The sequence below is a fragment of the Pectinophora gossypiella genome, unplaced genomic scaffold (genome assembly GCF_024362695.1).
Source record: "Pectinophora gossypiella unplaced genomic scaffold, ilPecGoss1.1 Pgos_32, whole genome shotgun sequence".
NCBI classification, from domain to species: Eukaryota; Metazoa; Arthropoda; class Insecta; order Lepidoptera; family Gelechiidae; genus Pectinophora; species Pectinophora gossypiella.
In genome coordinates this window covers 1,114,649-1,186,737 of record NW_026063242.1, presented here as the reverse complement: position 1 = coordinate 1,186,737, position 72,089 = coordinate 1,114,649, and the positions used below count along the sequence as shown (strand labels likewise).

Sequence of the window (72,089 nt, the reverse complement as noted above, 5' to 3'; positions counted from 1 at the left end):
TGGTTTATTCCGGACTGGGGCAACAGAGTGGTCTTATATCTACCGACATATTTATTTAATAATTATTATAAACAAAGTACCTACATGACACCCCCCGCTTTTGACGATGACGAAAAAGCCGAATGCCTTGCCGACAATCTCGAAGCCCAATGCTCGCCCAACACTCTCCCTATCGATCGTAGGAAAGAAAGAAAGAAAGAAAGAACTTCGGTGCTCCCCTCATCTGCTTACTAACGGCAATATTCAACGTCGCCATGATCAACTGCGTCTTTCCACAGCAATGGAAAGAAGCAATTGTAATTGGTATACTGTCATGTAATTAATAAAAGATGGTATCTTGTTACATGCTCTGTATTATTATTAACTATAATAATCACACTATTCAATTACAATATTATAGAGATCGAGCGTCTACACAAGTACACAAAACAAGAGAGAGCGGTAAGTCAGAATGACAGCTCGAAACCGCGGGCGACTATGGACGCGTTCACGGAGGCTGCGTTCACGATATTTATTTATTTAAAAGACGAGCACAACAGTTAACAATCATAATAGAGGATAACATCTAATAGTGTATAAAGTATTATACCAGATTGTGAAACCAGTAAAGTGTCGTACAGCATGATCGACCTTAACAACTGTGATTGAAAAAGAAAAAAGACAAAATAATTAAAAAATAGAGGAAAATTTTTAACAATATGAAGCACAGATAAATATTGATTATGTATAATAATATGTTAGTAATGAACAATGATGATGATGATTATGTAAGTAATAATAATTTACTTAATTACATTTACAATGGAGCGTTTGAAAGCGCAGTGATTGGCATTAAAAATGTCAATGTTTGTGTGATTCTTAATGAGATCATTATATAGTCGACACATTCTAGTGAGAGGATTGTAATAAGATGTATTATTTTTGTACACTTCTAATAAGAATGTCTTAACATGACGAGGATTAGGTTTAATGTTAATATTTATACAGGACAGGAGGCAAGAAGAATCGAGGTATGAGTGCAAGATCTTGTGCAACTAAATTAGATCATGATGTTCGCGGCGGGTACTGAGCGAGGTTAGGTTGAATTTAGCCAGTCTATCCTCATAAGAGGGCATTTGCCGACGACTATATCCTTGTCTGAAGCAGATTGTTCTAAGGGCTCTTCGTTGAATGCCCTCGATTCTGTCGGAGTGGACGCTGTAGAAAGGAGACCATATTACATCGCCATATTCAAGAACGCTTCTGACTATGGTGTTAAATAAATATATAAAGGAAGTAGATTTTTTAAAGTTTTTAGTGGTGCGGGTTATAAAGCCTAGGAGCTGGTAACTTTTCCTAATGATAAGTTCATAGTGGTCTTTAAAGCTTAATTTTTCATCAAAAAGTATACCAAGATCGCGTATAACTTTGGTCCGCTGTAGGGCATGGTCTCCGATTTTATAGGTATAATTTAATTTATTTATTTTATTGGTAAAAGTGATTACAAAGCACTTGTTTATGTTTAGAGACATTTTGTTAACATAACACCAGTCAGTAATTGTCTGAATATCGTACTGCAGAGCAGCACAATCTGACTGATTAGCTATTGAAGTAAACACTTTCAGATCATCCGCGAATAATAAACAGCGACATTTAAGCTTAGGCACAAGATCATTAATAAATATTATGAACAGCAGCGGCCCCAAATGGGAACCTTGGGGAACGCCCGATGTAATCGTTGCTGGAGATGACAAGTAACCCCCTATAGAAACTAGCTGGCTGCGGTTATTTAGGTACGATTCTATCCATCTCAGTAGATTTCCGTGTATGCCACAAGCAGCAAGTTTACTACATAGAATATAGTGACTGACCTTGTCGAATGCTTTTTGAAAGTCAGTATAGATAGTATCCACCTGACCCCCCTTAGCAAACACTGAGCAGAGATAATGTTTATATTCTATTAGGTTGCTGACTGTGGACTTACACTTTACAAATCCATGTTGATATACTGTAATAATAGGTTTCACATGACTATAAATATAGTCGTATACTACCTTCTCAAAAACTTTGGCAAAACTAGACAAGATGCTAATTGGTCTGTAATTACTACATTCGGACGGATCACCAGACTTCAGTATAGGGACAACATGAGCAACCTTCCACTCCTTGGGAAAGACGCCAGTATCAAGCGACCACTGAAAAATAATTCTTAAAGGTTTACTTAGTTCATTAGCGCATTCTTTGAGGAATAGGGAAGGAATCCCATCAGGCCCAGCCCCCTTACTAGAGTCCAGTTTCTTTATTATTTCCAATATCTCAAATTCACTTAATGAGACTCGGGATAGCGAAGCACTGTCATTAGTTGTATTATACATGTTCGGGACAAGCAAAGAATTATTATCATCTGGGGATTCAAAAACAGAACAGAAATAGCCTGACATGAGTTCACAGATTTTAACCCCGTCCGTAGCAACATCAGTACCCATCCTCATGATGCTAGGAAACTTGTTGCTACTGCCTTTTCTGTTACCAATAAAATGCCAGAACACTTTATTGTTCACAAATAAAAGGTCTTCCGTTGAAGAAACAAATGATCGGTAACAAGTTTCAATGAGCCTTTTTGACCTAGCACGTAGAAGATTGAAGGTGTCACCGTCACGAGGGTTTCCGAACTTTTTGTAACGTTTATGTACTTTTGTCTTTTCTCGTATGCAACCAATGAGCCCATGAGAATACCACACTGGGTATTGACTAGGATTGTACTTTGAAAGAGGAATGTATTTTAAGATTGTGCAATGTAATAGAGAGTAAAATGTGAGTAAAGCAGCATCTACATTGGGGTTGTCCGTTAGTAAACCTTCCCAGTCAATCCCCTGTAACTCACGACGAATATTTATGTAATCGCCTTTATGATAGTTGAATCGAGTACTGTGTTTCAGTTTCAGTTTGCGAATAACGGGTATCCTTAATTCGATTTCTAGAGGTGGATGGTGACGGTCTTCGCATGTTAAGGCATCAGCACCGTAGACACTGACATAGCTAATGGATGACGATAATACGAGATCCAGCATGCGATCATTACAATTGTGTATATGGTTAAATTGATATAATTGGCCGAGAGATATGCTATCACAAAATAATCGTGACTTAGCATCGGAGGGATTGAGAGGACTGAGATATGTATCTTTTTTCGAAGAGACACACCAGTCCAAATTGGGCAAATTGAAGTCACCAAGGATTAACGTAAGATCAGTTGTATTAAAGGTATTCACTCGAAAGGTCAGGTTATCGTAAAAAAGTGTTTGTTTACTAATGTGTAGGTCAGGGGGGAGGTAGCAGAGACACAAATTAATATTATACGTTGTCGAGTGTATGATTACCCAGATATCTTCCACCTCCGTCTCCCATGACTTCTGACGAAACACATCCAGATCTTTCCTAACCGCAATTAAGATCCCTCCACCTTCAGTTTTACTACTAGAAGTTGACTCACGATCTCTTCGAAAAACACAATATCCATCGTTAAACAGCTCGCTATCAAACACTCCACTATTTAAGTTGGTTTCCGTGAGACAAATAACATCATAAGAACTATTCAATACATTCAAGTACAGTTCAGTAGTTTTAGATCGGATTCGATTAATATTTTGATAAAAAATATTCATTATATATAGTTAACAAGTCTATGTATTAGGTAACATGACAATATGACATTTATGATAGAAATAGAACAGTGACGGCTTAATTTAAATTTTTTTCGGTGCTTAGTTCAGGTGCTTCGGGAAATCTATTGGTAAGATCATTCAAATTCCTGATGTGAATGGCTGAACTGTTGTCTTCTTTTCGCATGTATACCCGTCCGTATTTCACCCATACGTATGTGTAATTATGTATCTTAGCAGCATTACGGACTGCGGAATGTAGTTTCTTGCATTCGGCTGAAAGATGTTCAGAGGCGTAGATACGTTGGCTCGGGCCGCTGATTCCAAGACAGGATGAGCTTAAAGGATTTTTTGTATTAGCCTTATGGTAATTTCGAAAAGCCGATAGGAAGTAATCACGTTGACGTTCATTATGCATACTTATCAAAATGTTGCGTGGTCTATCCGAGTCTTTGTTTATTTTTGCCGTTCTTCGGACAGATGATACATGGGTATCAGGGACTTTCACGATGTCGAATAGCTTTTTTATTAGTTCTAGTATATTTTCCGACTTTTTTTCGGGCACGTTTTGTATTTCCACGTTGCACCCTCTAGAGAACTTCTCAAGGACAGACAAGCGTCGAGTTAAATCATTAACTTTACTTTCCAATTTTGATTTTTGTAATTCAAGTTGTTTCACACGTTCATCGGCAAGCAGAATATCCTTTTTAATATCTCTTTGTTCGTCCATTAGGAAGTCGGTTGTTTTAGTGAAGTTTTCTTCCAAGGACTTAACAGCCGTGTCAACTTTCGCATTAATTAAATCATTGAAATAAGTTTTCATTTCGATCATTTGGCTGTTTATCAATGCTTGAAAGCGATCAAAGGAGATATTATCAGATTCATCCAAGGTACGTTCCGTCCGACTAGGAGAAGGATTTGCCGGCGAATTAATACGTTTGCGTTGGGTAATGTTTACATTGATGCAAATACGGCAATACCAAGGACGCTTCTTCACTAGACAGTTTTCAGTATAGTCTTCACGTGTCATTCCGCTGCACTCATAGTGGTAAGTCACGTTGCATCGAGCACATTTCAGGAGAAAATCGGCCGATATAGGCTTCGCACACGCTGAGCAAACCATACTGACTCTCAGAGGCTGTATTCGTAGCTACACAATGTGTCTTATCTACGCAGTACTTGATCAACGCGTTGGAATGCACCTACGATCACCGCACCGCTACTGTATGCAAAAATGACCCGAACGCCGCGAGATTAACCGTGAGAGTTACGTGAACCTTAGTAAACTGCGATGACGTTTTAACTGGCTTCTTGAACTAGACAAGCACTTTTCACCACTTTTTTCACTATTAAACAAATGTTTTGCATTTAAAATGATAGGTTATTCAACTAAATGGATGAAGTTATACACTATTCACTGTTTTCCAAATAAAAATGATAGATTATACACGATAAAACTGGTATAATTTGGAGAGTAAATACACAACGTTGTTGACAGCTTAGTGGTCGGGGCAAAGATTGCTAAGATGATACGTCCGTGTCATCCCTCTTTTTCACAGGTATTTGTTTGGAGTCTTCACCACGCGTCCGCTGCGGGTTGTGCGTGATGGAGCTGTGGGCGCAGACTCTGGCGCTGTGGTTAACGCCGCAGGTTGCATGGTCTGCGTTTGCTCTTCAGGAGGCGCCTGCTGTGTAAGAGTTGGCGCTGCTGGTACAGACGGATTATTCGTCACAGGTTCCTGGACAGCTGTGGGGGAATCTGCGAACAAGTTGGGATTAATGTCGAGAGACGTGGCAGTGTTTTTTAGGTGCCACGCATTTCTTCTATACATAGCTCCATCTTCTGTCTGTACTCTATATGAGCGATGTCCTTCTGGCATTACTATTTCTGCAGGAACCCATTGTTGACGTCCTTGTCTTAGCATTACTTTCTCCTTACTAATGAATTCCTTATTTTCCTTCTTTCCTTTATCTGCATTTCTTTTTTCATTTTCTTTTATCTTGTTTAGTTTCTTAGTGATATTTCTAACAACTTTAGGTGGAAACAGTTTTTCATTGGTTGGCAGCAATGTTTTAGTTCGTCTGTTAAATAATCTTTGTGCTGGAGACCCGAGGTCTAAACGTGGAGTGTTCCGGTGATGTAGCAGTGCCAATTGTATGTCTGTGTTGTCTTCAATGCATTTCTTCATTAAGGTCTTCGCCTCTTGTACATAGCGTTCAGCGAGCCCATTTGAACGAGGAAAATGCGGACTAGAAATTCTGTGCTCAAATTGCCATTGTTTTTGAAATAGTTTAAATTCCTGGCAGTTATATTGACTACCTCCATCCGACAATAGTACGTCAGGTATTCCAAATAGTGCAAACCATGATTTTAATTCTTTTATTATGTTAGTACTGGTTATACCATTCAATTCCTTGAAATCAAAGAAGCCTGAGAAGCTGTCTGTTATAACAATGTAATCTTTCCCTTTTAAATGGAATAAGTCGGTTGCTACTGTACTCCAGGGCCGCTCTGGTGCTCTCTGTATTACAATAGGCTCCATTTGGTTGTCCTTTTGTATTTTAGCACAGGCTTTGCAAGTTTTGATGTATTCGGTTAGGTCCTTTGCCATGTCTGGCCAGAATACATTATCGCGTGCAAGTCTTAGGGTTCCTTGAACACCTTTGTGACTTAAGTGACAGTGCTTCATTACTAGAGGCACCATTGACTTAGGCACTAAAACTCTGTCATTCTTGAAAATGATGTTATTGTACACACTAAGTGTTTCTCGGTAGTACCAGTATTTTTTCAAATTCTCAGGTAGTTCCTCTATTGTTTTAGGCCATCCTTTTAGTATTACTTTTTTCAATTCAGCGAGTTCTTCACATTTCTCTGTTTCATTTTTCAGTTCTTCTCGGCGCGGCTTTGTGAATGGTACTATTGCACATATCTGTAAATTTTCTGGGTTTAAATCTTCACTGCTCAGGCTTTCACAGTCTCTGCTGAGTGTGTCAGCTACATACATCTCTGAGCCTTTTTTATATACGACTTTTGGATTGTATGGTAATATTTGGTACAGCATTCTTTGTAGCCTGGGTGGTGCATCAGTTAGAGGCCTTTTAAAAATTGTCTCTAGAGGTTTGTGATCAGATTCAATTGTCAGATCTTTGCAGCCCCAAATATATGTGTGAAACTTCTTACATGCCACTAGTATTGCATTGGCTTCCTTTTCTAGTTGGCTGTAGCCCTGTTCTGTCTTAGTAAAGGACTTTGCACAGTAAGCAATTGGTTTGTCGTTTTGAATTAGGACTCCTCCACAGGCGTAACTACTTGCATCCACCGACAGTAAGATTGGTGCTTTGAGATTATAATATCCAAGAACAGGTGGGTTCTTTAGAAGGTCTTTTAGCTTCAAGAAAGCCTCTTCCTGTGGTTGGTCCCAAAACCATTCTATATTTTTTTGTAATAATTGTCTTAATGGGTTGGTAATATCAGCCATATTTTTTATAAATTTGGACATATAGGTTATTAGTCCGAGGAATCTTTGTAATTCTTTTACATTTTCCGGTCTTTTAATCTTTGTGATGGTTTCTATTTTTTCAGGGTCAGGTTTTAAACCTTCACTTGTAACAATGTGCCCCAGAAATTTGACTTCCTGAGTGCTGAATACACACTTTTCTTTATTTAGTTTAAGGCCTGCTTTTCTGAACTTTTCTAATACTTTTTGTGTATTCTTTTCTAGCTCTTCTCTACTGGCAGCATGTACTAGCACGTCGTCCATTGATACTTCCGTATTTTTAATATCAGCAATCAGTGAGCTCATAACCTGTTGAAAGACCTCCGGAGCTGATGCCAAGCCAAAGGGCATCCGTAAGCATGAGTATCTTCCAAACGGCGTACTAAAGGTGAGATATTCTGACGTGCGTGGTGTTACTTGAAGCTGCCAGAAGCCTTTTTTGCAATCTAACAGTGTGAACCATCTTGAACCGTGAATGCGTGCTGTGATCTCTTCTACCGTATTCAATGGGTAAAATCTTCTTTTTAAATTTTTATTAATCTCTGATGGATCAATACATAATCTTATCTTATCATTTTTTCTGACTACTACCATAGGTGAGACTGCTGGAGTTGGCTCAGTTACCGGTTTGATTATCTTCTGTTTAACCATATTGTCCAGTTCTTCTTTCACTTGTTGTCTGATTGTATGTGGTATCTTCCGTGCCGGGCATATGGGTAGTTTGGGGTCATCAACCAAATCAATATCATATTTATATTTCTTTAGGCAGCCTATACCTTCAAACAAATCATCTTCTTTTTGCAGTGCATCTATGCGTTTCATGAGATTTAATTTGACACAGGTTAGCTTTCCCAGCACTGGAGTAACTTCTTTATTGACAACTATATATTTGATCAGTCTTTTTTGTCCTTTTATAATAGTTTCTATGATAGCTTCTCCTTCAACGGCCATTTTGTGATTAGAAAATGAGGTTAGATATCTTGTGGTGGATGGGCTGATGTGTGATCTGGTCCTGTCTGCTATTTGTTGGCTTATTACATTGCATTGGCTACCTGAATCCAGCTTGAATTTGACAGTGACATTGTTTGGCATGGATGCTTGCTCATACCAGTCATCTACATCAACATCTCTATCCACATCTAATGATGACACAACAAAACCTTCTTCATCTTTTTCTTCATCTTCTTTCCTAAATGTATTAACTGTCTTTGTTTTACAGCATTTAGTGAAATGGTTTCTTTTCTTGCAGCGATTACATACTTTTTTGAATGCAGGACAATTTCGCCGTCCATGTGTTGTGTCACATCTTCCACAATGAAAGGTTTCATCATTTTTTTCATCTCTCTTATTAATTTGTGTGTTTTTTCTGTTCCAGGTCACCGCGTCTACTGCAGCTGTTTGCTTCATTGTACTCACTTGTATTTTAACTTGCTCCGCAGAGTGGCAGATGTCTACAGTTCTTGTGAGATTGAGGTTATGTTCTGCAAGCAACTTTTCTCTTGTAGTGTCGCTATTTATTCCAACTACTATTCTGTCACGTAGAAGACTCTCTTCTAAGGTGCCATATCCACAATTTTTTACTTTGCTTCGTAATTCCGTAACAAATTCGTCAAAAGATTGGCCCTCCTTTTGATTTAATATGTTGAACATATATCTTTCATACGTTTCGTTTATCTTTGGTGTATAATAGTTGGTGAACTTTTCTTTAACAGTGCTAAGTACTTTTGCCTCCGAATCTGACAAATTGAAGGTGTTGTATATTACTGCAGCATCGGGTCCAATGCACGACATGAACACTGCAACTTGCACTTCTGGCTTTTTCTCAGCTAATAGAGTGGCTATTTCGTACCATTCAAACTGCTGGAGCCATAACTTCCAAGCCCGAGCCACATTTTCATTGTTATTTGGCATGAAATACTTGGGGGGCCTGACGTTGAAGTCAGCTTTCTCGGTTCTATTATCGTCTTGCGGCATTTTTTAATCCGGTTTCGGCACCATGTCATGTAATTAATAAAAGATGGTATCTTGTTACATGCTCTGTATTATTATTAACTTTAATAATCACACTATTCAATTACAATATTATAGAGATCGAGCGTCTACACAAGTACACATAAAATTTTTAACAAAAAAAAAACCGACTTCAAACGCAAAACTAAAAAGCAATAAATAAATTTACTTCGCACAAAGTAATAAGTACGTATTTTCAATTAGTTAATTAGTTAATTATTTTATAAATCTGAAGCCGGTGCCAAGGAAATGCTACAACGAAGTACCGATTCATATATTTTTCAATACTGATTGTTTTGTAATTTTTTGTTTGACATTGTTTTGTAATTGCTTTGATATAGGTATTAAACAATATTGTGTGTACATAGTAATTTGATATTGTAGTAGGGTTGTTGTAGCATTTACTTGGCACCGACTTCAGAATTATAAATTAATTAACTAATTAACTAATTGAAAATACGTACTTATTACTTTGTGCGAAGTAAATTTATTTATTGCTTTTTAGTTTTGCGTTTGAAGTCGGTTTTTTTTTTGTTAAAAATTTTATTTTATTTTACGATTTTAAGTGATGGTTAGACCGAGCAAGGATGCAGACAGACAGATTTTCTGATTTATATTCATATATAATAATATAATATATTATTAGTAGTGATCACAATTATTATTGATGAACATGTTTACACACACACACTCACACACGCGCTAACGCACACGAACACACGCGCACGTACACACGCACACACACAGATACATGCACACACACAGACACACGCACACACACACACACACACACACACGCGCGCGCGCACACACACGCACACACACACACACACACACACACACACACACACACACACGCGCGCGCGCGCACACACACGCACACACACACACACACACATGTGTATGTGTACATACACACATGTGGTTGTCAGTGGAAGCTGCTATCATACACACTCACGCATACATATAGATACAGTAGATTTCGCGTGGTTCGCTCGCTGCTAAAGCAGCTCGCGTGTCCTGTTTATTCGAAACTGTCCCTCTTCGTATGGCGGCCATCTTGTTTTTCCGCCATTTTGTTTTATTTCACCGGCGATAGAATTTGACCAAGATTTAAATGGGTGTCGTGGAAACAAACAAAATCCAGGTGCAATAGGTTTGCCAGACCGTAGGATGTCTCCCTGATTGGGAGCAGTTTTCAAAGATGACGTTCCGATCACACCCCTATACATCATTTTTACCCCCAAGACATTTTCTGAAAAAACAAAATTTTGTATGGCGGCCATCTTGTTTTTTCGCCATTTTGTATTTTTTTCACCGGCCATTAAATTCGACCAAGATTTAAATAGGTTTCGTAAAAGAAAAATTGGTTCAGGTGTGATAGTTTCGCCAGGCCGTAGGGTGTCACCCTGATGCGGAGCAGTTTTCGAAAATCGGGAAGTATTTCCATACTTAACATGACGATCCGATCACAACCCCGATATATATTTTATATCCCGAGACATTTTCTGAAAAAAAAAAAAAAAAACAAAATTGTGTATGGCGGCCATCTTGTTTTTCCGCCATTTTGTTTTTTTTTACGCGCTATGGAATTTGACCAAGATTTAAATAAGTGCTCTGAAAGAAATATTGGTTCACGTGCGATAGTTTTGCCAGGCCGTAGAGTATCTCTCTGATGCGGAGCAGTTTTTGGTGACCAGAAAGTATTTCCGTACTCTACATGACGTTTTGAGTAAGCGCCCCATACATTATTTTTACCCAAACGGGCTTCTTCCAAAATCGACAAAATTTTGTATGGCGGCCATCTTTTTTTTCCGCCATTTTGTTTTTTTGCACCGGCGATTGAATTTGATCAAGATTTAAATACGTTTCGTGAAAGAAAAATTGCTCCAGGTTGTATAGTTTTGCCAGGCCATAGGGTATCTCCCTGATGCTGACCAGTTTTCGAAGGTCGGGAAGTTTTCCCGAAGCCTAAAAATCGATCCGATCAATATGACTTTACAAACGCACTAGTCGCTCCTACGATTTTTGAAAATTCCCCTCGATTTCTCTGGTCTTCCATCATCAGATCCTGACTTCCTTGACATGGGACCCCCTTGGGTATATCTCCTTTCAAACAAAAAAAGAATTATCAAAATCGGTTCATATACGACGAAGATATGCCCGAACAAACATTAAAAAAAAAAAAAAAAAAAATATACGGTCGAATTGAGAACCTCCTCCTTTTTTGAAGTCGGTAAAAACAAGAGAGAGCGGTAAGTCAGAATGACAGCTCGAAACCGCGGGCGACTATGGACGCGTTCACGGAGGCTGCGTTCACGATACGTCCGTGTCATATACCAAAGCCTGGGAAACCTAAAAACGAACCTTCCAGTTACCGCCATATAAGTCTCATCAATACCATGGGGAAGATTTATGAGCGGCTCATATTTGCTAGATTACGGGACTACGCCGAATCCAATAGTCTTATTCCACCAGAGCAGTTTGGTTTTAGAACCAAACACTCCTGCGTTCAACAAGTGCACCGTATTGTTGAACATATCTCTAGTAGATTAAACTTTAAAAAACCTGTCGCTACGGGAGCGCTCTTCTTCGATGTGGCGAAAGCGTTCGACAAAGTCTGGCACAACGGCTTGATCTACAAGCTTTATTCACTGGGAGTGCCAGACCGTCTCGGGCACATCATGTCTTCTTATCTTATCTTATCTAGCCTAAAGTGTCCCACTGCTGGGCAAAGGCCTCCCTCCATTTCTTCCAGGACTCTCTCTCCAGTGCTTCCTCCGGCCAGCCTTCCAGGAAAGCATCCAAGTCGTCGCGCCATCTCCGCCTCGGTCTGCCGCGCCTGCGCCTGTCTCTATTCGGAGACCATTCTGTGGTGATCTTAGCCCACAGGTCGTTAGGCATCCGACAGACGTGACCTGCCCAATCCCACTTCAACTTGGCGCCTGCGTGGACCACATCCGCAATTTGAGTCTTAGAACGCAGCACGGTGTTTCTGACACGATCAGTCCGTACATCATGTAATGTTTAAAATTTAAGGAGATGAAGAAGAAGAGTGGATGGATGGAATAAAATGTAAGACAATGGGTTTACTCGAATTTATTAATTACTAATAAAACCAAAGTAACACAAAAGTATAAATAGGTATTTGGAACTTTTAAATCCTAAGGGTACATTCCAGGTATTCAAGGCCACTGGTCATTCGTTAAGCATTAAAAAATAATACGAAAAGTGGTATAAAAACCTCCCTAGCTCGTTTGAAAGGAAGCTGAGCCGACCAGGAGCAGCTACCAATAAGCTGTACAGAACAGCTGTACAAAATACCCGTACTTGACACGCCGTACTGAACACTCGTACAGCCCGTATAAAACAGCCGTCAGCCGTCATAGAACACCCATCATAGAACAGCCGTCATAGAACAGCCGTCATAGAACAGAACAGCCGTCGTAAAACAGAACAGCCGCCTTAAAACAGCCGTCACAAAACAGCCGTCTTAAAACACCTCCTGCGGACAAAACGCACAGGGGTAAATTAAACTTCTAGGGGCGGAGGCACAACCTAACTAACTCCCCAAAATCATATGAAAAGACTCACCTGTCGGAGGTCGAGAAGCCACGTATGCGGCCAACGTACGATGACGTCGATGCCACGACGCTGGGACAAAATGGCGGAGCAACGTGTCCACGCCACGGACACCAAAACCACACCTATTCAGAACAAATCGCACATTAGAATCCTGACCGCAAACACTAACACTCACGAGTTACGACAGATGACAGAAATTTATAACTTACTTACCAGAATAAAAATTTACGAAGATTTGGCGGCGCGTGCGACGGAGTTGCGGGCCACCAGTCACACGCTTATAAACCGCCTAAAAGAAAAACAATGACAACGTATATCGACACTGATAATTACGATTAAAATGCTATAACGCATTATAAAGACAAATTCAAAGTCAAAGTGTGGACACACCCGCTCGGCGGAGCGCTGTTTGGGGAATGCGGCAGCTCGCAGGCGCAGGACTATATAAATCGCCCAATTCAACGCCTACGTCACGAACAAAGCCAGTACAACCTCAATCGTCCGTTAGATGACGCCGCCGTCGCACACCTAAAATGCAACTGATTAACAAGTCCAAGGACAGGAGACTGACCGAAAATTACCGATGTGTATTAAATATTGACACCAACATTCTTCAGCAGCTACTTGACAAGGGACTCCAAGATATAGCCTTCCGTATAATATCGGCACACGCCATCTTCCGGTTACTGGTGGAAAGTCGCCGACTGCGGAGCCCAACGATAGCAAGTCGATGCTCCCGGACCTTACATTGAACAAGGCGAGATGGCGCTGTGTTCAATACTACTCAAAAAAGCTATAAAACGGGTCCCCTGTAACTGATCCGGAGGCCGAAAGAAACGGCACTACAATCATACGAGACTTCCTCTCAAATCGAACCTTTCGCTACCGCGTGGAAGGGACACTTTGGTCACCGCACCCGATACATGCCGGAGTCCCACAAGGCTCCGTCCTCTCCCCTTTACTATTTTCATTGTATACTAGTGACATTCCCAAATCCCCTAACACCCAACTAGCTTTATTTGCGGATGATACAGCCATCTATTCGTGCCGTGGTCGAGTTATGATGACCGGAATCCTCCAGCGTGCGGCCAATGCCTTGGGCAAGTGGTTTCGCAAATGGAGAATCGAGGTAAACCCGGAGAAAAGTGCAGCGGTGTACTTTTCAAAGGGCTATTATAACACGCCACGGTCACGCCGTCAACTTAAACTCATCAAGATGTTTGGAAAGCCGATCCCTTGGGAGGAGCAAGTCAAATATCTCGGCGTAGTCTTGGATAGACGTCTTACTTTCAAGGCCCATATCAAACGTGTACGCGATCGCGCCGCGAGGGATCATTCAGCGCTTATCGCTATCGACCCACTAGGGTCGATTAATCCTTAAGCGAAGTACCTATTGAGGAAGTTTGCTACATCGAGAGGCTGACTAATGATCTCGTTTTGCTGTGATAGTTGTATTGATTCAATATCCTTTTTTTTATTGCGCTTTGTAATTTCATTTATTAATCGCCACATAGTTTTGGTCTTGTTTTTAGATTTATTAATAGATTTTGTGTAATTATTTCTTTTTGATATTTTAACACTTTTTTAAGAATTTTGTTATATATTTGATAATATTTTTTAAGTATATTGTTACCTGTTTTATCTACTATAATTTTATATAATCGTTTATGTTTACATGATTTTCTTAATCCAGTTGTTAGCCATGATGATTTGTTTTTGGTTTTAATTTTAATTCGTTGTTTGGGTATAGTTTTATCATGAAGTGAAATAATCACATTTATAAACAAATTATAATTGTCATTTATATTTTTACTGTTCAAGAGCAAAGTCCATTCTCTTTAGTTCTAATTTAAATAGTGATTGCGACTTATCTGTATAGCAGCGCTTTTTTATAAATAATGATTTAGTCTTGTCATGTTTTCTTGTCGACCATTTTAGTGTTTATGGTGTAGACTAGCCCCTTCAGAGGTCAGAGACACCGTTTTCAATTACGGTAGCCTGGCCATTTGTACTATTTGTAAATAACAAATCTATACAGGTCGAAGAGGCTTTTTTAACTCTAGTCGGTTCACAAATTTTCTGGTGCAAATTATTCTCTAATAATGTTTTGTAATTTATTATAGTTTCTACATTGCAAATATAATTCATAGTCATAGTTTAGTCATAATAATAATAATAACAAGTTATAATCATTTTATATATTTATGTGTACGGGACTGTAGACCGCACGCTATTTCTATGGGATGCTGGTTCGAAATAAAAACAATTATTTTAGATTTGTTTCTGTACAGTAGTGTCTGTTCCTAAGCTATGTTGTGTAAGGTCCTATTGCGACCTTCCTAAAAATAAACCTCGAGTTGCGAGGTGTGCGAATTGTGTGTGTTTTCGGCACGTCTGGTTTCTTCTTTGGGGAGACGTTCTCGGGGCGTGGCCCCTTTAACGTGGCGGCGCTCGCCGCCCGCAAAAACGGGCGTGACTCGGGGGTGGGACACGGCGGGCGATGATCGCCCCTCCGTGAGCCCGATAGTGATGCAAGTCCGTGGTGCCGCTAGCGAGGTCGAGCCCACCGGGTGGTTCCCCGTTGGGGGAGGCCCAGTGAGCGCCCGTCAGCTAGCGGTGGTGTCAGGTCCGGTGTGTAGCTGCTCCGTCGCCGGGGCAGCTGGTGTCGATTGGGCTGGAGGGGGGGAGAGGACTGCTTCCACTGCCACTGGGAGCGTCAACTCATCCCCCGGGGGGTGGCCACGATCCTAACTACTCGACGGGGAGTAGTGGATGTGGGCAGCCCCTGTCCAGTCCGGTGTTGGTGTTCAGTGCCCACCGGTGAGTTGGCCTAGCAGTGAAGCCAGGCCTCCCACGATGATGGGCACTGGGTCAGTCCTAGAGCGGATGGCGGCCAAGATGTTGTGAAGCAGCTGTATGGTCTGCTCCAGCACTTCCAGCTTCTCGCTGGAGGGAGCTGGGGGTGCCTCCGCCTGGGGCCTCGCCTTCTTCCCCTTGGGAGGGGCGGCGGCTGCTGTCTCTGACGTCGAGGGCTGCGGCGGGACGGGTTCCACGGCGATGGGCTCGGCGGTGGTGGTGGCAGTGGGGGCAGGGGTTGCCCTTTTACGGGCGCGCCTCTGCCTTTGCGGTTTGGGCCCGTTCGGGCCGTTCGCCGCGGCCATGAGCGAGCTCCTCGCTGTCGGTTCGCTGCTCGTGTCCACGATGGAGGTCGCAGGTGCAGCTCTTCTTGCACTGGTCAAGGGCGCGGTGCCTGCCCTTGTATTGCGCAACTCGCGCGACTTCACAGGGCAAGAAGGGCTGTTGGCTGGGTGTGCACCTCCGCAGTTGCAGCACGTGGCCGGTACCTCCCGGGGTCGCTGGCAGTCCTTCGCTGCGTGGCTTTCGCCACAGCGAACGCAGGCCGCCGGGCGGTGGCAGTTGTGGCTACTGTGCCGAAACTGCTGGCAGCGATGACATTGAGGAGCTCCTCTACGTCCCCTCCATGCTTCAATCCTTACTCCGGGCATACAGAGAAGCTCGGTGGTGTCATATATGGCTTGGAAGCCGAGTGTCCGCCTGATCTCCACAAAGAAGATACCGCCCACCCTGCCCTGGATGGGACGGATGTACTGGGGGTCGAAATGAAATGAAATTTATTGCAGTAAATGTGGTCATACATAGTGATGGAAGTAAATGTTATGGTTCAGCACATTCAGTCATATTCTGCCATACAATAGGTAATTATTATATTATTAACCTAATCTTACTCTAAATTAACTACTTATATTTACATCAAAGGAGAATGGGCGAATCTGGTCCAAGAACCTCCACTGATGAGACTTATATGTAATGAAAGCTTATGCTTTCTCTATGAATCTGGCAAAGTTCTATCAGATTCTGTCCCGGGGTTCTTTTTTTACGGCCATGTTTGTCCTGGCTAAAAATGTGATAAAATACAGTGGGAGCTAAAATCGGCTCAAAATTTAGTGCTGGATAACTAAGTCTACATAAATAATTATGTATCATATATAATAAAAATCCACTCGTTCACTTAATATGATATTTATTCACCACTTTACCACTCAAAATTCACAAACGAACAGCCCCCGTACAATGGGTCTCCTCCCTTTTATAATGACGACCGCCATATTTTCTTTCAAAACAGTGTTGCCAATTCTTAACTACCAAATGTGCGAATTGAATTTTATCCAGTGTTACCATCATAAACGTACAATTTCCTTTAAGTTAGGACTATTAAAATAGTTTATTATATATATTTTTATATAATGAGTAACGAACCTTACACTCGACCATCCTGACGACGTGTATGCCCTCATACACGCGCCAGGTGGCAACCTTACACTCTGCCTATCAAATAGTATTATATTGTACTAGAGTAAAACTATTGCGTTAGACTCGTATGTTAAAGTGTAAACATAAAGTAATCAAAAACCTTTAAATTATCATCATTAAGTTATTCATATGTTATATTGACGAACCAATCAATCTTCGTCTTATAACGATTCTCTTATGCATCTTATCAATCTCTAACGAACTAGTCGTACTCCACCAAACATAATCTCTACCGTTTTAGTGAACCAATCAATCTTCACTAAAAGGATACTTTATATATTAAATACTTTATATGCTATTGCGAATATGTATCACTAACGGAACTCTTCGGCGTCGACACGTGGACCAGTCGAACTCCAGTGTCGTTTATAGTGTCTCATAGTGTCTTTGTATCGACCAGAACGAGAGCCAATCGATCCTCACGTCCGGCCTGAAACAATAAACTCGTCTGCAGTAAACTTGTTAAACCATTATAAAATACAAAAATGTTTAGTTTTCACTTTGTTCACCATCGTCACCACTAGATGTATTTGCATCGGATTCATCATTATCTAGTTGTAACGCAGCTATGTGTACCCATGGTAGCATACGATCTGCTGCTACCGTGGAAACACGTTTGCTCGTGCTACCATTAAATCCAGGAATTGATGTTATTTTATACCTATCCTGTCCCAAAACTTTAATGATGCGGAATGGTCCGATGTAAGATGGAAGAAGTTTCTTACTCTTCCCGTCATTATTTAATGATACATTAGTAATTTTGACTAAATCGCCCTCATTATAAATACGAGCGGGCCGTTTATTTCGATCGTACCGTTCTTTTTGTTTCTCATGTTCCGTATCGATTCTATCCTTAACCTGAGACCTGATTTCAGATACGTCAGCATTATCACGAACCTCTTCCAATATCTCGTTTAAGCTAGGATTAATCTCGCTATTCATACAAGTACCAAACATTACTTCAATTGGTCTTCTACCAGTAGTTTTTTGTACGCTATTATTCAGCCCCCATTGTACTTTTCCGATTTGATTATCCCAGTCCCTTTCATCGTGTCTTAAGTTCTGTGCTTTTAATGAATTAAGTATCGTCCTATTATACCTCTCTACCTGTCCGTTTGACTTGGGACTCGCAACAGCGTTCAAAATATGTTTTATGCCTTTATGATAACAATACTTCCTGAAAGCGTTTGAAGTGTAACAGCTGCCACGGTCGCTAATCAAACGGTCAGGTACTCTAAACGTATAGAATATATCATCGAGAACTCGAATCACATTCTGAGTGTTGGTGTTGCGAACAGGCTTAATAAAGATGAACTTTGTGAAAGCATCGACGATTACAAGTAAGTAAGAGTTTCCCTTTTTTGATTTTACAAAGGGACCGAGGTGGTCAATGTGCAGAGTATGGAAAGGAATTTCCACTTTATTTATAGGATGTAATAAACCTTCATTTCCTTTAGCATTTTTCTTGGCATAAGCACAATCAAGACAAGCAGTCACATATTTCTTTACAAAACGATTCAGTTTAGGGAACCAATAACTTTTCTTAATCCGTTCCAACGTTTTCTCTAATCCAAGATGACCAATGTCGTCATGGTTCATCCTACATATTTGCCACCTTGCTCCCTTTGGAACTACAAAACGCAGATTTTCCTGATCACCATTTATGCACCGAAACAGCCTATTATCTCGTACGACGTAATTGTCTTTTATATATTGAAGCCCTTTTGGATCTAATTTACTGTCTATCATTCGTCTAATCTTCTCTAGCTCGGAGTCACCCAATTGCAAAGTAAGGAGCCAATCTTCATTACTTATTGCCATAACCTGTGCAATTGGATTACCGCTAACGACATCATCATGTTCAGGATTGCGCGATAAAGCGTCTACATGGGACATCTTAGTTCCCGGCCTATATTCAATAGAGCAATTGTATTCCTGCAGTAAGAGCCACCATCTAGCAATTCTGGGAATAAGGTCTCTTTTCATAAAAGTAGACCGAAGAGCGCTGCAGTCTGAAACTATTTTAAATTCTTTGCCTAACAAATATACTCTGAACTTTTCCAATGAACGGATAACAGCCAACGTTTCAAGTTCGTACGAGTGATAGTACCTTTCTTCGGGCGATGTTCGTCTGCTACAATAAGCTACCGGTCGGAGACTACCATCATCCCTACTCCGCTGCAACAGTATACCACCTACTCCTTCCTTGCTCGCATCTGTGTGAAGTTCGGTATCGGCTTCGCGGTCGTATATAGCTAATATCGGTCTATCTACTAATTTGGATTTCAATGCCTGAAACGAGTTCTCCTGTTTACTCCATTCCCATATTTGCCCCTTTTTCAACAGTTCAGTCAATGGAGAGGCAATTTGAGCGAAATTTAGAATAAATTTCCGGAAATAGCTGGCAAGTCCGAGAAATTGGCGAACAGCGTGAAGATTTTCTGGCCTTGGGAAATTAATTACCGACTGAATTTTCTTTTCTCCTGGCCGAACCCCGATTGCACTAATTTCATAACCTAAATAGTCAATGTTCGAGCGCAAAAAGTCACACTTTGCCAAGTTAAGCGTTAGGTTAGCTTTTTGTAGTAACTGCAAAACCTCTTCAAATCTATCTAAACATTCTTCAGAATTTTTGCCAAAAATAAGTATATCGTCCATATATGCAGTGGCTTTACTGAAACGAGCAGATCCTAGAACTCTATTGATTAATCTCTGAAACACGGCAGGAGCGTTTGCTAATCCAAATGGCATGCGATTAAACTCATATAAACCATCTGGAGTCACAAACGCTGTCAGGTGTTTGCTGTGTTCGGATATTGGCACCTGATAATATCCAGAAGCCAAGTCCAAAGTAATGAAGCAAGCTTGACCGGCTAACCTCGCAATTTCATCCTCTATAATCGGCATTGGATATCTTTCCTTAACTGTGATTGAATTGAGCATTCTATAGTCAACGCACATTCTAAAACTACCATCTTTCTTCCGCACAAGAATAATAGGGCTTGCGTACTCCGACACAGACTCCCGAACTATCCCAGCTTCTATCATTTCTTCTATCATCGACTGTACCTTGTCCCGTTCATGGTGAGATAGTCTGTAAGGACGATAAACAACGGGACGCTGACTGTTTATTTCAATAGTCATCTGAGCCAATTCCGTACAACCCAAATCCTTAAGATTTGTCGCGAAACAGTGTTTGTATTTTCTCAAAATAGCCATCAACCTTTGCCTATCGTCCTTCGTTGTTGAACTCCCTATCTGAACATCTTTCTCCTCAATACACTTATCACGATTGGTGGTCACTTCTACTTCTGCAAGTCCTGGTGCTTGTATCATTATGCGCTGAACAAACTCTACCCTTTCTCCTCTGCCTATTACTTTATTCCGAGATATTTTGTATGGGTACGAGCATGGGAATACAGAAACATCTAAACAACCTCTTTGAACATGATATACACCTCCTGATACAACACATTCATGCTTTGGACTTCCGACAACGTTATTGTTTAACAGAACACATCCATTATAGTCCGAATCTATATACGCTTTAATCGACGCAGGCCCAAATAATTCCACCTCAACATCTACTCTTACTTCGTAGAGCTGATGATCGTTAATATCAGGTTCACATGAAGGTATCTCAGACTCAATCTTTCGAAACTGCAAAGTTTTTGAATCTTTGATCACAATTATATGAGGTTGTTCCGTATAAGACTGACCTACCAGGATCGATTTGTCTAATAAATTGTCATCGACCACCCTGCAAGCGACTCTTGCATCGACTCCGTCCACGGCCAGATCTAACAATACTGTTCCTAGCGAACAAACTACGTCATTACCAAAACCCTTCATCATTGACGGACAGCGATCATGTTCCAAACCTAGATTTGCAATTAATGTTTCCCTGACTAACGTTACCTCACTACCAAAATCGATAAATGCTTGTACCGTCGTATTGTTCACTTTAATATCTTTAATGAATTTTGAATTTGGAGCAGAGCTTGAAATGCACATTGTCTTAGAAGGTTCATTGTTAGTTACATTGTTCGACTTAGTACGGCAATTATCATTAGTATGACCAATTTTATTGCACTTCAAGCATTTGAGTATAGGTTTTCGACAGTCCATGTAAACATGGCCGCGTTCCTTGCAATTAAAACAGAACAAGTGACCTCGTGGCTGACCAGGTTTATCAGCGGCAATTCTAGGATTATTTTGTCCCGAATTGTTATCAGTCCAGCTTCTATTCCTTCCCAAACTGCGTTCCGTAAATTGAACTTCCTTATTACTGATTAAAAACTGGAGCAACTGATCGGGCTGAGAACAACTCAAGGCTAATGCACTAGATCTTAATGTTCTATCCGTAATACCGTGTATTAAACAATCGACCGCTCGTTTTCCCGTAATGTCGCACTGATTAATTAACGCAAGTTTTCCATAATAGTAATTCTCAATTGGTTCACCGAACTTGGTCTTTCTTCTGAGCATCTCCTCCAGGATTTGGCCGTAGTTTTGGTCACAGGGAAAAGCACTAAACAATTTCTCTTGCCATTCCACCCAAGTATATAAGATAGTACTCAAACTCTCGTACCATACCTTGGCCAAACCCTGGAGCTTTTGCATAGCAAAATGAATGGTTGTCTTTTCGTCCCAGCCGTACACACTTGCACATTCGTTAACTTTGCGTATCCAAATATCTATACGTTGGTTTTTTGTCGACGGATCAAAATTTGGAAGAATATTATTATTTTGTGATGATGACGGCTGAAATGTGGGACCACCCTTCATTGTATTAATAATATCAGCTATATTCTTAATAGAAAAGGAAGGGGTACATGACCTTTTATTCCGTGATGAGTCGTCTTCGCGTTGCTTTTGCTGCTCAGCTTCCATCGTCAGGCTGTGGCTGCGCTTGCGGCTGCACTGGCTGCGGCTGCGCTGGCTGCTGCGGCTGCGCTGGCGGCTGCGCTGGCGGCTGCGCTGACGGCTGCGCTGGCGGCTGCGCTGGCGGCTGCGCTGGCGGCTGCGCTGGCGGCTGCGCTGGCGGCTGCGCTGGCGGCTACGCTCGCGGCTGCGCTCACGGCCGCGCTGACGGCTGCGCGGGCGGCTATGCTGACGGCTGCGCTGGCGGCTGCGCTGGCGTCTGCGCACGCGGCTGTGGCGGTGACTGCCACCACATCGAACCCCGTTGTCATCAACATGTCGATTGTTGTGTGATCGGCTTCTTCGTAACTGGCTTTCCCTCTCGCGTTGCAGTTGTATTTCGTGTTCCAGAGCCAGTAGACGTTCCCGGTTTCGTTCCAACTCCAGCTCCTTTTCTCTTAAGCCGATGCTACAGCTGCGAGGGCGACTGCCATGGCCCGCTGATAAGTCACGTTGTTGATGCGACGATCCCACTCCAGGTGTACTCAATCTGCGCTGGTCTTCATGGCCAGTAGATCTTGCATGATCCGCCATGACGCAGGGTTTTGATCCCACTTCTGAAGTATAATAAAAATCCACTCGTTCACTTAATATGATATTTATTCACCACTTTACCACTCAAAATTCACAAACGAACAGCCCCCGTACAATGGGTCTCCTCCCTTTTATAATGACGACCGCCATATTTTCTTTCAAAACAGTGTTGCCAATTCTTAACTACCAAATGTGCGAATTGAATTTTATCCAGTGTTACCATCATAAACGTACAATTTCCTTTAAGTTAGGACTATTAAAATAGTTTATTATATATATTTTTATATAATGAGTAACGAACCTTACACATATTGTATATCATTTTAAAGAAGATCTTTTTCAGAATCCGAAACATAAAAAAAAACAAAAAAAGTCTTTATGTAAGCGAATTATAGTCAATTTGCATCTGCAGCGCCATTGTTTCTCGGTAGCTAAGTTCAAGTTTCATGCCTTTTACCCCTTCCAAAAGTATCTTACCGATTTTTTTTATATTGCTTCCGGAATTTGATCTGAGTGATAATAACAAGAAAAATAAATAGACACAATTTTTACGGCCATGTTTGTCCTGAGTGTACAGTAGTGGACTGCAAAATCACCTCAGGATTTGTTGTCGAAAAACTATTTAACTAAGTCTATATACATAATTATATATCATAATGTATATCAATTTTAAAGGGGAAGGTTATCAGAATCAGAAACACAAATAAAAAAAAAATGCATTAAGTATGTAAACGACTTTTAGCCAACTCACGTCCGTAGCACCATTTTTCTCAGCAGCTACGTACGAGTTTCGCGCCTTCCAACCTTTCCAAAGAAGCCCAATCATTTTTTCCTTCTTCTGATATTGCATTCTTAACCTGACAAGTGACAACAACAAGAAATAAAATAGATACCATTCCGATAGAGGCCGCGTAAGCTATGGACCTATTGCAAGATAACGTACTCAAAGGCTAGTCATTATAATCCAACAGACGTAACATGATTAGAATGCGGGAGGACGCAAATGTAGTATGTTTTCTTTCACCACAATCTTGTTTTATTAATCCAGGCTTATATCTTGTCTTATAAACAATGCCGAATGGTACAACAAACGTATCGTAAACGTAAGGTTGCCTGGTAGTAATTGCTACCTTGGCAATAAAGCCGCCTTTTGCACCAGTTATTGCCTGAACTTGTTTAATAAATGTGTTTCTTTTGTATACAATAGAGTCATTGTATTGCATCTTGATTAGAATGACTTATTTCTTGTTTCTCTCGTACTAAGCTGTATACTGTTAGTGTTAAAGAGACACATATTTCGTCTCTTTCGCATAAGGCGATGTACTACATTTCCGTCCCGCCGCATTCTAATCATGTTACGTCTGTTGGATTATAATGACCCTTTGAGTACGTTATCTTGTAATAGGTCCATAGCTTACGCGGCCTCTATCGGAATGGTATCTATTTTATTTCTTCTTATTTTTTTTTTCTTTGTTGTCACTTGTAAGGTTAAGAATGCAATATCAGAAGAAGGAAAAAATGATTGGGCTCCTTTGGAAAGGTTGGAAGGCACGAAACTCGTACGTAGCTGCTGAGAAAAATGGTGCTACGGACGTGAGTTGGCTAAAAGTCGTTTACATAATGCATTTTTTTTATTTGTGTCTGATTCTGATAACCTTCCCCTTTAAAATTGATATACATTATGATATATAATTATGTATATAGACTTAGTTAAATAGTTTTTCGACAACAAATCCTGAGGTGATTTTGCAGTCCACTACTGTACACTCAGGACAAACATGGCCTTAAAAACACCCTAGGACAGAGTTTGATAGAACTTTGCCAGAATCATAGGACAAGTATAAGCTATCATTACATGCAAGTCTCACCAGTGGAGGTTCTTGGACCAAGTTCCAAGTTGCTGATAAGCTTATATGCAATACCGTAATGAGTTGCAAATGATGACGATTTCTTGCAATAGGCAATAGCTTAGCCGGTCTCTATCGGAGAGGTGTTTATTTATTTTTCTTGTTATTATCACTCAGATCAAATCCCGGAAGCAATATAAAAAAATCGGTAAGATACTTTTGGAAGGGGTAAAAGGCATGAAACTTGAACTTAGCTACCGAGAAACAATGGCGCTGCAGATATAAATTGACTATAATTCGCTTACAAAAAGATTTTTTTTTCTTTTTTTTTATGTTTCGGATTTTGAAAAAGATCCTCTTTAAAATGATATACAATATGATACGTAATTATTTATGTAGACTTAGTTATCCAGCAACAAATCTTGAGTCGATTTTAGCTCCCACTGTATTTTATCACATTTTTAGCCAGGACAAACATGGCCGTAAAAAAAGAACCCCGGGACAGAATCTGATAGAACTTTGCCAGAATCATAGGGAAAGCATAAGCTTTCATTACATATAAGTCTCATCAGTGGAGGTTCTTGGACCAAGTTTCATACAAAAGTGCCCATTGTCATTTACATAACATTATTAGGGTGCAATAACTCGTTCAAAGAATAAAAGACCTTCTCTCTTAGCCACAGCTTTAGCTTTATACGGAAATGTTTTAAAGGAAGTTCTCTTAAATGGCTGGGGAGGGCATTGTACGTCCTCACACATACTGAGTAACAATTTTTATAAAACACAGCTGTTCTAGGCACTATTTGTTTGTTTGTTTGTTTGTATACTCTTTATTGCTTTGGAATACAAAGAAAATTTACATATAATTTATCATTAGATAAAGCATAGGCGAGCTTATCCCTAATTGGGATTTCTTCCAGCTAACTTTGGACAGCCTGAAAGAAACTCAGTGGGCCGGTATTATCACGCAATAAATGAGCTAATATCTATGAAAAAGCAAGTAAACTAAATGTATACTTATTACTAATATTACTAAATACGTATATAGACTACTTATTGATAATTACATAAATAAGTATATTACAAGATAAGTATATACATATATAAAACAGATATAATATAATATATAGTATGGTTTAGCTCAAAGTCAATGTTCCAGAAAATACTTCTTCAATAGAGCTTTAAAGGCAGTAATTGAGGGAGCCTGCCGCACAGTGTCAGGCAGCAAATTCCAGCTACGAGCAGCCATGACCGCGAACGATTTGTCATACGACCTGGAGCTACGTGATGGAACGTGCAGATCCAGCTCATTTCGTGGCCGCAGCCGAGCATCAGCCACCACACGAAATCTGAACAACTCCCGGAGGTATCCAGGGGATGTCGTATTATACAGACAATTCCAGAGAAGACATAGGATGTGGCATTCTCTTCGCTGACGGATCGACAACCAGTTCAACCTTCTCCTATACTCAGACACGTGGTCAAATTTCCTTAGGCCGAACACATACCGGATCCCCAAATTCTGCCGCCTTTCAAGTTTGCTCAGCATCTCCTCACTGGCGTCAGGATATGCCACGTCCGCATAATCCAATAGAGGGAGAATAAGGGAGTTTACCAGCGTAACTTTTGTGTCAAAAGGAAGAAAGCTCTGGAGTCGTTTAAGCGAATGGAAGGACACGAACACTTTACGGCTGCAGCGGTATATATTTGGAAGTCGTCGGCGTAGAGGTGAAATGAAGATGACAAAGTCGAGGTAATACTATTGATAAAAATGGAAAAAATAATTGGAGATAAAATACCGCCCTGAGGTACACCAGAAGAGACTGAGCACCACTGGGAATGACTGTCACCGACTCTGACCTGCTGAACCCGATCAGTCAAGTACGACCTAAACCACGAGAGCGCTATTGGAGTAACGTTAAGTGTGTTGAGCAGCGCAAGTAAGATATCGAAATCTACTGTGTTAAAGGCGCTACTGAAGTCAAGGAGAACAAGCATAGTTAGCTCCTTGTTATCGACATTAACACGAATGTCCTCAGTGACTTTAACTAAGGCCGAAGCAGTACTGTGCCCAGCCCGAAACCCCGACTGAAACGGGCTCAACAGATCATGGCGAAAGAGATGATAAGAGAGACGCTGCTGAACAAATCTCTCCAGGACCTTCGAGAGCAATGGAAGAATAGATATAGGTCGTACATCCGAAAATGATGCAGGGTTAGGCTTCTTTGGTAGCGGGATAATAAGCGCTCGTTTCCAGGCAGCGGGAAAAACGCCTGACTCAAGAGAACAGTTTATTATGTGTGCTAGAATGGGAGCGATTAACTGTTGAATAGGTTTTAGCATATCCATGCTTAGACCGTCATCACCCACTGCACCGGATGTAATTGAGTTGAGAAGCTTCACCACTTCACTAGGAGATATTACCCCTAACTCAAACGGCGTGGCGGCTGCCAGAGGGGTAGTCGCAATACTCATAAGGGTACTTTGCCTGACGAGCGGATCCATACTAACTGGAGAGGCACTGAAATGCTGATTGAGCAGATTGAGGTCCATGTTAGACAACGTATCAGAATGTGTCTTACCAATTCCCAGTGATCTCAGAAACCTCCACAGCTTATCAGCAGGACATTCCTCAATGGAAGAGTGAATATATTTCCGCTTCGCGACTCTACAGCGACGATTACAAGCATTCCTAACTGCAATGTAAGCCTCATGGTTAGCCGTGGTAGGATCCTGCCTCAGTTTCAATTTGGCTCGATCACGCTTAGCCATCATGCCTTTCAGTTCTAACGTTAACCATGGCGCTGGGAAATGTCACTATTTCGTAAACAAGTTTGCTAGGATTTCTAAGATTTCGATTATGTGTTTCTCTCGAAGTTTTAAATATTTCTCTATATGTTTTAACAAAATTGGCAAGTTCATAGATGTACATAGATGGAAGCGTCAGAATGCCCAGTTTTATAAATAAAGGTTTACAAGGTTCGTCGGGAACAGCACCACATATAGCCCTTATACATTTTTTTTGGGCTACGAATGCCTTATTGAAGTCTGTGCTGTTTCCCCAAAGCAATAATCCATACCCGAGAGTGGAGCTAACATAACCATGGTATGCAGTAAGAACTGTTTGAATTGAGGATACTTTACGAAGCCTACTTAACATATATACATAACTATTTACTTTACTACAAACTTTGTTAATATGTGCCTTCCAGTTGCAAGATTCGTCAATCATTAGTCCTAGAAATTTGGTTGTTTTACATTCTTTAATATTTATACCATTATAATTTACATTTATATTAGGAGTTTTTTCATTATATTTTGAAAATTGTATAAAATTAGTTTTAGTCATATTACAGTTTAAATTGTTATCTTTGTGCCACTTTATTATAGAAATAGAAATAGAAATACTCTTTATTTATAGAGTTTAAAGTTGAGTTAACTTCAGAAGTGTATTCGTTAATGTTTTTTTTTTTATTAGATGTTATAGCAACTGAAACATCATCTGCAAATAGTGTATAGTCCTTGTTAGTTATATCAGGAAGGTCGTTAATGAAAAGTGTGAACAATAAAGGTCCTAACACACTGCCTTGGGGTACTCCAAATGCATTTATTCGTTGTGATGATCTGTATGTAGTTATTATAGAGTCATTATTAATATTTACTATTTCTACTGATTGTTTTCGGCTTTGCAGGTAGGAAGCTATCCAATTTAGAGCCAAGCCTCTAATTCCATAGTTTTCCAATTTTTTGAGTAGTAATTTATGTGGTACAAAATCAAACGCCCTAGTCATATCGAAGAATATTACTAGTATTCTCATCCTAGCATTTAAGGCTTCCATAATTTTCTGCGTCAAATTAAAACAAGCTAAAGTAGTGGATTTATTGGTTTGAAAACCGTACTGTTCCTTTTTAAGTATTTGAAATTTCGTCAAGTAAGCAGTTAACCTTTTCTGCATAGATTTTTCAAAGATTTTTGACATAATTGGAATTAGTGTGATTGGTCGATAGTTACCAAGATCTGCCTTATCGCCTTTTTTAAATAGAGGTTTAACTATAGATGTTTTTAATAATTCAGGAAAACATCCTTGTTGAAATGAAAAATTAATTAAGTAAGTTAGGATAGGGGCTATTTCATTCTTACAAAATTTTAAAACTTGTGTAGATACTTCATCGTAACCTTCAGCTTTGGTATTATTTAGTGAAGCTATAATGTTTACTATATCTCCATTACCATAGGGTTCTAAGAAAACGCTTTTTTGAAAGGTGGATTTATTAGTATTAATGTTGGTGGTAGCATCTTTATTAGTCAAGTCAATTAGAAACTTATTAAACTCTTCCGCTATCATAGTCGGCTCTTTCACTGTACGATTATTCATAACTATACGATCAATGAATCGATTATTATCATATGACCTTTCTATGTCATTTTTTATAATGTTCCAAGAAGCCTTACATTTATTTTTTGATTTACTTATATATTTATGGTTGCTGTTTCGTTCAGACGTTAATAAACAACGTTTTAGTAATTTACTATAAGTCTTATATTGCAATTTAACTTGTTTTGATCCTGAATTGTAATAATTATACCTCAATTTCCTCTTAGTTCTACAACTTTTCCTTAACCCCTTTGTCATCCACGGAATGTAAGCTTTACTCCTTTGTACTTTTATTTTTTATTTTAGGAAAGCACAAGTTATAAAACATTAAAAAGGTCTCGTAAAAGCAATTAAACGCAGAATTTAAATCAGATTTCTCCTGAACATCCTGAAAAGATAGACTAGATATGCATCCACGAAACGTTTCCATATTCTCTAAGCTGTAAACCCTTTTAATGATGTAGTAGTCAGTTTGGGGGATCTCCTTATTTTTTACAGGTATATTTAGCAATTGAGCGGTTTCATGGTTGGAAAGATCGAGAGGAACTACTTCACCACTTGCGTTATTTATATTACTAAATATTATATCTAATCCAGTTTGTTTCCTAGTTGCTTCATTTATATGTAATTTGAAATTATAGTTTTTTATTATATCTTTTAATCTACTGCTAATCTTATTATCTAAAATATTCATATTTAAATCTCCTGCTATAACAACTCTTTGTCTGTCATTTTTTGTAATATTATAAAGAAGGAGTTCAAGTTTATTTAAAAAGTAATCTACATCATGTTTTTCTCTTTTAGGGACTCTATATAGACATATTATTGTTAAATTATTTTTAGGTATCAGAATACCACAACATTTAAAAAGAATGTCTTCTGAGAAATTATTTATCAATGAAAGTTCTTTATAAGTTAATCCTTTTCTAACCATTATACTCCTCCTCTTTTGTTACCCTTTTTTCTACAGTATAATGAAGCTAACTCGTAACCATGAATGTTTACATTATTTTCATAACCAGTATTTACAAATGTTTCTGTAAGGCAAAGTACTTCAGGGTATCGTTTTTCTTCATGTAGATTTAATAGGGCTATTTCAAGTAAATTTTTCTTATTAAATATACTAGCTATATTTTGATGAAGAATTCTAAAGAAAATTGTGGTTTTAGACACGAAAAAAATTGGGATTATTGTTGTTTTCATTATTTAATTCGTTCTCTGTGTTTTGATTTCCCGTGTTAATGCTTATGCTTCTTTTTTGAAGGTTATAATTGTTATTAGTTTGTGTACATGCATTCTTAACCATCCTTGAACCGACGATATCTGAAAATATTTTCTTATAGTTATAGTAGCTCATAAACATATCTCGTACCATGGCTCTACATGAATTCAGCTTATCTAATACATCTTTTCTGTAATAATAAAGTTCAGCCACCTTAACATTGTAAAAATTAGTACATGTTAATTTCAATGACTCATATTTAAATGCGTCAATATCATCATTATATGCATAAGGTACGCCATATAAAATGTTCGTGTTAGATACTGCATTAAAAAAGTTATGCAAAACCGATTGAAATACAAATGGATTTATATCGTGTTTTCCTGCCATTACAATTACAAAGTCAGATTTGTTGAACTCTTTACATTCCGAAACAACATCACTTGTAATTATATTAGTTAATGGGGCTGTTCGTTAATTCCTTCGATAACCAGAGCTAGAGACTAAATCCATGGCTGGTAAGGTGGTCAGTGCAACACAAATCTATACATAATCACAGCATGAAATAAGAAGGCCACCAACCTGACTGCTGCTGCGCCGGGCTCCAAACCACGGGGCCGAGATACCTATACCGCCGACAGTTCCTTGTTGTATTCACCAACTTAACACTCAGCTGAGTTGAATTAGGTATTGTCCAACATTAATAACACAATTTCCGATAGATTAAACAGTTTCTTCACAATAAATTCACAGCAAACAAATTATCCGTGGTGAACCCCGTGGTCGGCGCGAACAGAGTGACGCCATATTGGTTTCGACCAATAGCGTGGAATGCCACGGCTCGCATAAGTCGAGGCGGCAGATTCAAATTTCAGCCATGAGTATAGTTTGCGTGCACATAATCCTCCCCCCCGAACCAAGGCCTGCCTTGGTTATCAACCAACCAAACCTATGGTACTTAATCTACAAAGCTTCGATACGGGCCGAAGCAGAATTCCGTTCCCTGTCCTAACTTCTGCTACGCGCGTAACCGAATCCGAACCAGGTAAAAGACGTAAAATACGAGCGCGTTTCCACTTTAGAGGAGGATAGTTGTCCTCCTTAATCAAAACTAAATCACCGACCTTAGGAGCTTCCGAATGCGAAGTCCATTTAGTACGTTGTTGCAACGTATGTAAGTGTAGCGGACCCAACTAGTTGGCCACCTAGTTCCGCTCACATGCAACAGATGGCGCCACATTCTTCAAGCGGTCGTGAAACGCGGTATCGAAGTTTACACGGCAAGACGCATATATACAACTTCCAACACAACACTGTTGGATCGTCGATCCCTAGTCACACTACCAACTTGTGGCTAGCGGGGTACTATGCTCAGTTCGGTACCCCGAAAACATCCTTTGGCGGCAGAACACCCTCGCCGCCAAACTGGTGACCCTCGACAGAACACTTCCTGCCTACACCTTCTGGGAGTCGGAGTCAACTGCATCGCACCTGCATCATCCGCCACCAGCATCAATCACCCCGCATCAACCCTCAACAGGCGTTCATCATCAGCCTTCAGTCGGAGCATCATCAGCACGTCCACCTGCCAGCCGCCTATGACGCTGCCTGGACACCTGACACTCCACACCAGGACTTCGGAGCATCTACAGTTCCATGACCAGCTGCCCAAGCTGCTTGGACCTGGCACTCCGCACGCAACAGCGACACAGCACACGAGGTCCACTGCCACACCACGCTGTCGAGCACACGCTCCACGTGGCAGGCCGCCTTCTCGCCTCACGCTAGTCGCCGGCTCCACAATCCCGACTCACCGCGGATAGGAGCAGCTCCCCATCCCGACTCACCGTGGATAGGAGCACAACTCACGCCGTACACACCTCTTCCCGACTCACTGGGATTACAGGCACCACGGCATTCCTGAAGAGCACTGAAGCACTTGAATCGACCTCCGGTCTGAGGGGGGGAGTGATGTAGCGGATCCAAATAGTTGGCCACCTAGTTCCGCTCACATGCAACAGATGGCGCCACATTCTTCAAGCGGTCGTGAAACGCGGTATCGAAGTTTACACGGCAAGACGCATATATACAACTTCCAACACAACACTGTTGGATCGTCGATCCCTAGTCACACTACCAACTTGTGGCTAGCGGGGTACTATGCTCAGTTCGGTACCCCGAAAACATCCTTTGGCGGCAGAACACCCTCGCCGCCAAATAAGTATTCATCACGCCACCTAGACCAAAAATGCTGAGTAAGTTTTTGAACTTGGTGAAACCGTGACAACCGACAAATATTTACTTCCTCGAACGGACGTTCAGGCAATGCTACCAGAGGTTGACCGATAATAAAATGTCCGGGTGTTAATACTTCCAAATCCGAAGGATCCGCACTCAAAGGGCAAAGCGGGCGAGAATTCAAAACCGCTTCCACCTTGGTAAAAAATGTGGTTAACTCTTCAAAAGTGAGCCGTCTCTCACCTAGAACTCTATTCGTGTGAGTCTTTGCAGACTTAACTGCCGCTTCAAATAGTCCACCCATATTTGGACTACTTGGTGGGTTAAAAAGCCAAGTAATATTACTTTTTACTAACTCACGTTCTAAATCCGCATGATGACCCTTTAAATATACATAAAGATCTTTTAGATATTTATTTGTCCCGACGTAGTTTGTTCCACAATCGGATCGCATCAAAGACAGTATTCCTCTCCGCGATGTAAACCGAGTAAAAGCCGCAACAAATGCCTCAACCGACAACTCCGAGACCACCTCTAAATGCACTGCCTTAGTGCTCAGGCAAACAAAAATACAGAGATAGCATTTTAATAACCGAGCATTTCGTAAAGAACTGCTTTTTATCATAAACGGTCCGACAAAATCAGTACCGACACCTTCAAATGCACGAGAACACCTAACACGATCAGGAGGCAAGTCCGCCATAAAAGGCTGGTCTAAACGAGGCTTAGCCTTAAAGCATTGCACGCACCGAAACGTGACAGTCCGTGTCAACCGACGAACAGAAAGTATCCAGTAAATCCGAGATAAAATGGCCGATAACGCGTTGGAACCGACGTGACAATAAGTTTTGTGGTAATATTCCACCAAAAGTAAAGTAAATCTATGTTTACTTGAAAGTAAAATAGGATGACGAGCTGAATAGGGTAAACCCGAATGTCGAATACGCCCTCCAACACGAATCACTCCGTCACTATCCAAAAACAAGTTTAATTTCCTTAAAGAATCTCGTATAGGTTTCCCTAACCTTAATGCCGAGATATGTTCATTAAAATCTGAATCCTGAACCGACCGAATTAAGTAATTTAACGCACTACGACGTTCCGAAACCGTAATATTTTTACCGAAATTACGACGACACCTTTGCCGACAATTTTTAATAAACCGAAAAACATATGCCGTGACATTAACTAACTTGTCGAACGAGCTATACCGACCGAATAACAAATCTAAAGTTTCATTACCGACAACGATATTAGTAACGTGTTTCGCACGTACTCCAGGTAAATCCATAGGAACTTCAGTCCTATCACTAGGCCAAAGCTCACGTGGTTGACAAAGCCACTCCGAACCCCACCATAGAGGGTGCTCCACAAGTTGAGCCGCGGAGGCTCCCCTAGATCCAATATCTGCACAGTTCAACCCACTTGAAACATGTCTCCACTGAATTGGTAAGTTGGCATTGTTAATCTGAGAAACTCTGTTGCCTTGAAAAACTTCTAATTTGTGTGGGGGTGTCTTTAACCACGCCAACACGATGGTACTATCACACCAACCAATAACTTCCGAAAATTCAATAGAAAGCTCACTCAACGCAGAGAAAACGTGATGTAGGAGAGAAACAAGAAGTACTGCGCCACTGAGTTCTAACTGTGGTATAGTCATTTTGCTTTTTAGGGGGGCAACCCGAGACTTAGCTATCACTAACCGAACCGAAACTTCTCCGTGAATATTTTCCGACCGTAAGTAAACTGCAGCCGCGTATCCCAACGACGACCCATCGCTAAAACCGTGCAAAGAATAACTGATGTCATTAACAGACTTCAAGCACCGTGGAATTGAAATTCTCTGTAAATTCGGTAGATCCGAAACAAGATCATTCCACTTCTTAACCAAGTGTTCAGGGGCTGGAGCGTCCCACTCCACACTCTTAGCTCCGTCACTGAGCAGCTCTTGTAATAACAGTTTGGCTCGAAAAACCACCGGACATATCCAACCCAACGGATCAAAAAGTCTAGCCAAGGAAGAAAGTATACTGCGCCGAGTAACTGGCGACTGTTCCGAAGGTAAATTATTTACCCTGTACGTAAACGCATCCGATGAAGGGTTCCACTGAATTCCTAAGACCTTAATAAAACCGAAAGTGTCTTTATCCTCAAAACAACGACGTGTCTCGCAGAAATCCTCAGGAAAATCAGCGAGGAGCCGAGGTTCATTCGACGACCACTTTCGCAGCTCATAACCTGCCGTCTTCATCAGCTGTATCAACTCGTCTCTAATTTCCTGTACTTCCTCAACCGTGTCTGCGCCTCCATTAAGATCATCAACATAAGAATTATTTATCAGTAACTTCGCAGCCCTGGGAAAACGTTCCTGCTCATCAGCAGCCAACTGGTGCAAGCAACGTATCGCTACAAAGGGACTCGACTTAAGACCGTAAGTATTTGTAGTAAGTTCAAAAATCTGAATGGGATCAGCTGAACTTTCCCGCCATAAAATCAATTGATCCTGGGGATGGATCCAGGTCATCCGAAACATTATCTTTACATCAGTGGTAAACACCACCCGAGGTAAACGGAAATTTAAAATAATTTTAGTTATATCATTTTGTAACCTTTCTCCCGAATACAAACAATCGTTAAGACTAACCCCAGTAGTTGTCTTAACACTACCGTCGAAAACAACCCGAATCTTATCCGTATCACCAGACGTTTTAAAAACACCATGGTGCGCTAAAAAGTAATGTTCCTGTTCCGAATTAATATCAAACTCCGAAAGTTGCATATGTTTTAAGTGAATATATTCCCGAATAAATTGAACATATTTTTCTTTGAACTTAGGCTGAACCCGCATTCGCCTTTCCAAAGCCATAAACCGCCGAATAGCAACCTGCGCGGAATCACCCAACTCCGCGTGATTAGGTATCAATGTCAACCGAACCATATATTTACCATCCGAACACCGAATAACCGAACCCGAAAATAACCGCTCACAATCAACATCGCAAGGATCCCTAATTTTAACCTTGGGCGGCTCCTCCGACTTCCAGAACCGCTCAACCGCGTCCACCAATGAGACACCCGAAAAAACATCAATATTCCGATTCCGACAAACAACATTATTATTATAATTGCCCCGTAATGGCCCGAAAATAGCAAAATCAAATATTGTATCAATAGGATAAGGTCCACCCGGCCGTAAAGTGACCTTATTCCCTTCTACAATTTCACCGAAAATATCACAACCGAAAATAATATCGACCTTCGATAAATGTCCGAAACCATCATCCGAAATACGTAAATTATCCGAAATACCGAGCCGACTAGCCACATAAGTGGTAGGAGTTTTCAAAACAACCGCATTAACCGATAAAAAAATATTATTTCTTTCCGACCGAAAATTAATAGTAACAATATAATTACTATTCGAAGCGTGAGTGCCACCTACACCCAACAAAGGAGTCACAGAGTAATGTTTTTTCAAACCGAGTGAATTAACAAAATCGCTACGAACAACCGAAACCTGTGAACCGAAAACTAATAATGCCCTTGCCTTAACAAGCTCCCCATTACCCGATAGAACATTAACAATAACTGTAGGTAAAATAACATTATCTTGTAAAGTAGGCATAGAAGAAACATTACTCTGCGCTAATTGCTATTCCGATTGAACAGAATCACCCGACGGCAGCGCGTGACCGACAACTGCCGCGCTGTCCGCGCCCGAACAACAAGCGAAACCGCCCGGCCTCACGTCGTGCGCCTGACCGGGGTGGCCAGACATCACAGTATGCACCATACGCTCGTTATGGGTGCTCTGATTAAAGTTTTTATTATATGAATTATTATTTTGAACGTGTGCACCTTTTGCCGTCCGAGCACTAGGCTGCATATCTAACGTACATATTAATGTATGGTGACCGAGGTTACCACACCGCCCGCAAGGAACATGACGGTTACAAGAAGACGCCGAGTGTTGGCCGAAGCATTTGAAGCAAAGCCCATTATTGCGTATCCACATTCTACGCTCACCAGAAGAGCCGTTTTTAAATTTATAACAAATGTCAATATCATGACCCGCGATTGAGCAAAACGCGCACCTATGTTTAGCGTCCGTGCTGTACGGAGCTACCGAAACCGAATTAATATTTTTTGTTTTGGGAACCTCAGAATTATTACAACCTGAAGTCGTTGTTTCAAGCAAACTACACTCATTTTGTAAAAATGTCGTTAAATTTTCAAATGTCGGTAAATCACACCTTAATCCGCCGTACTTTTGTTCGAACCGGGTCCTAATGTCAATAGGTAATTTAGACAAACTGATATGCACAAGCATATAACACCAGCTGTCCACAGGTAGACCTAATCCTTTCAAAGCCCGAGTCGACTCCAGTAACGGGTTCAAAATACTCGTACGCAACGTGTTTACTTTTTTCAATACCGGAATATTCAAAATACGCGATATATGTATGCGTGTCCGCGAGCAAGCGTTTGTTGTCATACCGTGCTTTCAGAAGCTCCAAAGCCGTATCAAGAGATGAATCCACCATAGGCAGGCAAGTGTTGTAACATTGACCTTGGTTCCTTTTGCAAATGAGAGAACAGGTAATGAAACTTCTCGGTTTTTGAAATGTCTGTACGAGACGACACTAGCGAATTATACAAACTTATAAAACTGCACCATGTAAATAAGTCACCATCAAACGTTTGCAAATTAATTTGCGGTAGGCGAGCAAACGGCGCACTAGTCGTAGGTATGAAAGTACCCTGTGAGTGTGGATGCTCCGTAGCCTTAGCTTTCAACTTGTCATATTGTAAAGTCGCGCATTTATATTGTTCGTCATACTTTGCAACTACTTCCGAATCGGTTACAACCTCCAATAAACATTCATAGGCCTCCGTTAAGTTATCAAAATGAGAAGTTAACTTACGTAACCGCGCTAATTTTACACTTGAGCTAAACTCCGATGAATCAATCATATCAATTGTATTTAAAAACCAATCGCATTCTATTTTAAATTTTACTTCAAACTTTTTCGCCATGTTGAATTACCTATTTTATTCAACAACGAAATACACAACCGAAAAATACCGAAATACGCCGAAAATACAAATCTGTACCTACAACCGAAATAAGTACAACCGAAATAAGATAAAATAAATCCGAAATATTGTTATTTTAACCGAAATAACACCGAGAAAATTGTTTAGAACCGAAACCGAGCAGAGGTCAGTGACCGAAACCGAAAAAAACCGAAATACACCGAAAATACATATATGTACCTACAAGTACAACCAAAATAAGCTAAAATAAACCCGAAATATTAGTATTTTAACCGAAAAAACACTAAGAAAACTGTTTTTAATAGGTAAATACCGATAAATAAAACCGACCGACCGAATGTCACGTGACCTACCATCCGAGCGACAAAGGACCAAAATTATGTTCGTTAATTCCTTCGATAACCAGAGCTAGAGACTAAATCCATGGCTGGTAAGGTGGTCAGTGCAACACAAATCTATACATAATCACAGCATGAAATAAGAAGGCCACCAACCTGACTGCTGCTGCGCCGGGCTCCAAACCACGGGGCCGAGATACCTATACCGCCGACAGTTCCTTGTTGTATTCACCAACTTAACACTCAGCTGAGTTGAATTAGGTATTGTCCAACATCCCGTGTGGAGTTGCTGATCTCCCATCGGGCGCGTCCCCAGGTGGCGGATAGGGGAATGCCCCCCCAGATATGGGGGGGGTACCGGCTTCGGCCGGCGCGGACCAAAATCAGCAGGGGAGGGTGGTTGCTCTTCGTATCCCTCTGCGACCGCAGAGGGTACTGAAGATGCAACCTGGGGCTTCGGCCCGGCGTTGACAGGGGCGGCGGGTCCGGCAGCAATGCTGGGCAATGGCTTCGGCCACCGCCGGCCCGACCCGTAAACCAGACGCGTTGCTGTCTGGAACGGGGGCCGCCTCCGCACTGAGCGGAGGGGGCTGCGAGGAAGACAACCTCTATAAAATAATCACCCAAGCTTAAGGTCTGGCGCCTGCCGATGGGCTGAATGGTCAGAGGTTCTGGCAGCAAGGGCGCCCCGGGGAGGTCACCCCGGTCAGAAAAGACAAACAACAAAAATGAATAAGCAGATCCGAAATTCCAGTCCGCCGGCGGGCACTCCAAGCGAGCGACCCCGCCCCTCTTTGGAGGGCAAGCCCCAATCGTATACGGCGGGGGGCAAAGACTGCTTCGTAGGCCAGCAAGATGCTGGCCTCCGTGAACACGACTTAGGCAACGAAAACGGTTTAGGATTGAGCAAAAGTTTGGATGTGAGGGAACTGAGAAGTGGGAGAAAATCGGACAGAGTTCCGGGAAGAACAGACAAGGAAGCCAGGGTCAGTCTTACTAGACTGTCGGTCGGGCGGGACGCGCTAATGGTGCTCCCCGGCCCGAGTAGGAAGGATGCCACGAGCGACGGAGAGGACACGGAGGGCTCCGTCGTTTCAATGAGATCGGTGGCTTCAGCAGGTTCCGGAGTCTCTCGCGCTGCAAAGCGTGCAAGACTGCCAGGGCCTGCAACAAACGGAGGGTCGCCGAAGTCGAAGCGCAAGCCTCGACCTAGGCAAAAACCAGAGATCGAGATAGATGATAACGATCCCTATCTATCCTCGGTATCAGTGTCATCCACACGATCCAAGGACACTCTGCCCAGCGTGGAGGACCTGGCGTCGGAAATGAGGGAACAGCCAGTGGCCGACCTAGGAGCTCGAATCCTCGAGTCCATGGAGACGGTCACCAAAGTCGCGGATCACTCCAAGAACCTGAAGGGCAATTTTGTACGGTCCTTGAGGTTGGCGGCGATCACGGCAAAGGCTGCGGCAGGCGAAATGGCGCAACGAACGGCGTCGATTGGCAGCGAGGGATGGCTTGAGAGGGAAAACGCAAACTTGCGCTCCAAACTCTCAGGGGTGGAGGATAGGCTTAAGACCCTGCAGGCCGAGATGGAGCTTCTCCGCCAGCGGGAGCGCGCGCCTCCTAGAAAAGAGGACAGAAGACAGCCCGCCAGGGGCGCCGATGAAATCCTAATGGATCGCATCGGAGCCCTTGTCGAAAACAAGCTGGCTGCCTTCAAGGCGGAACTACTCCCAGGCCGAGCCATCAGGCCGCCCCTGGGTAAGAGGCTGGTGACAAGCGACGCTCCAGCAGCGGCGCTACCACCACCGCCGCCACCTAAGCCGAGAAGGGGCTCTGACGAGATCCTCATGGATAGAGTTGGAGCCCTGATCGAGAGGAAGCTGGCCGACTTCAAAGCTGAGCTGTACCCGGACAGGGTCCGCAGACCGAACCAGGAACCAGCTCCAGTCGCTTCAGTAGTGGCGCCTGCGACAGCAGCGCCCAAGAAGAAGAAGAAGAAAGCAAAAAAGGGTGGGAAGAAAGGTGCCAACCTGCAGCCGCCCCCAGTGCCGAAGGGTGCTCCGGCAGTGACAGCGACAGTAGCGGGTCCCTCAGGACTTCAGACCCGTTCATGGGCCCAGGTCGCGGGCAAGAAGCCTGCCTCTCGACCATCTGAGAGGGCAGCTGCTTCAAAGCCCAAACCGGCTAAGCCACAAAAGCCAGCCCAACAGGCGAGCAGTGTTAGAGCCAAGCCAGCTCGGCCCCCTAACACTGCTGTTGTGGCCGTGACTGTCCACGAAGGGGCTGACACCACCTATGCTGCGGTCATGGGTGCAGCAAAGCAGCGCGTGAGTCTCGCAGAATGCGGGATCTCTGATCTTCGGCAGAAGAGGGCTGCGACCGGTGGACTGATCCTAGAGGTCCCTGGTCCTGACAGTGCTAGGAAGGCAGATGACCTCGCCGCGCGCCTGCGCAGCGCTCTCACGGATATGAATGTGCGCATATCGCGTCCGGTGAAGACTGGCGAGATCAGGGTCACGGACTTTGATGAGTCCGTAACCCAGGCTGACATCGCTTCTGCGATCGCGGACCAGGGGGGCTGTTCGCGGGAGGATGTCAAAGTCGGAGAAATCCGCCTTTCGCCACGGATGATGGGCACAGCTTGGGTTAAGTGCCCGCTCATCGCTATCCGCAAACTCGCAGGCACGGCGAGGCTAAGAGTGGGGTGGGCGTCGGCGCGAGTCCAGGTGTTAACGGCTAGGCCGTTGCAATGCTTCAAATGTCTGGAGATGGGACATGTCAGATCTCAATGTCCCAACGCCGAGGACCGCAGCAGCTGCTGTTACAAATGTGGCCTGACTGGTCACAAAACAGGCAGCTGTCAAGCACGCGAGCCCAAGTGCCCGGTCTGTACAGACCTCGGGCGACCGTCGAATCACCGACTGGGTAGCCAGCAGTGCACCCCTCCTAAGAGGAGAAAGGGCAGAGGACAGCAGCAGAATCCTCAACCCAGCCGGGACGTAGCGCCATCTTCGCGCCAGGGCGAAAGCCCACCAGAGGCTATGGAGGCCCAAGATTCCCTCCCCTAAGAGTCCTTCAGTGCAATCTGAACCACTGCCGCGCAGCTCAAGACCTACTGCTGCAGACGCTCGCGGAGTGGTCGATTGCACTGACAGTTGTCGGAGAACCCTACCGCGTTCCGGACCATCCTCGATGGTTCCCAGGCGATGGCGGTTCCGTGGCTATACACTGGGGAGGAGGACGAAGCGACCCTCCCTGTTCCCTGCTCTGCAGTGGTCAGGGATTCGTCGCAGTGGAATGGGGGCATTTGGCGGTGGTCGGATGCTACATCTCGCCCAATTGTCGCCTCGAAGCATTCGAGTCTTACCTGGACTTGGTGGCAAACTGCATCCGCAGCTGCCGCCCTCGTCCAGTGCTTGTGCTGGGGGATTTCAATGCCCACGCCAGACAATGGGGAGGTGCTCGGGACACACCAAGGGGCGAGACTCTGCAGGAGTGGGCGGACGGAATAGACCTGCGTTTGCTAAACCAGGGGTCCGTAAGCACCTGTGTGCGGTGGCAGGGGGAGTCGGTCGTCGACTTGTCGTGGGCGACTCCCGCTGCAGCGCGCTTAGTGTCCGGTTGGCGAGTGGCGGAGGAGCTGGTCACTCTCTCCGACCACAGACATATCATCATCGATGTCTCAGTTCGCCAACCGGAACGCTCTCAGAGTGACGTGGGACCGCCGCGCCGTTGGTCCCTGAAACTACTTGACCAGGACCTCCTTGTAGCGGCGGCCAACGTCGCCTTGTGGCCGGGCGGAAGGATCGCTTCCGACCCTGAACAGGAAGCGTCCTGGTTTCGGAGCGCGATGACGTCCATATGTGACGCGTCGATGCCCCGAGTGTAGGCCCTAATCCGGAAGAAGGTGTACTGGTGGTCAGAGGAATGTGCGCATTTGCGAGTGGCATGCCTCCGAGCCCGACGCCAGTACACCCGAACAAGAAGAAGACGCCGAGCCACGCCGGAAGAAAAAGCCGATGCCTATGCGACATACAGAGAGGCGACAAAGGTGTTCCAATTCGCCGTCTCTGACGCAAAGGCTCGGGCATGGCAAGAGCTCCTGGAAGATCTGAGCAGGGACCCATGGGGCCGCCCGTACAAACTAGTACTGGGCAAGCTCCGGCCGTGGGTACCTCCCTTAACGGAGACAATGGACCCCGTTCTACTGCGGACAGTGATTGACTCACTGTTCCCTAGGGTCCAGGACAGCACTCCTGTCACCCCATCCTCTGCAGATCCTATACCTTGGTCTGCACAGTTTGAGGTGTCGCAGGACGAGCTTGACCGAGCTGTCAAACGCTTAAGAGCCAAGAACACCGCCCCAGGTCCTGACGGAATTCCGGGACGGGCCTGGGTGCTGGCTCTTACCGTCCTTGGAGACAGATTGAGGCAACTCTACACCTCTTGCCTCCGCGAAAGCCTTTTCCCCTCCGGGTGGAAAGACTCGAGCCTGGTTCTCCTGAGGAAGGAAGGCAGGGCTGCAGACTCTCCCTCTGCATATCGTCCCATATGCCTACTCGATGAGGTCGGCAAACTGTTCGAACGAATAGTGGCCGACCGAATCGTCGATCATCTGGTGCTGGAAGGTCCCAACCTATCGGAGTACCAGTTCGGCTTCCGACGGGGTCGATCGACAGTGGACGCGATTCTTCGCGTCCGCTCTCTGTCCGACGAGGCCGTATGCCAGGGCGGGGTGTCGTTGGCGATAAGTCTAGATATCGTCAACGCGTTCAACTCCCTGTCCTGGCAGGCGATTAGGGAGGCTCTGGTGTATCACCAAGTACTTCCCTATCTCCGAGAGATAGTTGGCGCCTATTTACAGGACAGGCACATAACGTATGTGGGACGAGATGCAGAGGTACATCGGAGGCCGGTCTATTGCGGGGTCCCTCAGGGGTCCGTCCTGGGTCCCCTGCTTTGGAACCTAGCCTACGACCCAGTCCTGAGAGTCGATCTCCCCGCTGGCGTGCACGTTGTCTGTTACGCGGACGACACGCTTGTGCTGGCCAATGGAGACAGCTTCGAGACGACGGCTCGACTTGCCGAGTTGGGGGTGGCATGTGTTACCCGGAGAATACATGATCTTGGCCTCCAGGTAGCGCCGCACAAGACCGAGGCGCTGTGGTTCCACAACCTCTCACGGGGCGAGGAACCACCAGACTCGTCGATTCGCGTCGGCGATGCTCAAGTACGGGTTGGTAGGCACATAAAATATCTTGGCCTTATCCTGGATGGTCGGTGGGATTTCTGGGAACACCACAATCGCCTGAACACCAGAGTCGAGAAGGTGATTGGCGCACTACATCGCATACTACCCAATCTCGGTGGACCGAGAGAGGGAGTACGGCGCCTCTATGCCGGAGTAGTGCGATCGATGGCACTCTACGGTGCGCCTGTTTGGGCCTCTAGCCTGACAAGCGACCAACGGCACAAACTTAACAGTTTACAGCGGAGAGTGTCCATCAGAATCGTGAGGGGATATCGCACGATATCATACGAGGCTGCTATGCTCCTGGCCCGATGCCCGCCTCTAGACATCTTGGCGGACATGGATGCGCGAACGTACCATCTTGCTCGCAGCATCCGCCAGAGAGGAGAGCCTCAGCGTGCTGTGGAGAGGCTCAAAGAGCACGAGCACCTAAAAGCGCTCGAGGAATGGAGAGTGCGACTCGAAGGGCCACGACCCTCACGACAGCGAGTCGTCGGGGCAATACTTCCATCTTTTGCCCCGTGGATGGATACGTGCTGGAACGGCTCGTATCGGCTGACGCAAGTGCTCACCGGACACGGCTGTTTCGGTCACTATCTACACAGGATTGGTCGCGAAACATCAGCGCAATGTCATCACTGTAGTGACGATGAGGATGATGCCCAGCATACGCTGGAAGAATGTCCGGCGTGGAACACGGAACGACGCACCCTGATCTCAACGATTGGGGCTGATCTTTCTCCCCCAGCAGTAGTTGCGGCTATGTTGTCGGGAGAAAGTCACTGGAGGGCCATGGTCACTTTCTGTGAGTCCGTCATGACCCAGAAGGAGGCTGCGGAGCGAGATCGGGAGAGGAGGGATCCCGCCCGGAGAAGGCGACGTCGGCGACGCGCGGTAGCGGCAGTAGCCGTGGCTGTCTAGCCGAGTCCGCCCTGTAGCACCGGGTGCAAGAATAGGGCTACGGTACCCCCTGCCTGTCGTAAGAGGCGACTGAAAGGGGACACTGGAGATCGTGGGTGGTAAGGGCGGGGGCCCGAACCGCCCAACACACGGTCTCCGGGAGGGACGGCAACGCGACATGGCCTCGCGTTGCTGTAAATGCGGGATGGCGTAGGGGTGGGGACCTACCCCGGGACGCGCATTTTTTATAGCAGGCGCGAGGGAAGCACCGGTGCGTTCGCTAGAGATCCCGGAGCTTCCCGACATGCGCAGCAGAGGGCCATCGGAGGGGTTTTAGTCGGTAAGAGTCCGACATAACCTCGTCACTCCCCCGGGTGGCGAGGTATCCATGAGGATTTCCCCTTCGTTACCAAAAAAAAAAAAAAAAAAAGTATTGTCCAACATTAATAACACAATTTCCGATAGATTAAACAGTTTCTTCACAATAAATTCACAGCAAACAAATTATCCGTGGTGAACCCCGTGGTCGGCGCGAACAGAGTGACGCCATATTGGTTTCGACCAATAGCGTGGAATGCCGCGGCTCGCATAAGTCGAGGCGGCAGATTCAAATTTCAGCCATGAGTATAGTTTGCGTGCACAGGGGCATTAGGTTTAATAATAGATGAGATAGAATATTCCGGTTCAAGTAACTTCTCAAATATTCTTCGGAGCCCCCTCCCTGTCTCATCAGCCAGTAAAAGCACTCTACGCTTACAAGGTGTCGATGATGCACAGTGGATACTGTGATGTTCCGGTTGTACGTGAGCTTGTTGATCATAAGAAGTTGACGTCTGACGTGTCTTCTTGAGTTGTTCGTCTGCGTTGTCTCCATCTGTCTTCTTGGTGGTGGAGGAACAAATAGGTGAGTTACCCATGGTGCTAGTCCTTTCCATGCTTCTACTTGAATTGTGGTGGTATGCTGGCTGCTTATCAGAACAGAGGGGTGATAGTGGAACATGGCTAGGATTTTGCGGTGGTGTCGTCGTATTTTTTTGTTGGAAGGTGGCATGAATGTGGTTATTAATGGCATCTTCTTGAGTTCGGCGTATTATTTTTTTTGTAGATGATATTTTTTTGAAGTTACAGATGGGACTTGGAGGCTTTTCTGAAGAGTTACAGATTGACTTTAGACTTTTTATTTGCAAGTGATTGTTCTGTGCTTCTTTTTTCAAAATGTTATTTACATACAATAACTCTTTAATCTTCTCGTCAGCAGATTCAAGCCGTTGGCGTAATAGATTAATTTGTTCTTTTAATTCTAACTCGATACCAGTTGTAATCGATGTGATGTCGGGGCAACTTCTGTGTAAAGTACTATTGTGTGCAGTGTAAATACTGTCATCCTCGTCTTCTTCTAGCAATGAACTAAACGAATTATCAGTAGATACGTTAATTATGTATTTTTTTCGATCTAACGTTACATTATTAGATGGTGAACCCGTTTCGATGACCTCTACGGGTAGTGATGGTGGTTTATTGTGACTTGCGCATTCTCCACTGCATTTCCAGTTTTTTCGGTTCTCTATTGTCATGAGATAAAATCGTTTAGAAGTTGCTTCGGTACATTCTATGTGATAGTCATTTTTGCAGGTAAAGCATTGAAGTGTTTCTCTACTTATTATTGGTTTATTGCATTTAGCACATTGGCGAGACATCTTGTGGAATTTTTCGGAACTAAAGATTTTGAGGTTTGAAAAGTAAGCACGGTTCTGTGTTAAAAGTTTCGCAGAAACTCAATAGATGGCGCTATAGCTCGCGCGCACGACGCGCGAGTAATAATGTTGCTCAAAATGCACTTGTTTACTAAGTTATTCAAATTATTAACGGTACTCACTAATTTTTTTCCGTATCCTGAATATTGTTTATAGATTTTTGGATGTCACTACTATTGTAATTAATAATTAACACCGTACACATTACTTTATATTTTAAATACGATCGGGCGGCGAGTGCCCGTCCGTAATGTCCCCCCTTCCACCCCCTATTTAAACGCCTCACCGGCGGTGGGGTCTGATCCCCTTCCCCGCCGGCGTGGCCAACCGTCGGGACACCCGGCGCACCGGGTGCCCGAGCCCTGTCGGGCAAGGAGATTATTAGATCCAAGAGTTTTGCCGGTCCGCCCCCCGTTTGACCGCGACAGGCGGTCCCCCTCCTGCCCACCCCCTTTCCGGGCCACCCACACCCGACAACCAGTGCCGAAGTGTGGGCGTCTCCAGTAGTGGAGTAGGGTTTTCGGAGGGGGGGCGCCGATCGAGGCGCGGGAGCCGCGAAACCGGCCGGCAGCTCCTTACAGAATGCTCTGCCTACTCCGATTCGCCCGAGGCAGGTGGCACACTCCCGTCGGCTCGCTCCCGAAGCTAACCACACCCGGCAAACCAGTGTCGAAGTGTGGGATTCGGGGGTTCGCCGGCGAGGGGGCGATCACCGGCCGCGGGGCGGGCGTAGGCTCGGCCTAGCAGCGGTTGGTTGACAAAACAATGACTGCCCACGAGGGTAGGCAGTCACCGGGCGGCAGTGAGAGGAGCAGTCGCCTCACCGCACAAGCGTCCGAGGGCAGTTCGAAAATATAAAATACAGACTTACCCTCAGGTGCAGACAATCCAAAATAAATCACTATGTGCGCGGGTGAGGGTAGACGTCGGAGCACAACACATCCACTCACGATGACTGCAGCGATCCGTGTGGCGGCTCGGCGCCATTTTTTTCTTATATAGAGAATTATCGGTTCGCGATTGGTGGGGGTTGCGGGGAGTAGAGAACCAATAATTTCTTGACGGGTCTTCTAAGTGTCCCCCCCTTCGTCTTGACATCGACGACTCCTACTATGTTGTCCGTTCCAGGGTAGGTAGCGGTGATTATTCCGCGGGGCCACACGTTTCGTGGTAGCGTGTTGTCGGTAATGAGCACGACGTCACCCATTTTTACCGTTCCTTCGCCGTGTGGCTCCCGCCGGTTTTGGAGCTCGGGGAGGTACTCTCGCATCCAACGAGTCCAGAATAGGTCGGCGAGTCGTTGAGAGGCTCTCCACTGGGTTCTGTTGGATAAGTCGCTGTCATCGAAAGTGCCCGGCTGGCCCTCGCGGGCAGTGCCGCCGAGCAAAAAATGGTTCGGAGTGAGTGCTTCTGGGTCCGCGGGGTCCACGGAGACGTGTGTGAGTGGACGGCTGTTGACCGTGTATTCCACTTCGGCGAGTAGGATGTGTAGGACCTCTTCGGACGGGCTCGTTCGTTCTAGTACGGTGTATAGAGCCGTTTTCACGCTCCGCACGAGGCGTTCCCATGCTCCGCCCATGAAGGGGGCGGCGGGGGGTATGAAACGCCAGCTGATTTTCCTGTGTGTGGCTTCTTCTTCTGTTGCTCTGTCTATAGTTTTGCGAAGCTCCTTGTCGGCGCCTTGTAGATTCGTCCCATTGTCGGACCAAATTTCTGTAGGGCACCCACGGCGCGCGATCATGCGTCGTAGTACCATAATCGCCGAATCTGTTGTTAGTGAGGCGGCGATTTCTAGGTGTACGGCGCGTGTTGTGAGGCACGTGAACAGTGCGACGTACCTCTTCTGTGTCCCTCTGCCCACTGTGACCGTGAGGGGGCCGAAGTAATCAAGCCCAGTGTATGTGAAAGGGCGTTGATGGTGCGCTAGTCGGGTCGGCGGGTGGTTACCCGTCGGTGGTCGCGGTGGTGTCGACCGTCGTATGCGGCAGGGCAGACATCTATGTATGAGCATGCGTGCGATTGGACGCAAGCGTAGGATCCAGTAGTACTGGCGGCATTCGTTGATCGTAGCCTCGACGCTCGCGTGATGTAGGCGTCGATGTATGTACTCCACGTATAGTTTTGTTACGTGGTTGTCGCCGTCGATGACCGCCGGTGCTCGTGTCTGTGCTGTTATGTCCGTCGCCGCGCTTATACGTGATTTAAGTTGAATCACGCCGTTGACTAGTTCGACCGCGATGGGACGTAGTCGGCTCGAATGGGGTATGTTGCCCCCTTTCTGCAGAGTGTCTATTTCGCTCTTGAACGACTGTTGTTGACTGGCGCGTACTAGGAGGGCTTCGGCCTCCTTGCTATATCGGGCATCTAGTGGGATGAAATTTCTGTAGCTGTCGTCCCCCTGTTTTGTAGGCCGGGGTGTGGCGGTTCTATATTTTCGCCCCCATGTGCTGTCTGTTTCTCTGACTTTCGCCGTGAGTTTGTAGTTGACTTTCTCGTCAGCGCCGCGGCGGCATAGAGCTATAAACTGAAGGACGCGAGCGGTGGCTCGCAGTAGGCCTTCCCATTTCGAGAATCTATTACTGTCCGGGAGCGCTGTTGTTAGCGTCGTTGTGGTGACACTTCTGTGTGTTGTATAGTGCAGTCTCTCTTCGCCGGTGTTTTCTATATGTGGTGGCTTTTCCGCAGGCCACGTAGTCGGATCGTCACGTAAGAATTCCGGGCCTCTGAACCATCTGTGTTGTACATCGAAGTCACTTGGTACGTCGCGGGTCGCGTCGTCGGCGACGTTGAGTTTAGTTGGAACCCAACGCCACTCGTTTAGCTTGCTGACCTCCTCTATTGCCGCGATTCGATGTGCGACATATGGTTTGTACGAGCGAGCGCCCGTTTTTAGCCAGGTGAGTACTGTGCGGCTATCGGACCAATACGTGACTGACGATGGTTTTCGGTCGTGTTCTTCTATTACAGTCGCGGCCATACGACTGCCCATGACGGCCGCTTGTAGTTCGAGGCGTGGGATTGACGTGACTTTGAGCGGTGCGACTTTGGCCTTCCCCAAGACCAGTGATGTAGTCACGTGTCCCTCCGGCGACTGTATGCGCCAGTATAGCGCGGCGGCGAAGGCTGTTTCACTAGCGTCGACGAAAACATGTAGTTGCATGTTACTAGCGTCGCTGTAGTGTAAGTGACATCTGGGTATCGCGACGTGGGTTAGCTTCTTGAGATGTTCTATCCACTCCGTCCACTGTGCGGCGAGGTCGGTGTCGATCGGCTGGTCCCATTCGGTGTTTCTTCTCCATACTTCTTGAAGGAGCTGTTTCGCCTTAGATGTGACAGGCGAAGCGAGACCGAGAGAGTCGAACAATGACATGACTATTTTGAGCGCCTCACGCTTGGTGGGTTGTTTTCTGTTTAGCACGTCTTGTGGCAGACGTGCTAAATCGAGGTTGAAGGCTAACTCGTCGCTGTACGGCTTCCAGATGAGACCTAGTATACGTTCGGTCTTCGTGTTTTCGTCGAGTGAGACTGACTGAGTTGTCGTCGATGGCTCCGAGAGTGCTGTGAGAACCTCTTGTGAGTTTGAGGTCCATTGTCGTAGCTCGTAGTACGCTTCGCTGTGTATCTCGCGTACTCTGTTCGACGTAGCTACGGCCTGTTCTATTGTCTCGAAGCTCTGTAGATAGTCATCGACGTAGTGATTGCGGACTTTTGCGTCGTACGCGTCCGGGTCTGTGACTTTGTGCCGCTCGGCGTTGCTATTCTTTATGTAGATTGCTGTCGCAGGTGATGACTTTGCTCCGAAGATGAGTGATGTCATGCGGTACTCTCGGGGAGTCGTGTCGCCTCTATTGTCGCCTCGCCAGAGGTAGCGGAGGGCGTCCCGATCTTGTTCACGTATCTTGACTTGCATGAACATTTCCTTGATGTCGGCGGACACGGCGTACTTGTGTTGGCGGAGGCGCATGAGTACCCCTGGTAGAGACTGTAGTAAGTCGGGACCGGTGAGCAGGTAGTCATTGAGTGATAGACCTTGCGTTTTGGCTGCGGCATCGTGTACGACGCGTACTTTTCCCGGTTTCATCGCGTTGAGAACGGGGAAATGAGGTAAGTACCAAGTTCTATTGGCTGTTTTGGTACTCGGAGCGGGCTCGGCGTAGCCTTTAAGTAGTGGATCTTTATCTATCTTTTTTTCTGTAGACAGTAGGCGGTTGTACGCGTTATTGTAGTTGTCGGGCATGGACGCGTTGTCTGTGTGCCACAGTAGCGACGTTACGTAACGACCGTCGTCGCGACGTGTAGTGCGTTCGGCGAGTATGTTGAGCGCACGCTGTTCGGGGTCGCTTTGTGGCCTTTTCTGTTCTATAGCGAGAGACTCGATGGCGAAGTACTGACGGAGCTGTTCGTCCATACTATCTTCGGGTGTGGGTGCGGTAATGTAGTTGATTCGATGTCCTATAGTGCGCGTGTGTGCGCCGTGCAGCACCCAGCCGAGAGGGGTGAGGGAGGCGACCGGTTGATGCCGCGCCCCTCTTCTTGTTTCTGTGGCGAGGAGTAGCTCCCAGTTGTCCTGTCCTATTAGTATCTTCGGTGTCGCCTCGTAGACTATGTTAGCGACGAGCTCACCAAGTAGAAATATTTGTAATTTGCAAAATAGTAACATGTTCAAATGTATTTGCTGTTTTTAAATGTGCAGGCGCTTTTGTCAATTTTGTTGGTACGAGTGACGGTAGTGCGATTTGCATTTGTTTTAAAATCACCTTTGTTTTTGAGAGACGTCCCTCTTGTCTGCCGCGATCCACGACGACACACGTACCAGCGCGTTAATTTTCAAAAAATGTAACGTGTGCCTTTGCTAATAAATATTCGTGTGAAATTCGAGTGTTTAACTGTGCTTCACCCAGAAAACCCGCTGCGAGCCCTCCAAAGCCCACAATTTTGGTCCTTCGAGCCGGATATATGTACCGGACGCCGACGTCAACGGCTGCTTTCACAATGGTGAATACTCGCAGCACTACCAGGAAGAATCTGGAACGTAAGTTAGAAGATGATGAGCAGTTGAAGAACACGCAAGTTGAAAATAGAGAAAAAGAAGAACCGATAGCTGCATCGTCTAAAACCGAGAAGACAATTACTTTAGACGTAGGTAGTGCCATAAAACCGGAACACCGTCAAAATATGTCGACTTCACATCGTTCTAGAAAGTCTTCAGCAGCGTCATCTTTAGCAGCAAAAAGGAAAAGGCTCGAATTGGAAGCGGCAGAGGCGAAGGCTCGGCTACAAATGAATATCATTGATAAGCGGTTGGAAGCGGATTTAGCTGACCTACAAGAGGAATACAGTCCACCGTCGGAGTCAAGTATTCTGTCTACTAAAAGGCACGATGTCGAGAAGTGGATGGACCGCAGTCAAGCGGATCTGAAAGCACAGTTAACCCCTGAGAATAATAACGGTTTACTGCACCCGCCGGTAGAAGAGTTTGCCGGCACTTCTGGATCAGTTCAGCAACTGACTGCGGCACTGAAGGATCTAACCACCTCATTCATCACCACCAGACAGAACCCTAATCTGCTCAGCCGCATCAGTACGCCACGAGAGCTCCCATTATTTTCGGGAGACCCAATGGAATGGCTACATTTTAAGCAAGCGTACCTGGAATCTACACGCTTGTGTAATTTTAGTGATCAAGAGAATTTATGGAGACTAAGGAAGTGCCTACGTGGAGCTGCCTATGATGCCGTCTCAGCTCTTATGATATGTGCAACGTCACCCGACCATGTGATGAAAACTTTAGAGCTACGATTTGGTAATTCAGACTGCATCATATCCAGGATAATACATGACCTGAAAAAGCTTCCACCTGTGTCACAGGAGTACCATAAAGAGATTGTACCATTCTCCGTGAAAGTGCAGAATTTTATTGCTGCCGTCCATGCCGTAGGACGCGAGGAGTATCTACAAGGAGTACATTTATCTACAATAATCATATCTAAACTCCCGACAGTTCTAGTATCAAAATGGTCTGATTACTGTTTTCCTATCATAAACGAAAGCAACAAGTCACGTTTGGAAATATTATCCGACTTTTTAAACCAAGAAGCAGTAAAAATATCGACCACAGCGAATTTATCTTCAACGGAAACGCGGAACTACAATTACAATCAACAACAAAAGAATAAAAATGAACATAATACAAACCGGTCGCATAAAGTGTTAGTTCAATCCGTCGCGAGTGATAACAAGTGTCAATTTTGTAGTATCGGTAATCATAAGTTGATTGACTGCAAGAAGTTTAAGAAAGCGTTACGTAAGGACAGATGGCGTCATGTTAAGCGTTATGGTGTGTGTTTTAAATGTTTAGTGTCGCGTCATAACCGTGAAACCTGTTCTGCGGTCGCTTGCGATAAGGACGGGTGCGGCGGGACGCATCACCGGCTATTGCACTACGATATAAACAACGCACAAAATACCGGTAATAAACACCATCCGTCGGCAGCGCTCCCGCCGACTCCTGCGCCTTCCACGGATACAGAGACGGTAACACACATAAATGTATCTAATAACAAAGTGTTTTTGAAGGTAGTACCTATTAACATACATGGCCCTAATGGTATAATTATTAATACAACTGCTTTAATTGATGACGGTTCTACTGTTACACTAATATGTAACGAGCTTGCTTCCCGCGCCGGGCTGCGCGGCCGTAGTGAGACCATGCGCGTGAGTGGCGCGTGGAGCGAGAGCGATCTCGTATGTGACACAGTTGCCATGTCGGTTAATATATCAGATGTAAACAATTCTGAGATATATACTATGACTGCACGTAGCGTTAATAATTTAAGTTTGCCAGTACAAGATATGTCGATTATTAACTTAAATCAATATGCCCATTTAAACGAAATAAAAGATAAATTATTATATTGTAACACTCAATATGAACCTAAAGTTTTAATCGGGCAAGATAATTATCATTTGTTGTTGCCACTGGAAGTGTGTGTAGGTAAAATGAGTGAGCCGTCTGCTACGCGCACCCCCTTAGGTTGGTCAGTGCATGGCAGAGTGCGCGCGCCACATGGCACCAGCGCGCGCCATGCCAGCTTGCTGCTCACCGCCGCCCCGCGCCCACTGCACCCCCGGCGCTCCCAGCACGACCACGCTCGGCGCATCCTGCAGGAGATGCAGGATGAGCTGCGCCTGTCGTACAACATAGACTCGCTCGGAGTGGCAGGTAAGCCTCGCGAGAACGCGGAGGACGTGCGCGCGGTAGCACTGCTGGAGCGGACCGCGACTTTCGTCAACGGCAAGTGGGAGGTAGGCTTACCTTGGAAGGACGAACACTGTAAGATGCCAGAAAGCTACCCCAATGCTCTGACTAGACTAAAAGGAGTCGAAAAGAAGATGGCGGCGAACCCTGCCTACGCCCAAAGGTACGTAGAACGAGTTAATCATTTATTTCAAAATGACTTTGCGAGGGAGCTGGTAAACCCTCAGCCTACGTCAAAAACATGGTATCTACCTCATTTTGGGGTAGATAATCCAAACAAAAATAAGTTGCGTTTGGTATTTGATGCTGCGGCGAGCAGCCGTGGAGTATCACTAAATGACTATCTACTTAAAGGCCCGGACCTACCTACTCGCGTCTCTGTTTGGCATTATGGTACGTTTTAGGGAGAATAGAGTCGCCGTGGCCGGGGACATAAAAGATATGTTCTTAAGAGTTAAAATTAGATCTGAAGATCAAAACGCATTGAGGTTTCTGTGGAGGGAGGACCCTACACAGCCCGTAAAAACCTACGCTATGACTTCCCTAATTTTCGGGGCCAACTGTTCCCCATTTATCGCTCAATTCGTAAAGAATTTGAACGCAAAGAGGTTCACATCTACTATGCCGTCAGCTGTTGCGGCCGTATGTGACCAACACTTTATGGACGACTACTTGGGCAGTTTACCCGACGAAGACACCGCCATACAAATGGTAAGAAATATTATTCATATACATAAGCAAGGTGACTTCGAGATGCGAAACTGGGTTAGTAACAGCCAGACGGTATTGGACAGTATACCAAAAAACAACTTAGGCTCGTCGGCTTTAAAGTTCAAAGTCGATCAGCAGTACGCGGGCGAGCGTGCACTCGGTTTAATTTGGTATCCTGCCGAGGACTTATTGGCCTTCGATGTGTCATTGAAGCGTATACCCGAACAGATGATCGAAGGTAAACAAAGACCCACTAAACGGGTTATGCTCAGAATCGTAATGTCTATATTTGACATATTTGGGTTTTTGTCACCTTTCACTGTACAAGGTAGGATTATGCTTCAAGACACGTGGAAAACCAACATTGGATGGGATGAGTCAATACCGGATAACATCTTTAGCAAGTGGTGTGTATGGATTGATTTATTAAAACATATAGGTAATGTTCGCATTCCTCGATGGTATCAGGCATGTGTAAGTGCGAGTGAGAAGGCAGCCGGCGGCGGAGCGTGTGCGCAACACGTGCGACCCACTCCTGCCGTGTCCCCTTCGCCCCCCGCCGCCGCCGCCACCGTCGCCGCGGCAGCTCCCTCCACGTCGTCCGTAGCTAATGATGCGTTACGCAAATGCTACGAGTCGCCTACGCCGACGATCTGTGCTACGAACATAACGGTAAACAGCATTCCAAGCGAGGGAGGTTATAAAAACCTACAGATGCATATATTTAGCGATGCATCTACAAAGGCAATGTGCGCGGTGGCTTACTGGCGTTGGAATGATAACGGTAAAATATACACTTCGTTTATAGCAAGTAAATGCCGCGTTGCGCCTGTAAAACCAATCACAGTACCGCGATTGGAATTACAGGCGGCACTACTGGCTGCTAGGCTTGCAGACGTGATACAGAAAGAGCATAAAATGACTACAAGTCAGCGATATTTTTGGTGTGATTCCACTACGGTGTTACATTGGATAGGTAACAGCTTACGAAGATATAGCACCTTCGTAGCAAATCGTTTGGGTGAAATCGATGAACTTACACGCGCGGACGAGTGGCGGTATGTACCCACCAAACTTAATGTCGCCGACACAGCAACGAGGGAAGCATATGACCCTGCTATTTTTGAACATGAATGGTTCATGGGACCTTCATTTCTACAGGATGATGAGTCATCGTGGCCACGAGACTGCACGAAGCCAGAGGTGCGCGACGAAAACCTGGAATGTGTAAATATAATTACTCATTTAAGTGACACGTGTCACTTACCTGTACCTGATCCGGAGCGGTTCTCCTCGTGGTTAAGGTTGCAGCGATCGACAGCCGCCGTTATGAAGTTCATCGGTAAATGCAGGAAGCAAACCGATGGTGACTGGAGATACATGGAAGATGCGGAGCGTCTATTGCTGAAGTATGCTCAAGCCGCGTCCTTTAACAGAGAGATTATTGCTATACAAAAGGGCAAACCTTTAGATAGAAGCAGTAAGCTACTTACCTTGTCTCCAGTCATGGACGAACATGGGTTACTCCGCGTCGGCGGTCGGATCGATGCAGCAGCAGATGTCAAACCTGAAACAAAACATCCCCTGATCCTCGACGGGCGGCACCACGTGACCAGGTTGCTCGTGCGCCGACACCACGTGGACGCCGCGCACGGGAACCAGGAGACCGTCGTCAATAACCTGAAACAAAAATATTATATAATTAGATTACGGCCTACCGTGAAGTATGTTACTTCTAAGTGCATGCTTTGTAGGATTAAAAGGGCCAAACCAGAAATACCCAGGATGGGAAACTTACCTGCAGGTCGTATGGCCCACCACCAGCGCCCGTTCACGCACTGCGGATTGGACTTATTTGGACCAATGGAAGTGACGGTAGGGAGAAGGCGAGAAAAACGATATGGAGTAATTTTTACTTGCTTAACTGTAAGGGCGATTCATTTGGAAATCGTACACTCCCTCACTACAGACTCACTTCTAATGGCACTTCGGCGCATGGCAGCAAGACGCGGCTGGCCTCTCTGTCTTTATTCAGACAACGGCACCAATCTACGTGGAGCCGATAACGAACTGAAAAGGTCCACACTGGAGCTCGATAATGAGACTCTGGAAAGAGCAGCGTCCAACAAGGGCACACAGTGGAAGTTCATTCCACCCGTTAGTCCCCATTGGGGTGGGGCATGGGAGAGGCTCATACGAAGTGTCAAGATATCCCTGAAGACAATCTTGTCCGAGCGCGCTCCAAAGGATGAAGTCCTCCTGACATTAATGACTGAGGTAGAAAACATGGTCAACAGTCGTCCCTTGACGCACGTCTCCGTCGAAGCTGCCAGCGAAGAGTCCTTGACACCAAACCATCTCCTCTTGGGCAGCTCTTCCAACTTACCTGTCCACGGAGCATTCGATGACTCAGACCTGTACCTGCGAAAACAATGGCGAAAAGGTCAAAGATTAGCCGACATGTTCTGGCAACGTTGGGTTCGCGAAGTCTTGCCTGATATGTTGCCACGTAAAAAGTGGAACCAAGAGCAGTCGTCCTTACAGGTGGGAGATTTAGTTTTCATTGCCGACTCCGATGCACCCCGCAACGTGTGGCCGAGAGGCGTCATCGAAAAGGTATTTCCAGGCAGGGACGGCCGGGTAAGGTTGGTAGCGGTTAGGACCAGGTCTGGGCTGCTGAAGCGTTCTGCGGCGCGCGTCGCTAGGATTCCTTTGTCGAATGAGTGCTGTGCCAGCACTGGGGTGGGGCGTGTTAGCGACGAGCTCACCAAGTAGAAATATTTGTAATTTGCAAAATAGTAACATGTTCAAATGTATTTGCTGTTTTTAAATGTGCAGGCGCTTTTGTCAATTTTGTTGGTACGAGTGACGGTAGTGCGATTTGCATTTGTTTTAAAATCACCTTCGTTTTTGAGAGACGTCCCTCTTGTCTGCCGCGATCCACGACGACACACGTACCAGCGCGTTAATTTTCAAAAAATGTAACGTGTGCCTTTGCTAATAAATATTCGTGTGAAATTCGAGTGTTTAACTGTGCTTCACCCAGAAAACCCGCTGCGAGCCCTCCAAAGCCCACAGACTAGTTGTTGAGCGATGTCGGACAAGTGGTGGCACTCGGTGAGGTCGTCGTTTTCGATGCGTTGCGGTGAGAGCTGTAGGTTTTCTATCGTCCGGGCATGCGTGTCGAAGGTGTTAGTCGCCCCGTGTAACGTGAGTGTTACACGCTGTGATTTCCTGACTCCTATGTCGGTTGAGAGGGCTTCTATGCGTCCCTTTATGCCGACTTGGTTGGTGATGTCGGCGTCGACTAGGGTGACTGTGGACCCGTCGTCGAGTAAGGCGAAGGTGTCGACATCGCCTTGTGGACCGGAGACTTTGACAGGGAGGATTTTTAAGAAGGTGTGAGTTCTTCTCGTCGTCCATGCCGTGCTGACTGTTTCTGTTTTCTCTTCGGGGACCTCTCTTTTCAGGAAATGTAGCATAGGGTGATGAGTGCGGTTGCACTGGTTGGTGTTGCATGTTCGGGCTTTGCACTCATGTTTGAGAGTGCGTCAAGTGAGGCATCGAAAACATAGTGACTTGTTTTTCGCCATTTCCCATCGTTTGTCTGTGTTCGCGTCGGTGAATTGTTGACATTTTACCGCCGTGTGTCCCGTCTTGTCGCATACGGGGCACGCTGTCTTATCCTTTTCCGTTGTGGAGTAAGTACGCTGTTGTGTCTGTTTTCGAATTTGGACGGCGCCGGGTGCTGTCCGCTGTGTTTGTGATGAGGCTGTGTCGCGCTCTGGTTGCGCGTAAGGTCCACAGCGTTCAGCCTCGCGTTCGAGGAACCTTGCGAGTTTCAGTAGGTCGGCGTCGTCTTCTGGTTGCTCAGCCGCGAAGTCGTACCATCTATAGCGTATTGTCGGTGTCAGTTTGTCTATAGTGAGCTTAGTTATCTCGGGGTTATACAGGTACTGTTGTTTTCGGAGGGCGCGTAGTGTGGCCACAATGTTGTTTACCCTCGTCGCAAATACGCATACTTCTTTGGCTGAGTCGCTGAGGCGCGGTAGAGCTCGGAGGCGGTCGAGCTCGGTGTGAGCTATAGCGTCGGGGCGGCCGAATCGAAGCTGTAGTGTCTTCATTACGTCGGTGGGGTTCGCGTTGTACATGAGAAGACTTTCGACCGTTTCTTTCGCCATTCCCTTCAGGCTCTTCCGCAGGCGTACTAAGTTCTCCTGGTCGGAGTAGGATGGAGCTGTCGCTGTGTAGGCTGCGTAGAAGGACAGCCATTCTGTGTGAGATCCACTGTATGTTGCAAGCTCGAAGGTGCTGCGCGGCGTGGGACACGCTGATCGCGCAGCTAACGTGATCGCTTGCGCTAACTGTGTAATTTCTATCGATGGTTGTTTGGCGATCGCATGTTCTCCCGCCGTGACGGGAGTTGAGATGCATCCACCTTGTGTAGTGGGTGCTGCTATGCTGTGTTTTGCCCCTTTGTTTATAGGTGTCGCGGGAGGGGCGTGACTGTGTTGAGCTTGCGACGGTTTTTCTTCTACTGTGGTTCTGTATTCACCCGTTATAGTTAAGGGTGCTATGTCGGCGGGCAGCGGGGGGGCCAGCGTTGAGTGCTGGTCCACCCACGTCTTTGTGCGTGTGCGTACGTCGCTCACGCTTGCTATCTCTATGTCTGTGTCGTCGTCGGATTCTTCGGCTAACGTAGCGACGCGTGCCGCTGCCAGTTCGACTTCTTTTTTCAGGAGTTCTTCTTTTGCTTTGAGTAAGGCTAGGCGCCGTTTCTTTGAAGCTGTAGAGTGTGGCGCTGATGGGGCTCTGACCACCGATCCAGGTCGTAGCGTATCGTTCTGTATGCTATCTTCTGTGTTGGATTCCCCCGTAGTCCTATCTGTATCGTCTGTTGTGCCCGTCGTCGTCGTTGTGGTGCCCGAGCTGGTCCCAGTAGTAGTAGATGTTTCGGTACTACCACCACCAGGCTGTTCTGTAACCAGCGGGGCTGCTGTATCTATTCTATCTGTGACGGCGGCGGCCGCGGCTGCGGGAGTTGCTGTGTTGGTGACCGGTGGGTCTTCTGTTGATGGCCGTTCCATCTCTGTCGACTTCATACTCCTGGTTTTCATACTGTGTCGTGTCTGGCTGTTGTCCAGACACTCCTGTATCCCGGCTGTTACCCGGGATTTGACTATACCCGGCTGTTATCCGAGTTGTACTATAGGTTTTCCGACTGTTGTTCGGAACTATGTTTTCGGAGGTGACGTCACGGACGTCGTGTATAGTACGTACGCCATCACGTTGCGCTGATTAAAAAATATAAACAAAGATCTAAAGAGTGCAAAACCAACCTATAAAGTTAATTTGGATTGCAGTGAATAACATTTATTGTGGAATAATAGTGAAGTGCGGAGATTACTGAGTAAATACCAAAATAATCTTCGCGTTCAATCGTTACGATAATCGTGTACCCACAACTAAAATTATTTGTGTAAAGCGAGAAATAAAAGCCAAAATAAACATAACATTTATATAACATATAGGAATACAAAAACTGTAAATAAAATATTACAAACTATTTACAAACACGACACCTGTTGAAGTTGTTGTGAACTATCATAAATTGATCGATACCTACATAGCAATGGCCGTGAAGTGCAATGCGTGTTTTAAATACAGTCATGTCGGTTAAAGAGGGTGTTGTTTGTCCCCGCTGTAAAGAGGCAAATCATAGGGCATGCGTAAACATCCCAAATGACGCCCAGATTCATAGCTCCTGGTTGTGTCCAAAATGTAAGGCTGCGTTACCGACAAATAATGAAAATAGCACGCCCTTGCGAGGAGTCGGCATTACGTATGTTTTGGACGACTCATTGGCGGAATCGTCTGCCACCCAGCCAGCCAGCATGGAGCTGTGTAACTCTGTTGGCACCGCCCCCCCTAGCAACACGGCGCTCAACATCGCAGCGGAGTACAGGGAGCCCGAGCCTGATTTATCTGCCGAACTGCGTCAGTTCTGTGCGGAGATGCGACAGACTCGGGAGGAGTTCCGCGCGTTCCGTCAGGAGATGCTAGAAATGCGAGCCCTAGTGTCTTCCTGCGATGTGCGCCTCACCAAGCTGGAGGCGAGGGTCGTCGAGTTGGAGCAGCGCGCAACCGGTGGCAGTGAGGTTGGCCACGGGGACATCATTTGCATGCTGGAGGCGACAGTCGCTCAGCTGCAGCAGGATCTCGATGATCGTGACCAGGAGATGCTTCAAAACGACATTGAAATCTCTGGCGTGCCGGAGGAGAGCGGAGAAAACGTCACCCACTTGGTTGCGGCGTGTGCCGCGAAGCTGGGTATGACGGTCGATGATCGCGAGATTGTCAGCTGCATGCGGGTGGGAGGGGTGCGCGCGGATAGCGGAGGCGTCCCTCGCCCGCGCAACATCGCTGTGCGACTCGCGCGCCGCACAGCGCGCGACCAGTTCTTGCGTGCCGCACGTGTGCGCCGCACCCTCACCACGGAAGGAATGGGACTTCGCAGCGAACCTCGTCGAGTATATGTCAACGAGCGTCTAACAAAACGCAACCGCTCGTTATTCGGCCGGGCACGAATGTTGGCCAGCGGCCTAAATTGGCGGTTTGTATGGACGCGGGACGGCAAAATCTTTACTCGTCGAGACCAAGGGGACCCTGTAAATCGGATTAGATCAGAAAAGGATCTCGACAGTGTTTTTGGGTCAGCACAAGTTCGTCCCGCTCCCGCAGCTGCCGGGAGAAATATACCAGTTGCTGCTGTCTAACACAAATGTACCCATGATCGCTGTTAGGTTAATAATATGTAGCTCGCTTCATTGGTATGTTTCTATGTATGTGATAACATTGATGTTGCTCGACTTACGGCTTGGTCACATGTGGTGGAACTCGGTAATTATCGCATTGACATTACGTATATATATTTAGTGTATGATGGGATATATAAGCCTCTTTTTTTAAAATAATTAGTAAATCACTAGTAGACATACCAAATACAATGTTAGTGTAAACAACTAATGTTCACCTACCAGTAGCTTACATTTTCATCATTTCCGAACAATATTTTGTTTTTCCATCATCATCACAAGCACATCACTTCACAAATTATCACAACCAATATGGATTCAGTGCAGACAACTATGGAATCGTTAGCGCAGATGTTTAATACTCGGATGGCTGCCTTTGAAGAGGAACTGGGAAGGACTACTCCGCGCACTAGCACCGTTGCATCACTCACAGCAGAGTTCCAGGCCTTTCGAGCATTTGTCGTTACTTCTCTGTCTGCTTTGCAAAAGCAGGTTGAGTTTCTGACGGCAGAGTGTGACAACTTGGAGATGAGAACTAGGAGGAAAATGCTTCTTCTTCATGGTGTGCCTGAAGTCAAGGATGAAGATACTCCTGCGGTGGTTTTGCGGATGGTAAACAAACACCTTGCTCTGTCTCTGCAGCCGAGTGATTTCAGTCGGGCTATTAGGATGGGTCGCATGCACACTAGCAAGCCGCGGCCAATACTAATTAAGTTCAGCAGACATGACATTCGTGCTGGGGCTTGGCAGGCAAAGACTAAACTCAAGGGCTCTGGTTTCACATTGTCCGAATTCCTCACAAAGCGGCGACACGACCTGTTTGTTGCGGCCCGTAAAAGGTTTGGGGTGACGAAGTGCTGGACACGCGATGGTCACGTTATCGTTTCTGGACCGGACGGCAAGCGACACCGAGTATCATCACTCCACGTTCTGAATACAATCCCCGGTTTGTCTCGTGTCGAGTGTGCTGGCGGCATTGTCTCCTCGGGCTCGGAGGATAATGGGGAGCTAGTCGACGTGGTGGCCATCGCGCCCCCTGTTGTGAAGGGGAAGCGTGCTGCAACTGCAAAGAAGTCCAATAAGTGAGGTTATAAGACGTTTCATTTTCATTGTGTGTAGTGTAGTTTAATAGTAAGGTTATTTTGCATATATATATATATATTTCTTACCTATTTGTTTCCTGCAGTCTTATGAGGGTGGCAGTATTTTCCTTTCTTTTTTGTTCTGGTTGTAAAAGTATTTTTTCACTACTTCCCTCCTTTTACTTCACTTCATATTTTATTTATAGTTATTATTTTTTCCTCTGGCTGTCAGTTTTGATTTATAAATGTGTTTTTCTAACACGACAATTACGCACTGCGGGAGGCAAATAGTACATTTTCCTGATTTTTTCCTACTATTGCTATCTCTTTCTATGCTTTCGATGTTATCTTATTCCTTGCAACTTATTCATTATTTTCGCTATGCATTTGTTAAGTAGTTTTGTACAAAATGATTTTGCGTTTTGATGTTGCTTGTTTAGTGTTTACTTGTGTACCTTAGGGGGTGGGGTTTCCCTAAGGGAGTCTCTACGTTATCGACCTTGGTGTGTTATTGGGGCTCATGAATAAAATCACTTAATAGGGATCACTGTCTATTTTCCAGAAAACATAGTAGATTTACATTACACTTTATCAACACAGTAGAGCGCGCGTTCTACATAAAATATTAGAAAAGCCAATTCTGAGGCGTGTTGCCCCGTTGCCCGGACCGTAGAGACTAAATGTAAAGTGAGGCGAGGGGCTGCCTCCGCTAGCTGTGCGCTAGCGCTGTGTCAGCACCTACAATACTCCCCCCCTTTTATAAAAAAATTAAATAAATTTGAAAAGAAAAAAAAATAAAGAATGTCCTAAAATTTACAATCATAGGGTAACCCTTACTTTAATTTGTTACAGTACAAAATAACGCTATTGACTTTATAAACAAAGTATGCATTTGCTGACACATGACTCGAACACACAGTGGCAACGGGCACGGGTGTAAAATTACATTCACTGAATTGAATACAATGCTATGCAAAACAAAAATAAGAACTGATTGTTACATGTTGTTATGAACAAGTAGTTACCATCTCTTACGGGGTAGACAGTAAATATAAGTTACGTTATTTAATTTAAAATTACACAGAATTACGAAAATGGAAATAATACAAAAATGTTATGTGTAAGCCTATTATGCTTACTGACTCTACTTAAAAATTTAACACAATACATAATAATTAAACAATACCGTTATCAATAAAATGTAGAAGATGCAGAGGAATTGGGAGGTTTCGCGGCCGGCGGGCCTGCTGTTTGGGCTACTGCCCCGGCTGCGCGTCCCTGCTCTGCCATCGAGATGATATCCTTCATTACTCTTTCTTTCACACTTCGGCCACATCTTCTACACCTCACGTAGATACATATACACATGATTATCACTATCATCGCTATAGCAAGTAAACTAAAAAGTTCTAACTTTCTCTCAATAGCGGCAGTGGCCGAGTTATCTGATCCTTGCTGAGCAATAACAACTTCAGCGTTCTTAGATTGTTGTTTGCCCATAGTCACTATGATAGGCATCTATCACAATATTTAAACAAAGTATACTCTTGAGAGTTCTACGTAAAATGATTGAAACTTTGAGGTTACATTTACAAGAAATTTCATATGACATACATTTAATGATTACTCTATATTATATAAGAAAACGCACCGGTGGCCTACTGGTTCTGCCACACCGGGTGGTATAAGTGATTAACTTATCGTTATTCTCTCTACTTAATTCTGAATTTAAATCGACGTTTGTACTGCCTGATATTGGACCTGATTTCTCAACACATGTTTCTGACTCTAATAAATATGCAGGTTTTAGCCTATCTATAGCTATATTTACCTGTCTGTTGTCTAACTGAACTTTAAAAACTTTATCTGTCCTACTTATGACGCTGTATGGGCCATCGTAAGTAGGGGTCAAAGGTTTCTTCACTGCGTCATTCCGGATAAATACACTTTTGCAAGTCTTGAGATCTTTATGTATAAATAACTTACGAGGATCGCTATCAACTCGAGGCTTGGGTCGCACACTGTGCACTATGTTGCGTAACTTCTCTACAAAAGTATATTGATCAACAGAACTGAGACATGTGTTGTTATAAAAATCTCCGGGTAAGCGTAATGACTGACCTGTTACTAACTCGGCTGCACTAAGGCCTGTGTCACACCGGCTGGCGGCGCGTAGTCCAAGCAGTACGGTGGGTAATTCTTCATCCCATGACGTGTTATCAATTAACCGGCTAGTAAGTGCTGCCTTTAGAGATCGATGCCCTCTCTCTATCTTACCATTACTCTGTGGATGGTAGGGTGTTGTCCTGATCCGCTGTACTCCTAGTAATCGAAGTAGGCTGCTATGTCACCACTCCGTAGATTGTCCATAATCTTGTCTGCCATGCTCGCGAGGTCATCAAGCTTCGTGTCTGCGCTTGAGCTTGCTAATATAGCACGTGCCCAACCCGGTAGTCGAGTCATCCACAGGTTCTTAAGAGTGTCACCTGCTGTACCTGAGTTCTTCGCTAGTTCACGCATCTTGGCAAGCAACTGTGATGGACGCTGACTACCTAAGTCCATCTCCTTGACGAGCTTGTGGAACTGAGCCTCTGCACTCTCTTGAAATATCTTCATCAGACGATTCTTGAGCACTGTATAACGTTGCTGTTCTGGTGGGTCGTCAATCAAGTCGGAAATCTGGCTTAACTCCTCTTTGTCTAGCTTTGATAGCACAAGGTCAAACTTAACTGCTTCGCTTTGATGCTGAGGCCCTATGACGGCTTCAAAACGGGCAAACCACATGCGCGGCATATCGCGCCAAAACGCTGGGATCCTCGACACAAGGCTGATAGCAGCCAGGTCATGGCTGACTTCTTGCCGCAACTGACGTCGCTGCTGATCTTCCTCCTGGCGTGGCGGTGGTGGCGGCTGCGCCATGATGCAGGAATGCCACACTTTTTGACACACTGATCCTCCGTAACGCACGCGTGAATGTCCGAGCAACGGGCGGGGTCACCACTTTAGTGTTTACTTGTGTACCTTAGGGGGTGGGGTTTCCCTAAGGGAGTCTCTACGTTATCGACCTTGGTGTGTTATTGGGGCTCATGAATAAAATCACTTAATAGGGATCACTGTCTATTTTCCAGAAAACATAGTAGATTTACATTACACTTTATCAACACAGTAGAGCGCGCGTTCTACATAAAATATTAGAAAAGCCAATTCTGAGGCGTGTTGCCCCGTTGCCCGGACCGTAGAGACTAAATGTAAAGTGAGGCGAGGGGCTGCCTCCGCTAGCTGTGCGCTAGCGCTGTGTCAGCACCTACACCTATCTTGTAGAACTGTAACATAGTCATTTAGTCGTTTTGTTTTTATCGTTTACTTTTTGTTCAGTTTTTGTTTGGTTCTTTTTATTTTGTATTTTTTTTTTTGTTTTTTTTTTTTGTTTTTGGCTTTGTAAATAGGCTACTGGCGGGTGATAGGTACCAAGTACTCGTCATAGTTAATAGTGCTTATTGTATTGAGTATATTATTTATTAAGTTGTTTTAGTTTATTATTATTTATTTATTTTATTTTATTATTTTTCTTTTTATGGATATATCGATAAATAGCGATATTTTTTTATCCTGCTCTTCTTCCGAGGTTAGCTTTCAGGATGCCAGCCCCACTCTTGGTGAATTTCTGCGCAATACGTTTGTAAATGTGCCAAAAAATTTCAACGTGGTGCATATTAATGCTCAGAGCATACCTGCCCATTACCCGGACATGCTTGCTTCGTTCGATTGCAGGAATATTCATGCGATCCTTGTTTCTGAGACCTTTCTGAATCCTAGTCTTCCTTCTACTTCTTACTCTCTCCCCGGCTTCCATCTTATCCGCAATGATCGTGTGAGTACCTCACATGGCGGGGTAGCCATTTATCTTCGCTCTCATATTCCTTTCTCGATTCTCAGTAGTTCACCTCAACCCCCACCGCCCAATACTGCGGAGCATCTTTTTCTGGAGGTCACACTATCTCACTCTAAGGTTCTTCTAGGAGTATACTACAGTCCCTCACTTAAAATAAATTATTTCTCCGCTTTTGAAGAACTTCTAGAAGAACTTTCTCCTTTGTATAGTCATTCCATAATTATGGGTGACTTTAATACGTGCCTCTTGAAAAATGATTCTCGTTCGCAGCGTCTGCGGTCTCTTGTCCAGTCCTGCAACATGCATGTTCTCCCTCTGAGTTCAACGCATCATTTTCCCAATTGTCTTCCTTCTCTTCTAGACCTAATGCTTGTCTCCTCTCCCGGACATGTTGCTCAACATGGCCAGTACAATGCCGAAGCTTTCTCATATCATGATTTAGTATATCTTTCTTTCAAGATCTGCCCCCCAAAACCTAAGCCCAGAATCCTGCTACAGAGAAACTTTGGTGCTATGGACGTCGACCGGCTACGTGAGGATGCTGTTAGGATGGATTGGTCAGTTATCGAAATGGAGGACAATGTCGACGAGCAAGTAAGAATTTTCAATAATATGATAACTAAACTTTATGACGTGCATGCTCCCATTCGTCCTATTAGGGTCAAGCATCTTCCTGCGCCTTGGCTGACTGATGATCTGAGGGGGCAGATGGCTAAGAGGGATCGGGCTAAGGCTAGGTACAAAGCAGACAATTCAAACCTAAATCGCGAGAAATACGCACAGGCAAGGAACCGCTGCAATACGGTGATAAGAGACGCTCAAAGACGCCATATCCATAAGTCCGTAGAGAATGGAGATCCCGCTAAAGTTTGGAAATTTCTAAACTCTTTAGGGGTTGGTAAACAACGTAATGGTACAGTTTCTAGTAATATTGATCTCGACCTACTCAACAGGCATTTCTCTTCTTCGTCCTTTCTTGACAATAGTATTAAAACTAGTACACTTAATCACCTTTTATCTAAACCTGCCCCTAATTATTCTCCTTTCTTTCTATGTCAATTTGCCGATTGTGATGTTAAGAGAGCGATTCTTTCCATCACATCGAATGCCATCGGTGAAGACAGCATTAGTCGTAATATGGTCATTCCTCTCATTGATATCCTTACCCCAATTATTACCAAAATCCTGAACACTTCTGTGAGCACTGGGGTATTTCCCACCGAGTGGAAAGATGCCCATATTATCCCGCTTCCAAAGAAATCCAATCCCGATTCCTTTTCTGATTATCGTCCCATATCAATCCTTCCTTTCCTCTCCAAAGTCCTTGAAAAGCTTGTTCACAGACAAATTTCCTTTTTCCTTAATAGCAACAAGCTTTTTAATCCCTATCAGTCCGGTTTCCGTCCTGGTCATAGTACGACTACTGCCCTTGTCAATATAACTGATGATATTCGCTTGGGGATGGAAAACCAGCAGCTCACGGTGTTGACATTGCTAGATTTTAGTAATGCTTTCAGCACCGTGGATTTTGACATTATTCTGGGCGTTCTACGATCTCTTAACGTATCTCCAACGGCAATTGATTGGTTTCGCAGTTACTTGTCGGGTCGACGGCAGCGTATCCGTATTGAAGACTCCTTCTCTACGTGGTGCGATGTCTCGGCCGGCGTACCGCAGGGTGGCGTCTTGTCTCCTCTTCTCTTTGCAATTTTCATTAATTCGATAACCCTCCCACTATCTAATTCTTATCACCTGTATGCAGACGACCTTCAGATTTATACTCATGCCCCTCTGGTTGACCTTCCTAATGCCATTGAGCGTACCAATAAAGATCTCGGGCTGATTCTGGACTGGAGTCAGTCTTTTGGCCTTAAGGTTAACCCTAAGAAGACTCAAGCCATTATTGTTGGTAGTTCATGGTTTATTTCGAGGGTCGACTGTGAGTCTCTGCCGCCGATAATGTTTGATGGTGTCCGAGTTCCTTTTAGTGAAACTGTTAAGAACCTTGGTGTTTTGTTTGACAGATGTCTATCTTGGAAACCTCAGGTGGCCGAGGTAAGTAGGAGGATGTTTGCCGCTTACGGTTCGCTCAGGCGTCTCCGTAATTTTCTACCGATTAGTACCAGGGTTTCTCTGGCTCAGTCCCTACTTCTGCCAATCCTGGATTATGCAGACGTTTGTTATGCTGATGTTTCAGTTGAATTGCTGAATAAGCTCGAACGTCTGCAAAATCTCGCCATAAGGTTTATCTTTGGATTGCGCAAATACGATCATATTTCCAATTACCGTGTCAAGCTTAAGTGGCTACCTGTCCGTCGCCGTAGGGATCTCCACATCTTGTGTCTCCTGTACTCCATCCTTAATCTTCCTACTACTCCATCTTACCTTAAAGATCGTTTCTCTTTTAAATCCTCTGTCCTTGATCGAACTTTGCGATCGTCCCACACCTTATCCCTTAATATCCCTGTCCATTCCACTGACTTTTATTCTTGCTCTTTCACTTTGCGGGCTGTCCGGTTGTGGAACTCTCTACCTGAGACTGTCAGGAGGGCTCCTTCTCTGGACTCTTTCAGGGCAAAAGTGAAGGCGCTCTTCCTGCAGGCATAACTTGGAAGTGTTTTTTTCTTATTCTCCTTATATGTATTATTATATTGTATAGGCTATTTGTATGTATGTATATGTGTGTATGTATGTATATATATATATATATATATATATATATGTCGTAGCAGTGGGTCGGTGTCGGTCGTAACATCATCATCATAATGGAGGGTGGGCGTTAGAAGACAATAATGGCCGTCATCAGTATCACAATCATTTTATTTACTTCCACATAGTTTTTGTATCACGATTAAATAAAGTCACAGCATAAGGTACACACTCACGGCAACGTCACGGTATTCGTAACGGTTACACAGTCTCTCGTTATCTAGCGCGCATAAGGACGTTAGCGCGAAGGGGCTACTCGCCCTCTACTTGCCCTCCACCACCCATGGTTCCTATATTCGGACCGAATCATCGGGACACGTGCTCTTTTCCGATCACACTTTCTTGACGTCCCTACAAGTTATAGGTGAGCGACTATAGCACTCCACGTTCCGATCGTAATTATTCGACACGTCCGTTCACGACGAAGGTTCGCGGTAGACTGCCCGACTAGAACGGCAGTGCACGTCCGCTCGACACGACGACTCTGTAGTGACTCCCCCGACTTCACTCCGCTCTGCTCGTACGCCACCTTTCGTCGGAGCGTTGCAACTTCATGACGGAAGTGATGTAACTTCATTTTATTTTCCGATTTGATCCATTTCTCTTCTTAATTCATAACCAACTCCGACACGGCCATCCTGCGTGACACACGTCCTCGTGTGTTAATCTGAAACAATATACCACAGCACAGTATCCAAGTTCGCTCGGTCATTCCTGACCTAACATGAGACTCTATAAAGGACTCTACATGAGCTCTACTTGTGACTCTACACGAGCTCTACTTGTGACTCTACACGAGCTCTACTTGTGACTCTACACGAGCTCTACTTGTGACTCTACACGAGCTCTACTTGTGACTCTACACGAGCTCTACTTGTGACTCTACACGAGCTCTACTTGTGACTCTACATGAGCTCACATTACATCATGATAAATCATCAACTAACAATACACGGACCATTGACCAGTATTCACACACTATAAACAACCAAACTTGAAAATCCAATTACTCTTTACACATCGGTCGTTACTATCACCTAAACGAGCGATAGTAACTCATGCCACTCTACTGAGCGACGATATCTCAAAACCAGGCGTCACTACCACCTAAATCGAGCGGTAGCAACTCATGCCACTCTACTGAGTGACGATATCTCACAACCAGGCGTCACTACCACCTAAATCGAGCGGTAGCAACTCATGCCACTTACACCAAGTGACGATATCTCACAACCAGGCGTCACTACCACCTAAATCGAGCGGTAGCAACTCATGCCACTTACACCAAGTGACGATATCTCAACACAGTCGTTGCTGCCACCTAAACCGAGCGACAGCAACTCATGCCACTTACACCAAGTGACGATATCTCAACACAGTCGTTGCTGCCACCTAAATCGAGCGACAGCAACTCATGCCACTTACACCAAGTGACGATATCCCAACACAGTCGTTACTGCCACCTAAATCGAGCGACAGCAACTCATGCCACTTACACCAAGTGACGATATCTCAACACAGCTAGCACACAAACTTTACGTACATTTTAGTTGGTAGAATAGTGGTCAATGCGTTACACAATTTCTTTTATATCACTAATTTCTAATTTGTGCAGTTCGACTAATTCTACCGGAGGTCAACTTGACTTAGATTCAGGTACAATGTCATGACCAAATACAAAGTCAACATGACATCCAGGCTTCGACCGCATACCTGTAGTTTCTAAGACGAGCAGCACAAAAGTGGCTGCAGCCCCGAACACTACAAGTGCGCAGCTTCCTATTAGAGTTGCTCCGAAACAGGTCAATGGGTTAAACAATTTCTTCTATATCACTAATTTCTAATTCGTTTGACTAATTCTACCGAAGTTCAACATGACTTAGATTCAGGTACAATGTCATGACCAAATACAAAGTCAACATGAAATCCGGGCTTCGACCGCATACCTGTAGTTTCTAAGACGAGCAGCACAAAAGTGGCTGCTGCCCCGAACACTACAAGTGCGCAGCTTCCTATCAGAGTTGCTCCGAAACAGGTCAATCATAGCTTTCATTGCTCAATTAAATCAACCAACACTACACATCTACTGCAAAGCATAACAGACTGTAATATTCCTCCCCAAACTGCGATTACGCTACAAAACAGTCATAAGTCACAACATCCCCTCCCGGGATGGCCACTTTGGTCCACGACCACAAAACGACAGAGCACCCTGGCTCTCTCACACATAAGTCATAAAGTCACAATGTAACGACCAACACCTTGAGGAAATATTACCGCACTTACACAATTACTGATTTGGTATGAACATCATTTAGAATGTTTTGCTCCAATTTTCTCACTAATGATTTACTCTGTTTCGGGCATTTTCTAAGCCTATTTCATTTAATCATAATCCAAATCATTTTACTTCGCAATGTTTACTTCACTTCATTACGATTTCTAATTTAACTAAAGTTAACAAAAGAGAACTTTCTGCACTATATTCGTTTGTATCCTATTAAAACTTCCCATCTTTCAAATCAGGTAAAACAGATACGACTCACCGGGACTTATAAGAATTTCCGATAAAAGATCAACCACTGGTCTTGTGACATGGTTTAGGTCTTCAACAGCACCAGTGCAGCAAGTCCGGCTGGTATACAACTCGCTGCCATGATGTCGTCACTTTACACGACTACAGCTCAGCCCGCGCCACTTGCGTCGCCGCTTGCAATCCACCAGTTGCCGAACCACGTGGCAAGTTATAACATGAAACAAAAGAATTCACTGTATTATCGTATTCACATGACTTTCTTTCAATCGGTTTAAAAAGATTTCAATAAAGAATGTTGAATATTGAAACATTTGATGAATGACGGTAGATAACAAAACACGTTATTTAACGAGACTCAATTATCATGTCATGATTAATTTCTTTTTGCTTGGAGTGAGAAAATACAACTTTGATCACGCGGGTTAAGCGTGTCTACACCAATTCGAAATATTTTTAGACCAAAATACAAAGATTTGACAATGATGAAAACAGATTGGAAAACGCGGTATGATTGACACGGATTGACACAATATGTCTCGTCAATTTTCTTTTTAAACAAAGGGAAATAATAATTTCCAAGTTAATTTTAAATCAATTTCCTCATTATTAGAAACGGAAATTCACCCAGCAATGAAGTCAATAACAATAAGGTTCCAGTATGAAAACGACTCACCGTAATAACAGTTTCCAAGTTGAGGTACCATAATTTCCAAACACGACTGCATACATTACGGAAATATTGTGATGTTCACCCCATCATATCTTACGGCATGTAGTGATGTCGATCATTAACAAGGTCCAGGTCACTTCAAATTCAGGTCCATCTCCAAATTCAGGCATGGCTGTAGACTACATCTTCATCACGTGGTCACACGAATGTGATAATCATCATAATCTTCTTCTGATTGTGATAATCGAAACTTGCATTGTCTTGTTGTGAACGTCGCATCACGTTGTCTTCATCCAAGTCCACTAATCCCACTTCTGATGTCGTAGCAGTGGGTCGGTGTCGGTCGTAACATCATCATCATAATGGAGGGTGGGCGTTAGAAGACAATAATGGCCGTCATCAGTATCACAATCATTTTATTTACTTCCACATAGTTTTTGTATCACGATTAAATAAAGTCACAGCATAAGGTACACACTCACGGCAACGTCACGGTATTCGTAACGGTTACACAGTCTCTCGTTATCTAGCGCGCATAAGGACGTTAGCGCGAAGGGGCTACTCGCCCTCTACTTGCCCTCCACCACCCATGGTTCCTATATTCGGACCGAATCATCGGGACACGTGCTCTTTTCCGATCACACTTTCTTGACGTCCCTACAAGTTATAGGTGAGCGACTATAGCACTCCACGTTCCGATCGTAATTATTCGACACGTCCGTTCACGACGAAGGTTCGCGGTAGACTGCCCGACTAGAACGGCAGTGCACGTCCGCTCGACACGACGACTCTGTAGTGACTCCCCCGACTTCACTCCGCTCTGCTCGTACGCCACCTTTCGTCGGAGCGTTGCAACTTCATGACGGAAGTGATGTAACTTCATTTTATTTTCCGATTT

The 72,089-nt window shown here is 44.7% G+C and overlaps 4 protein-coding genes and 1 long non-coding RNA gene across 5 annotated transcripts; 2 read left to right on the top strand and 3 right to left on the bottom strand.

The window, feature by feature from the left end:
- The first annotated feature begins 38,332 nt into the window (after window positions 1–38,332).
- Window positions 38,333–41,499, top strand: LOC126380972 (uncharacterized). Its single transcript, XM_050030539.1, has 2 exons — window positions 38,333–40,451; window positions 40,715–41,499. The coding sequence occupies exons 1-2, from the start codon at window positions 38,333–38,335 to the stop codon at window positions 41,497–41,499; spliced, it is 2,904 nt and encodes a 967-aa protein (XP_049886496.1).
- A 4,912-nt stretch (window positions 41,500–46,411) lies between these two features.
- Window positions 46,412–50,175, bottom strand: LOC126380971 (uncharacterized). The gene has a single exon (XM_050030538.1). The coding sequence runs from the start codon at window positions 50,173–50,175 to the stop codon at window positions 46,522–46,524; it is 3,654 nt and encodes a 1,217-aa protein (XP_049886495.1). The 3' UTR covers window positions 46,412–46,521.
- A 332-nt stretch (window positions 50,176–50,507) lies between these two features.
- LOC126380970 (uncharacterized) lies at window positions 50,508–56,262 on the top strand. Its single transcript, XM_050030537.1, has 4 exons — window positions 50,508–51,096; window positions 52,552–52,939; window positions 53,181–53,487; window positions 53,956–56,262. The coding sequence occupies exons 1-4, from the start codon at window positions 50,508–50,510 to the stop codon at window positions 56,260–56,262; spliced, it is 3,591 nt and encodes a 1,196-aa protein (XP_049886494.1).
- Window positions 56,263–63,706: 7,444 nt separating this feature from the next.
- LOC126380969 (uncharacterized) lies at window positions 63,707–64,303 on the bottom strand. Its single transcript, XM_050030536.1, has one exon. The coding sequence runs from the start codon at window positions 64,301–64,303 to the stop codon at window positions 63,707–63,709; it is 597 nt and encodes a 198-aa protein (XP_049886493.1).
- Window positions 64,304–68,077: 3,774 nt separating this feature from the next.
- LOC126380957 (uncharacterized) lies at window positions 68,078–69,594 on the bottom strand. Its single transcript, XR_007568601.1, has 2 exons — window positions 69,236–69,594; window positions 68,078–69,163 (listed from the first exon to the last, which is right to left on the bottom strand). It is a non-coding gene; the product is annotated as an uncharacterized LOC126380957 (long non-coding RNA).
- Window positions 69,595–72,089: the final 2,495 nt, after the last annotated feature.

Bases quoted from the DNA above. Each gene is read 5' to 3' on its own strand.
- LOC126380972 (XM_050030539.1), top strand. From the start codon at position 38,333: ATGAATAAGCAGATCCGAAATTCCAGTCCGCCGGCGGGCACTCCAAGC. The intron at 40,452-40,714 runs GTCACAAAACAG...ACTGCCGCGCAG, and splicing joins TTACAAATGTGGCCTGACTG to CTCAAGACCTACTGCTGCAG.
- LOC126380971 (XM_050030538.1), bottom strand. From the start codon at position 50,175: ATGTTACTATTTTGCAAATTACAAATATTTCTACTTGGTGAGCTCGTC.
- LOC126380970 (XM_050030537.1), top strand. From the start codon at position 50,508: ATGGTGAATACTCGCAGCACTACCAGGAAGAATCTGGAACGTAAGTTA. The intron at 51,097-52,551 runs GTACGCCACGAG...GCACCCCCTTAG, and splicing joins TAATCTGCTCAGCCGCATCA to GTTGGTCAGTGCATGGCAGA. The intron at 53,488-53,955 runs GTAAGAAATATT...CGATGGTATCAG, and splicing joins AAGACACCGCCATACAAATG to GCATGTGTAAGTGCGAGTGA.
- LOC126380969 (XM_050030536.1), bottom strand. From the start codon at position 64,303: ATGGCGCAGCCGCCACCACCGCCACGCCAGGAGGAAGATCAGCAGCGA.